Raw genomic sequence first — 72,089 nt, 5'->3', positions numbered from 1 at the left:
TTGGCAAAACCTGTTGTAGTAATTGACAAAAAAGTATGTGATGGTGACCTTGAAAAACGCACACTTGTCACGTCTTGCACAGTCTATACACTTCCAATCTCTTTAAGACCCATGCTAAGTTCTCTAAGTGACTACTGTCACTGCCACCTGTGACGATGATGTCATCGAGGTAGCATTGGGAAACCCGAAGTACCTGATCCATAGCTTTTTGCCATAAGGCCTGTGCTGAGGCAACACCGAAAACAAGCCTGTTATAACGGTACAAGCCCTTGTGAGTATTGATAGTCAAGAACACTTTTGAGTCCTCCTCCATTTCCATCTGTAAATATGCTTCCGCCAAGTCTATCTTGCGAAAGAGTTGTCCTCCTGAAAGTGTAGCAAAATTTTCCTCTATTCTCTGTAGTGGATATGTTCTGCCTGCAATTCAGGGTGAGAAGGGTCTGACTGCAGAGCCGCAGAGGCTATGGTGTCTGCAGCAACACTTCCCTGCTTTCTAAAGCTGTGAGCGTGTTAAATGTGTTGCCTGGCAGATTTCCGGTGGATGATTGCTTTGATCACAGTGACAGCAGCAATGTCACAGTTGACAAAACACACTCAGAAAAAATGCAACAGAGCATGTGGCAAGATCATTAAAATTTGATGTTGCAATTTTGAAATGACTATAGAACTTTCAGTGTAGACTTTCCACTTTCCTTATGAATGATTGTGTGTTACTTTGTGTTTTCTTCAGTTGTGTTACTTGTGTTAGTTGTGCAACGTGCATGGGTCAGACAGGATTCTCCCAAAAACAGTCGAGAATATAGTGAAGTTTGACTACTGCTCAAATTATTAAGGGATATGCATGCTCTAACAAGTGATTCAACATAAACAATGTGCCTTAATAACAGTAAATATTTTTGGAAATGTCTGCAATTCAATGTGCATTGCAAGGCATGCTTGTCCATACTCATATTGTTTCTATAACAAAAAGAAGCAGTGAATACACATTACATTTATAATAATTTTATTGTGAACTATTTCATATGCTGTTTTTTAACACAGGGTTTTATTATTTTTACATAAGCATACATTGATATTGTTACTTCATTTCCTCAGGTTACGCAACTAACATTTTAACTTTAGCTAACAAACAGTAGCTAACTACTGTATTTTGCTGATTTTCAAGAAATCAACATATGTTTGATTATAGAACAGCTTGATGTAATTTAAATCTGCAATCAAAGCATTATTTGGCACAAAACTATGACAATTGTTTGTGAAGTGTGACAACATTAAATATACAACTAATAAACCTAAAAGACACTGGAGACTATGAACATAAACATTCATATTATAATACTACATACTTAAAATTATTAAACTAAATATTTCACCATAAAAACACGGGGACTTCAGAGGGTTAATATTATTATTGCTTTAGCATTTCAGCATAATTGTTGTAAATAATTATGATTGGCTTATTCTCACCCTCTTGAAGTGTAGTGCATTTAATGGAGTGCTGTTGTGAATGTTTTAAGTGTTGTGTGAATATCTTAAAATAAAAATTTGAGTGAGTGCCTGTTGTTTGAATGTTGCTATTATGCAATTGTTAAAGTAGTTAATTGGTGACATTGTTTCTTTCAATTACTCTGCCAGCACTTTACACAACTGCCCACATTTTTTACATAATGGTGGTGTTCTGAACCCAGTCAAGGTAAAATATTCAAGAGAAAGTTGGATAGATACTATTTATCCTAAGCACCAGAAAAAAATAGTTAGAATAATACTAGATTAATATAATGATGTTATGAACAAGTGCTGAAGTTTGCTGGTCCCTGATGTCATCAGTTTGACTATAACAGTTTGCATGGCACATTTCAGTGCTGACTGTTTTGTGAATGTGAACCCATCACAAAGTAATGCAGTACATTGAACCCGAGAGTAAACTTCTAAGTAATTGTGTTATGTTAATTCTGACTGTTTTGGTGCAAGAAACCTTGACTAACGTTTTAAGGCCTCTTGAGAGCTCACCGAATTTTTATATATGCACTCCAATGTTGTTACATTCTATATTAGTTAACAAAATGATGATTGAAATTATAATGGATTTTGGCAATGCATTCGAATTTTAATACTGCTCAAAGACCTTCACATTGAGAGGTGTCAGGACTCGGGTTTGATCTTCCTTCTGTTTTCTTCCTCTGTCTTTCCACATGCATTTGTGCACAGCTGTTTGTGTTTTGCGCTCACCTGTCTCCCCTTATTGCTTGATTTCTCCATATCTATTCTTCCTTTCCCTTTGTTCTCTGCCAGTGTGTTCTTTGCTGTTCACCTGCCCATTTTCTCGTCTAGTTTTTTTTATTTTTTATCTCACAGATTTTTTTTCTCTACCCATTTGTGTTGCGGTTCTCTGTTCCTCTCCGAAATTCACTGGTCACGGACTGCTCTATAGCTGCTGACCATTAGGGCTGTTACTGGTGCTGGGGTTTGAAGTTTCCAGGGTTACCGTTTGCCTCTCTGTACTCATTTCTGCTGTGAACACCTGCCTGTTTCTTATCGTGAGTTGGGATGTTCCTGTTGGTTCAGTTTGCTCCTTGCCTGATTATCCTGCTTGTCTTGTCTGACATTGATTTTCACCTCACGATTTGGATTTGATTGCCCTGGACTCTAACCCCTGCCTGCGTGACCATTCTCTTCTCTACTGTTCCGATCTGGTCTGGAGCCGTACAGCTTGAACTGTTTTAATTATTGTTTCAATAAATTGAAGTTAAGCATTCTTCTGCTTTTGGGTCCTCCTTCCTCAGATCGTCACACCACACACTGCAGGAGTGTATGAGGTTCATGAAATGGGGATGTAAAGGTTCTGCTCGCCAGAATTCCCCTAACTACTGATGAGCGCTGCCTTTACTTGACAGGATGCAGCCAGATGACCATGGCCACCACAATAAAGACCCTCAGACAACCATCGTTGTTTATCCTTAGCAGAAAGATGCATTCTGCCAATCTGCATGGGCTCTGCACTATCCAATGGTTAAGGTACCTGGGAAGCAGAAGGAGAATCAAAAAGTTCTTCCCGTTGCCTGGAAAACTGACCCCAGAACCCGACGATGTAACTCCATTCTGGAATTAAGACGAACGGCAATGTCGATGAGATCATCCAGATGATCTGGGGGATCACGAGCATAAATTTCATCTTTAATATAATCAATGAGCCCATCCAGGAACCGTGCCACCAGCACCTCAGGATTCCACTGACTGGTGGCTGCGTGAGTTCTAAATTCAATAGCATAATCTGCCACGATCTCTTGCCTTGTCGAAGCAGACAGACAGATCAAAAACTTTGATCATTTCAGCTTTGAAGAGTTGGAAATCAAAAGCTCTGGGATTGAGCTCTGAGCTCCACAAATCCCTTCACTCGATTGGGATGTTCTCTTTTATTCTGGACGGCAAGGGCAGTGACTGTAACATTGAGCGAATTTTTGTAGTATTAAACACGTATTTATACCGATTTCATCAGGCTTCGAAAATTCTTCAAAAAGAACACAAAGAATGGCCTTCTTAGCTGCCATAGTTGCAACTCTTGCGTCATCAGAACAGGGTGTTCAACACACCACCGTTTCCGTTTAAAATACGTTTTGTCGGGGCTGAACGCAGCCCAGTTCAGATAATTTGTGTTCTCGTATTTGTCTTCAAAATTAAAAATTTTGTTTTCTTCACACTTTGTTCTAATGCATCAAATGAAAACACAATACAACCTAAATGAAAAATAAAACATGTTTCTAAACATTAGCTATTTGTTAAGTTCTCAAACGTTTTAGAGTATCGTACCCCCTAAGGCTTTTAACATCCTTCTGTGTACCCCCTCTCTGCAGTCACACCTTTTTCAGTAAGGGGCAATATTTGCCCGCTTAAATCGATTTTTCCAGTGCATTTTTTACCATTACAAATTCCTTTATAATATAAATAATGCTTTAAATAAAAAAAATGTTCAATAGAGAAATATGCAATGATGGTAAAAAACGAACGATGCTTTTAAATATTAAATTAAAACTGCATTAGGTGGCGGCAAGTCACTGTCTTTATGAGTGAGTCATCGAGTCATGATTCACTCATTCAGTAACGAAGCAAGTGGCTGTAATTATGAATGAATCATTGAAGCATTGACTCTCATGATTTGTTCAAAGCCGCAGATTCATTCACAAACACTGCTGTGTGCTGCTGTTCTGCTGTGGCTTTCGTGGAGCTATTATTTTGTTGAAAAAAAATAATATAGGCTACTGACAATACTGTGTTTAAAATTAACATCACTATTAATATCTTTCGTTTGTTGAACTGTTGTATAAAATCAATGTCACATTTGCAATCGTGTGAATATTCGATGAATGTGATAAACATTAAACACAGAAACTCAGGGTATGTTTTTGTATCGAAGAGAGTTTAAATCTTAAATCGATCTCTATGCACAGTCTGTGTCTATATGCTAGTAAGTGCTTTGTTCTTCATGCTAGTAAGTGCTAAATCCCCAATTTGTAAAAGGTATGGCTACATGGTCGAGAACGGCAGTAGAGCGATTAGCCAAGGCAGCACTGTTGAGTGAATGCAGTCGGTTTTGACTGCAAAAGATGAGGTAATTTGATCGGATGTCATACAGCATTTTACCTTCTAGAAATACATGCTCAGTTTTAATGTTATTTTAAGGTGGGGTAGAATTAAATGAACGCAAAACGCATTTTGTTCGCGCACCCCCTTCTGTCACCTCACGTACCCCCAGGGATAGGGGAGAGCAGGCACAACCTAACGCGGGGCTAGTTGTAACACCCTTGTTTTAAATACTTCCACACATGCTAGCATGACGAACCTTAGTGTATTTACTAGATGCCATATTAACACTCTATAGAGAAAAAATTGCACCAAAATTAAAATCTTTGGAAGATACCAAAGTCTCCGGCACGGACACCACCGGCAAGGACACCGCCGTCTCCGGAAAGGACACCACCGTCTCCGGCACGGACACTACCGTCTCTGGAAAGGACACCACGGCACGGACTCCGGCACGGACACCACCACCACAAAAAAAAAAAAAAAAGTTAATTTATTTAAATATATAGGATATATATATAGGCCTATATATATATATTTTTAAATACATTTTTAAATTTCATTTAAATTCTTCATTGGACTACTGAGGATGTCTAAACAAGTGTGAGGAAGGAAAAGACTAACAGACTGCATAGCAGTACCCTTTAATATCAATTTCTGCCAGTTTTTAGAACGCTTTCATTATTGTGTTTGCATATGCCATCAACCCTTCTCCTCCAGCACTTGGGAAGAGCACTAGAGCAACTCTGCATTTATTTCCAATCTAATACTCTCTTTCTCTCCCTTACCCTCTTTGCAGTATCCTTGAAGCAGAAACATCAGAAGATATACCCACGTACATTTGGGAATTACGCTTTATTTTCACAACAAAAATTATGGTGATTACAGCATTTCACTAGATTTGTAATGAGACATGTTTTGCAGTATTCCATCAAACCAAAAAAGCTTGAGGTTTAAACTTTTGAACGTGAAAAAATGAAGACACAAGTTTTGTCATTTTACTATAAAAATATTGAATACCGGTATGCTTATAATAATTGATTTTTCATTTACGTTTATTTTACAGTGCAGTTGTATTATAGTAATATATTATTGTCTTATGTATAAAAATAATAATACTTTTCTAGACTTAGAATAAGAGACTTTTCTTATAGTAAGCAGCATTTTTTTTAACATATTACTAATGCAATCAAGATTAGTTATTTTAATCCAGGGGCGTCGGACTGGGGGTAAAACCAGTACTGATTACCAGGGCCCCAAGGGGAGAGAGGGCCCTTGAAAAGTCTGGAATATATTTTATTTTACCTGGATATTTTCATTTCCTAATTAAATTTCACAATGAATGTCAGATGAAATGTAAAGTTGGTGTATTCGCTGAATAACTTGGTTGATTGACTGACTGGTCCCACCCCTTGCTAATGCGCCAAATGGTTTAGTCCATCTGTACGCATTTTGTTTATGTTAGTTAGTTGAGCATCTGGTGGAGCGCAAACTTATGCTGTAGAAATGTCTTTCTCAAAGAAAGCCAAATCAGACCACCAAAAAAGAAAGGAAAGACAGGAGAAGGAAAGAAAACAAAATGAGGGGAAACAATTGGTAACTGACTTTTCAAAGAAAGGTGAGCACAAACTAGAACACGAAATCTATAGGCTAATGCTAAAATGCTTGAATATCTCCGCGATCGTTAATGCTAAAAATTAACTGAGACAACCCATTGAAAGAGCAGAACATACACTTTCAGATGATAATTTGGTTATACATGTAATCTGAGGTAAAGGCTAAATAAATAACTGTACACTAACAATGTTGTTTGCATACAACACACCATTATAATAGCCTAAACTGAAACCTGTTTAATTTTAAATTAATAGGCTATAATATCTAAAATTAGCAATAATTAGCAATTTTATAGCCTACATTGGGAGTTATATATACAAATGGAGGAACATGGGGGCCCATCAGGACTGCCTATGCATAGGGCCCGGGATCTTGTGCTACGCCCCTGTTTTAATCACAAGCTAAACATGCTTTTCACCAGTATTCAATCTACAATCTGAATTCAATTACAAGTTGTTTTACTTAATATAATATGCGTTCCATTTCACTGTGCGATTGCATTGAGAGATTCATGTCATTTGTCAAAACACATTCCTTGTCACTGATGAAATTAAAGCACCTCAAACAATCATCAGACACAATGTGCATTTCATTAATTCTGAGTAGTAATGAGAAGCAAAAAAATTAACAGTAGCAAAAAAAATACCTCTTTAAGAATCAGCAGAAGGTTAAGTCTCTCTCTCTTTCTAATTAATAGCACTTAAAGTAATCCTCTAATGGAGAACTGGCATTTCTCTCCCTTTTCTAAAGAGTTTTAGAGATAATCTAATAATGGAAGATTTGTTGCTCTTATCAAGTCCTCCCTCAGGAAGCCCTTGTCATAAGTGCTGAAGTGCCGGCTCTCATTTTTGCTTGCTGCATGGCATTGTCATGGGAAGGCTTACCATTTACCTCTTCTTCTCTCAAAAATGCCATATGCCATTGGGGACATATTGCTTTCTCATGGGTGTTGTGTTTCTCTAAGTAGAGGGAATCGGAGCAATTTTTCAACAATGTTTTGTGTCCACTCAATGAAGAAATGGTTGTTTTAAGGGCATTTAAAAGGGTATATGTCTATAATTCTAAAATCTCCAATTCCAGTTCTCTCATTGTTGGTTCTTCTGGACTTACCTCATTTTTTAATACTGAATAGGCTTAATTCATGGTCTGTCTGTTCGTCGGTCTTAAATCAGAAAGTTTAGACAAAGACAGTGGCATTTGTACTGCAAAAGCCAGCAAATGCAGGTATCGACATTCTGAAATCATGTCGCGTAAGTAGTTTTATTTCTCAGATACAATCAACACATTCAATAGACAAAATGTATTTATTAGTTTTATTTATATATAGGCTATTAAGTCAATATTTACAGTCACATATAGTCTACTATCTTTTAAACAACAGAGAGGAGCAGTCATTTTTCTTGTAATGATGCACAAAGCAATACAAATCTTGAAAGGTGGAGAAAAACATAACAACTCCCACATTCCATAAAACATTTTTTGCTGTTTTCAGTATAAAAATGCAAAGTAGTGTTCAGTGAATTGACTCTGATACCAGGTTTGTACACACAAACTGTCACACAAGGGAGGACATCTGTTAAACAATCACAAAAATAAGTAAGCCCAGACAATATTCAAATATGACATCATGCAGTTTCATAGATTTGACATTCCATGTACAAACACCATCCCAATGAGTTCAAACACAAAGATTATATAGCACACAATTACGGTTTGATAACACCACCATATAACAGATATTCACTCTTTACCAGCCTGCTTTGCCAGACTCTGCCCAGATTAAATGTTCACAGTCACTGAAACATCTTGAACAAATGTATCTATAACATTGACCTTGTCAGTATGTTTTGAAGGAAAATTCCTACAGCATAGTTCTTCTTTTCGGGGGTCCCAAAGCCAATTGTCAATAGCTTAAGGTGATGTATTTGGAGACCTTAGTCTTAAATAATCTACAAACATATCAAAACAATACACACAGCATTTTTAGAATAACTTATTAAGGGTACAAGGATGTTAATTGACGCAAATACCTCAGTAGTGTAATTTCCATTATTTCTCCCATTTACTTGAGTTATATACTTATCGTTAAAATTAGCAATGCAGTTATTGCATGGACAGAGTAGCCTGGTGTTGGTATCTCAAGATTTCAGTAACTCTCCAGTGCACACTTACTTTTTGTATGACCAACTAAATCAATGAAAGTGACAATGAAATCAAAATTGATTATTTTTTTAATTTTGTGGAATATTGCAGTGTTTTTTAATAAATGATGTATCCGTGCACATCACAGTTTTTTGATAGGGCCATTGATAGGGCCCAATGTGTCTTCGTAATCTTTAAAGGCACACTGTGTAGAAATTGTGTTTTTGTCAAACAGCGACCCCTAGAGTCGCTGTGGAATACTTGCACTGTCGTTTTCTCAGATCGGATAACTATCTGATTTATCAAACCGATTCCATTTGCACCTGGTCACATAAATGTTTTAAATCCGATCTTCAATTCCCGCGCTATATGCAGATTTAATGGAGTGCACGTCACCGAAAGCAACAGATATGAACTGCATTTTATTGATCATCAGCTAAAATTTCAAAATCAAAGACCGCAATAAGAGAGAGCAGTAACAGCCCTGGTAAGATCATTTAATTTCTTTACTTTTAATGATGATGATTGTGTGTTAAGCGTCTGCGACTTACTTTCACTTTGATTTGCGATAGTTTGCACGTTGGCTTGATGAATAGATGCTCAGCTTCTCATCTGCAGTGATGCGTGTTCCAGTAGCGTCGTCATATCTGGCTATAACATATAGCCTATAACACGCTCTCACACGTTTTTTATTATTTTTTTTTAGCATTTTTGGGAGGAGTACAATTTACATATGTGGTTTCAACAACCAGATGCATTTACACTTGTCCAGTTTCGTCTGGAATGCGGCCCAGACCTCCTCCTGAAGTGGTTTGAGCGATCGGATTTAAATCCGTCTTGAATGCGTTTCGGAGGGCATTTACACTATCCGGGCTATCCGATCTGAGAAAACGCATGAAGTGGCCAGGTGTAAACAGCCCCCATGACAAAAACATACGCACGAAAGCCGAAAACAAACGCTGGTTGGCCTCTCACGTCCAAATTTGAGGAAGTGGTGGGGGAAGTGACGTATGCCGTAAAGCAGTCGAATTTTGTAGTTCTTTTTGTGCTCGGGTTACTACCCGAACCCCGAAGTTACGTAGTGCCAGTAAAAGCGATACAGACCCCGTCAGGCTATGGCAGACATGTCATTCAACCTATTGTAAGTCGATGTACCATCACAAGGGTCTTGGGAATATATTATGAAGGTTGAAAAGCTACATAGTGTTCCTTTAATCAATATAACTTCCCCTCGCAAAAACATCTATTTTCTGACTGATGACGTGTGCACTGTGCGAGGACGAGACAATAACAGGAGATCACAGCAATTAGCAAACGACAGTGAGCCAATCAATTCATGATGGACAAAATCAAGTCCCGCCAACAAAATCAAGAAGCCGTTTCACTTGGATATACAGTACGTCACAATAGGAAAGAAAAGAGGATCGTTTCATGCTAACTTTAACCACAAGTATCATTGCCACGTAAGCTCCAAAGAGCTGAAACAGGAACATTTCCCATTCAATACAGAAGAAACAGAACTGGTTTCAGACCAGGTGCCATGGGCTGCTACACACTATCAAAATACTTGTGCAGATTTCTGCTCTTAAAGATGCTGTGCTGCATTTGGAGTTCAGACAGCACTCACATTGTGTGTAGCCGATGGGCACAAGCCCTTTTACCCAAACTGGACAAATAGGGGTGTAGTAGACAGGGGGGACGGGGGGACAAAAGATTTCGGGCACAGTTGCTTTCCCATGAATGCGCTGAATGAAGGGATGATGGGAAATGGCTTGCTGACAACACAGCTTAGTGCTCATTGGTTAAACAACCATGATGATTTGTTCTCTTCTAAATTGTTTAATTTTCTAAACCTGATATCGTTTTTATTTATGTAAATTATGTGTGAATATTCTTAAACTCTCTGATAGTGCGATCTCTGCATGAGATGAGTAATTGATGACATATTCCTAAAAGAAATCTAAAATACATGTCTTTATTAAACTAAAAATGGATGGAGAATGCATCTTTGGTATAGGAAAATTAACTAACCTACTAACCGCTACTTTAGATGATTTCATTATTTTCATATAAAAGCAACGGAATTTAGATTACATCCATAGAATTACACCTATATTTCACTCCTTACTGACTGTAGCGATCTACTTGACTACATTTCAGGTGAGGCAAATCTCAATTGAGCCTGTTGTCACTTGTAATTTGATTATGTAGAAACATCTTTTTCCTGAGCAACCAATGAACGCTGCCATGACCGATTCTAATTTCCCCTGAACTTATGTCCTATTCCGGTCTCCATATAAACCCGTGTTAATACCAGGTAAAAAGAGTGACTGAATTAATTAAACTTTTTGAATACTAATTTTAAATGAATAAAAACGAGCTCAGTTTAATAGCTGCCACAACAACAGCAATAAACTAAAATAATTCCTGAAATTAATTGATTAGTGCACCACAAAACATGAAAAGACTATATGTTTCTGTCACCATATGCATCACATGTCAATGACTTATGAGAGAAAATGAGCATGGCAGCACGTATGTGAGTAAGGTATAGGAGTGCTCCTATAATGTGGACAAATAGCCCTCTGAACTTCACTGCGATTCGGAGCTGTATGTAGGATATGTTATCAACATAACTTTGGGCCACTTCATGTCATATACCCACTCATTTAACTGTTTGAGGACATTCTCTGTTGAGACTCTGCAGTGTCAGAATGAACAGAACTTTAACAAAGTGTCAGCACTACGGAACCATATGCTTTTTCTAGCCATTTTAATAGGTTTAATGTTACATTATCTTCTAGGAAAATATGCTAATTTGACCAGAAACACTGGAGAATGGAAATGTAGAAGTGAGGCTGGTACAAGTCAGGCGAGACTTCCGTGTTCAGAAAAAGGATGATAGACCTGAAGGTTTTTGATGCTACTGTGGATGACATATGTGGGAATCATGTGGGAATCATGTATAAATGCATCGCATATCAACTCACTCCTTCGATGTTGGGACTGTTTCCAGATTTTAAAGAACAATAAACTGAATGTCAATGTAGAACGTCGTGCGAATGCCAGCACTGGAGACATTTAACAACTTTGAAATAGAGAGAGACAAAATTAGATGTTTTTCTTCCTGTATAATTTTCGTGTCCACTGTGTGACAGTATGTCAAAATAATGTTGTTTATAGGCCTACATTATCCTATAGCATCTTTCTTTGTTGAGATGAATATGTTCCAATGGTAACATTGCAACATCCAACAAATATACTGTCAAATATGTCCCCAATAATAGGGCTTTAAAGACATGATTATGCTGTCACAACACACTGACATGACAAGTAGGCTGACACCCCACACTGCTTTTCACTTTTACAAAAAATAAATTTGCTCATAATGACCATCAACAAGTAACACATTTCAACAAGGGCCTGCTTCTCTCTCTAACTATTGTTCTCTGTCTGATGCACATTATGCAACAAGCAGTGGCGGTATAATGATAATTATTCCTTTTGTAATTTGAGCATTAGATAACGTAACATTCATTATGTATATGCTTTGCTCTCATAGAACATCTCACGTACAAAATACACAGCATTTTTAGTCCAAAAAAATAAATTAAAAAAATAATAATTCCAACCCAACCTCAATTTGTGACTATTTTCTGAACAGATTGTTCGCATGATTATTCATAGTTTACACATAGTAAGATGCAGAATTGCATCCAAGAGGATTACCAAACTATAGAGTTTCACACCAAGAAAAAGACTTATAGCATCAATACATTGTGTGCCAAGTATATCACTTTGTAATCAACAGCCAGGTTTACATTAGAAACAAACAATAAAATTTCATTTTAAAGTGAGGTCTTTTTTCTACACATACAACATTGACAGCGTAGATTCTCATTCGCCAAAAGCAAAACTGTGAAATATGCATAAATATCAGATGCAATAACCAGAGACAGTTTGAATACTTGCCATTCCCTCGTGGATGTGTTGACTCATTCCACATACAAGACCGTTCAAGTTCTCATGGTTTCTGACCCCTAATGCCATTTGTTAAGGGACAGCTCATGTTCAGCAGTTTTTGAGACTGAAAAGATCCTCAGGCACTGTCCCCCATGTCAGGGCACAAACTGTTGAGTGTTTGTGAAAATAACTGGAAAAATGGCCTTCCTGTTACAGTTATGATGCTTCTCACAGACCAAGACCTACTACATTCACCCTGTAAACACGCCAGCAAGAGACCTGCAAGTTTTGCTGCTGGCATTTATTCAATGTTGGTTAATAAGTGAACATGTTGAGCAGGCAATAAAAAAATCTATAAAAGGTAACAGAAGAAATTGAACAGGCCATTTTGACAAAATGGAGTAATTTTACCATCCAGATCTAGAGATGCAATAGAAATCCCCCTCAAATATCCCCTGTTCAGGTACTTCAGTCAGTTTCAGATGTGGCTTAGAATCAAAACCTTTTCCATGGGAATATCTGTATTAGTTGTGGTCTTGACATTTGGTGTAATTTTATATGAACCTCAGGGTGTATTCCTCAGGTTAAACCGGGTGTAAGCGCAAACATCCATGAATGACATTGTGCATAATTTGGCATCCAGTAAGATGTAATTTCATTTCTCATCTTATTAAGTCAAAGCTAGGTCCACAAAATGGCCTTGTTTGTGTTTGTCACACACAATTGCTGAATATTAAACCCTCCAGATTAGACTGCCTTTCTGGAATGATTATTGTCTTAAAATTTCATGTGAGAAAAGGCAGAGCACATCCTTGCCTAGAAGATGAAAGAGATGAAATGAGATGAAAGACGAACTCATGGTGCCCCCCCCAGCAGTAAAGCAGTCAAAGAGAAGGGAAAAATGTACCTTTGCACAGTACCTTTGAACAGGTTCCATGAAGATCATTAAGCACCTATAAATCATACATTACCTGTGAAGAAAAACAGACAAACAGTGGTTACATTTAAATCGTTTAACACCCTGAATTTTCTCACTAAAACTTTCTGTATTAAAAATGGATCAAACAGGGTTTATTAGAAAAAAATCTGCTGATGCCAGAAGGAGATGAAGGGTGAACATTTTCAATTTAGAGAAAAACAGCTGTAAAATTGCCTTGGATGGCAATAAAAAAAAGATGATGTTTGTTACAGCATCTGCGCTGTCAGAAAAACCTTTGGGATTACAACAGCTTGTCACTGGGCTGTACCCTTAAAAGGACAACTTTGTACCTTATCTATCCCTTAAAGGTGCATTTTAGTACCTTAGTGGCAATACGTTTCTTTAAAGTACTATTATGAACTTTTAAGGGTAAATATGGTACAAAGTTGGCCCTTTAAGGGTACTGCCGCAGTGACGTTGTACAGCTTTTGTAACCCTAAAGGTAGGTTGGACAGCTGTTATACAACTAAAGGTAAATTTTGAGTGTGTTGTAATGGTGACCTGCTCAAGTACATGCCAGTTTAAAAGTGTGGAATTTCAGTATGAAACTAGGGAATTTGCCATGCACAAATTCTTTTGAATAATGTCATTTAACATAACTATCTCTTGATTCTTTTCTCATATCAAAAGAGAAGCCTTTCACTGAACTTGGACAAAATATGAACAAAATATTTTAAATAAAATATGTAATTCTGTATTTTATATACGCGACTATTCAAAAGTTTGTAGTTGGTAAGATGTTTTTTGTTTTTAAAAGAAGTGTCTCACACCAAGGTTGCATTTATTTGATTACAGAACAGCAAGAACAGTAATATTTTGAAATATTTTTACATTTTAAAATAACTGTTTTCTATTTTATTATACTTTAAAATGTAATTTATTGCTGTGATGCAAAGCTGAATTTTCAGCAGCTATTACTCCAGTCTTCAGTATTGTAATATACCGATTTGCTGCTCAAGAAACATTCCTTATTATTATCAACGTTGAAAACAGTTGTGCTGCTTAATATTTTTGTAGAAATCTTGATTTTCTTCTTTGATGAATAAAAAAGCGTCAAACAAACAGACACACAAGTTTCTCTAACACACACACGCGCACACACACACCTTCTCCAGATCTTCCATGATCAGATCCTGTTCTTTTATGTTCTCCTTGCCTGAAGACTGGCTTCTGTCACCATTGCCCACAGACACCAGCTCAGCTCCTTGTCCTGGTCTGGGACCCCCAGCCTCCAGTGCACACTCCTTGATCATGGGCAAGCTGGCAGGCAATACAGCATTCCCCTGCAGTCGGTGAGAGTAGCTTCTCCTCTTCCCCGAAAGGGCTGAGCAGAGCTGAAGCTTAAAGGCCGCCTTGAAACCTTTACGGAAGTTCTCATTGAAAAACCCATAGACTATGGGATTGACGCTGCTGTTACAGAACGCCAGCCAGTGAGCCAGAGGATAAAAATAGATATTAATGACGCGATGCTGATGCTCACTCAAGCTTGCGTAGTCGCTCAGCATCATGAGAGCCCACAATGGTAACCATGACAGGATGAAGAGCAGGGCCACCACTAGCAACATTTTAATGACCCGCTTCTTTTTCCGGGACACCAGTTGGCGACTTTCATATCTGCTATGTTTTCCAGAGCCAGAACCGGAGCCTGAGGTCCCAACTTGGCTCACAGCGGCAGGCATTGATGTTTTGAAGAGTGTGATTCCAATCCGAGCGTACATAATGACAATCAGGGTCAAAGGTGCCAAATAAATATTAGCGAAGAGAACTGTGGTGTAAATCTTGCGCATTTCCTGGTTTGGCCAGTTTTCACGGCACCAGTAGAAGGGTTGCGTGGTGTTGCCATCACTTAGCAAGATGGAGACCCTGTGCTCTTTGGTGACCTGTAGCATAACACCAGACGGACACATGATGGAGATAGCCAGAACCCAGATGATGACAATGATGAGGGTGGAGGTGGAGATAGTGAGCTTCTGTTTGAAGGGATAGACAATGCAGCGGAATCTGACACATTAATATAAAACAAGGAAAAGGAAGGACATATTAAAAGGAGAAAAGAAAAGAGATGGATGACAGGAAACAGAGCAGAGGTAATTGAGTCAGAAACAGAAAATAAGTGTTTCAAGAAATTGTTTTTTAAGAAAAAGGCATACAATAAATAAAAAAATAAATTAAAATTTTACCATTTTAAAACTATCATTCAGAAGTTTGGGGTCTGTAAGATTTTTATTATATATATAAAAATAAATTAATAGGCCTACTTAAATGTCATTCTTCTGCACAATTGTTTTCAAATGTTTTCTTGAACACCAAATAAGCACAGAATGATTTCTGAAAGATCATTTGACACTGAAGACTGAAGTAATAGCTTTGCATCACAGAAACAAATTATATTTTAAAATATATTTAAAAAAAAAAAGAAAACAGTTATTTTAAATTGTAATAATATTCCACAGTATTACTGGTTTTTATTTATTTATTTATTTTTCAGTTTGTTTTTTTACCAAATAAATGCAGCATTGGTGAGTGACATCTTTCAAAAGCATTTTTTTTTAAATCCCCAAATTTTGAATGGTAGTGTATATATAATAATTGTCCTGGCAAAAAAATAAATAAATTAATCAGAAAAATAAAATATTTTGACAACAATACTTTTTTGCCCACCTGTCCACAGCGATGGCCACTAAAGTGAAGACAGAGGCGGATACCGATATTCCCTGCACCATCCCACTCAGCTTACACACCAAACTGCCAAAAGGCCAACCTGCAGCAGAAAAGTGAAATATGAACAACAGGACAGAAATGACTTTGAATTACATAGCTTAAAACATCTTAAGAAATCACAATTTTTTTATATAAAATGGGGTTTTCATTATAATTTTTCAGGCTCATCTCCCAAATTGCGACATTATTGTTCATCTTTCTAGATCTTCTAGAAAGTACAAACCTTGTCGGCTATACAACATTATTACAGCTAGTTCTTCTAAAATGTATTGTTTACTTTTATTTAATTTTATTTCACATTTTGCTGTCAATCCAAGACTATCACTGCGTACATACTGTACTGTAATTCTGTTTCCTACTTGTTTTCTTCCTCAGTTTACAATAAATACAACTTGACAGACTTTACAATCTGAAATCTCTGATCTCTCTTTTTCTCTCTCCCATTCAGTTTTCTCTCCTTATTTACTTCCTTTTTCACTAACTGACACCACTTTAAGCTGGCACTTTTTTGTGTGAGGAGTGGTGTTAACTGAGGGGATTATAGAGAAGACTGAAGAAAAGAACACAGCTCAATCACTCGGGGACATTATTGTTTTTGTTCACCTCTTGTAAGAGTAAACCCAGAAGATCCTTTTAAGAGGCTGATTAAATTCGGAGATATTGTGCAGCAGCTGGTCGACATGTGGGTATGAATAATGATGTGATAGACAAGGAGGGTTTTAAAAGACAGATGAAATAAGAGAGAAAAGGAATAAGGCAGAGATTGTGAGACACAGGCCCGGCGCCACGAGGGGGCAAAAGGGGGCATTGCCCCCTCAGTTTCATTTTTGTATTCATGGTTACAAATTAAATGTTTAACCTTTTGAGTGGTACGGTCCCATATATGGGATTTTTATTTCGGTGCCCCTGAGAGTACGGCCCCACATATGGGATTTAGAATGTTCAGCGGCGTCACATAACTGCCAGATTCAAACTGTGCTTTCGCACGTTGGTTGGCGCCAAGAATGAAGCCTACCCGGAAGTGCGAAAAACTGCAATACATCGAAAATCCGCTAGGGGCAGGTCCCAAAAGGGAGCAAATGTCCATAGACCCCCATGTTAAAATGTCCGTTTTCACAGCATAAATTCATGTTTTTACAGGTTGGGCCCATGGACTTTTATTGTATTTTTCGATAGGTTCCGAGTGCCTGACAACTGTGAGGGGGGTGAATTTTTTTCTAACTCGTTAGTTTAGATCGTATTTAGATATAAAATGTATGACAAATAAGGGCGTGGTTAACTTTGATTGACAGCTTGATTGACAGCTGATAACGAGCATAGGCTGCGCCGAGTGGAATTCCTGAAATTTGACGTCTCGGCCATGATCTGACACAACACATCATACCACCTCTGTATCCTTTCAGATGATAAGATTTTCCAAGATGGCGCCGCCCATACCCCCCATAAACGACCTCAAAACCGTTCTTCAGAAAGTCTATGGGTGACGTCACAGACGCTTTGTCCATATTTTTTACAGTCTATGGTTTTCAACCTCATAATGTTTATTTTAGGTTTCAGACATTTAAATACACATAAGCACTAGTAAAAAAATACATTTGGAGTTTGTAAAATACACACTGATGTCTATGGAAGCAGCAATAACAATATAATTTCAAATATAATTTGCCGACGCGTGTCAGACAAACATAGTGGAAGTAACTATAAAGTTTACTCTATTCTTCTCACAGGTCACCGGCCACTTTCCATGGATTTCGGGAGAATCTGATGACTGACAGAACTCTCTGAACTGTGGCGCAAAGAAACATGGTGGCGCCCATCTCACGTTATTGATCAAGATCAATATTATTTTTAAAGGTTTTTAAATGACCAAACACACTTACACTTACACTGAGCGTGTTTGTATCCTGTTTCTCCTGTGTCCTGGTTACCTTGATTCTCTGCCTGTTCCCTCGGATTTCTCTCCTTGCCTCAGGCCTTTTCTGTTATTGTTTGGATTGCTTGTTTGTGTATGCCGCTTGCCTGGATTTGGATAACGTCTTTGGATTACCCTTTCAAATAATTGCATTTGGATCCTCAACCTTTTTGTCTCAGAGCAGTACGTGACAGAGTGTTTGGTGGATTGCATTTTCCAACACCTGAGCAGCAGATGAAATACCAAAGTTGAGGCACTTGAGAGCTGCACAAAAAGAGCTGCTTGTAGAAATTGAATTTGCATGTGTGAAGTCACACTCTCGATCGGCCCAAAGTCCGGCATCCGACCAGCGCGGAAGGTCTCTACGTGTTACTGTCTTTTCTCGAGGCAAAGTATTTTTTGATTAAATGCAATACATTTGAATATGTATTCTCTCGTTATTTCATCTGACTCCATAAATGAAACGGTTTTAATGATATATGTTTATCATTAAATGTGAGCGAATGTTTGATTATTCTTTTTAACTCTTTAATGAAAATAATGTCAAAGTCAGTTAGAATAATCAAATGTTACAATTTATTATGTCAGGTAAATGTATCATGCCAATTTCATAATCAATTCAAAGATAATCGATACAAAACATCAAATGCTCTGGAATAAAGAGACGAGATGTGAACCCAACATTATACATGAAGCTGAGAGTCTTACTCTCAGCCTCACGGGCTAATCTGAAACACAGAAAGGCCCCGATCTTCTCGTTGCATTTCCTTACTTCTTTCACATGGAAACATGTGCTAACAATGGAAATTTGCATTCAGAGGTTACACCTTTTAGGGGTATGAGACCATTTGCCAGGAGACCACCTTCCTTTGTGTGCCAGTTCTCTTTAAACTCTTAAAAACCTTATTACCTTTTGTTTTACTTATTTGGAAATGAGACATTTGTACCAGTCGCACTGAGACATTTCAAATGATATATAAAAGCAGAAACTGGCCTTTAATATAAAGCAGAGAACTCAGAGCCCAATTTAATTTATGCAATCTGTTGTTGGTGTAAGGCCCGCTCACACAAAATAGGAAAATCTTCCTGCCATATGTCAACTCTTACTTGGCATGGGTTTTGGAGGTGTGAAGTGTGGAGTCAGTTACATGATGGAGTTTACCTTTGGGGCCGTAAAAGCACCTCTGGTGAGGGTGAAATGTTGGTTGTACATCATGATGTGTTGTACCCTGGAAAAAAACTCTTTAGCAGCCCGCCTGCTGTAGTCTTGTTGAGACAAAACTGAGGGAGTTCAGTGTTTTAATGATATCCGCCTCTCTGCCTGCTGTAGCCAAGCAAAGAGCAGGCGTCAGAAGGTATCACATAGAAAGTTCCACGGATCATGTTGCTATGTAACAGCTAAATACACCCAGGATAGGAAGCGTGTGCTTGGAACCGTAAGAGAATATTGCTGGTTGGCCATAGTTCTAGGGCTATGGAGCTCACAGCAAGGTAAATGTTTGGAATAACAAGTAGGACTGTGTGCGGCACAGCTTGCCCTTTATATTGTACAACAGACCAATTAAATTAGGCAGAATAACTTTTTATATGTTTGGTTGATTGTGTTTCATTTTGATAATGAACAGTCTGCGATATGAAGCAACGCCAGAACTGATACTATGTTGTGTGAGAGCGCGATGCGCGAGCGCCATCTCTTGGATTTGTTCCACTGCTGTTATTTATAGTCATACAGATAATATGACATCATTCGAAACAGTAAAATGTATATTTTTATTTGTGTACATTCAAAATGACTACAAAATATCATGTCATTGAAATGCGCTGCTTTAGCGCGTCTCGGTCTCTTTAGATCTTTCTGGCGCTCACCAAAAATGAACCAAAATACAGAGAATAGCCTTCTTGGCACGCCTACTTTTGAAAGTCAACATTTAGATTATTTAACGTGTTTCATGATAAAACGTGACTTAGCCTATACAGTCCAGAAAATAGGCTATAGGTTATAGCAAATTCAGACCAACTGCTGGTCTACATAGAGAAAAAGCCCTTTCTAAGCTCTTCTGTTGTACCGAGCCATTCGTTAGTCTAGTTGTTTGATGAGAAAATTAAATGTAGCCTATAGTTGCAATACACGCGTTAAGTTTTGTAAGCTCCGTGCAACTGCTGCAGCGGAGGACTATTATTACTAGAATATTAGAAATCTAATACTCAAGCTGTTTTCTCATTTTTCTACTCTTAATATTAAATAAAAAACGACTGAACGAAAGATACACAGATTCTCTTGAACCACCACCGCGTTTGCGGCAGAAAACTACTGCAGTGCAGCCAAAATGCTCTGTTTGACTTATCTGAGATCCTTTACTCTTCCCTGTGGATGACCTGTGACCTACTTTCTGTAAGATCTGAATTTTTGAACTTGAATTTTTGAACTTGAATTTTAGAAAACTGAATTTGAAGTTCCGAATTTCTTCATCTTGAAAACTTAAATCTGTATTTTTTTTAACTGAATATTTGCAGTATACGAATTCAGAACAAAAAAAATAGCTGTTTGAAAATACATGTCTATAAAATTCAGCCATAAAAACATTTCAATTTGTTAAATTTCAAATGTTCAATATTCGTTTAAAAAAAATCAAATTCAGAACTATTTAAACTACCACCTAAAATTCAATTTTGTTAGATTACACTTGCAAATAATTCAAATTTACACAATTCAAATTCAAATCGTTTTGTCATATTATGAGCTCCATATAGGGCTGATGATTGTTACTGAGGATTCATACAGCATTTATTTTTAACAACACCATGAAAGCAAACAGCAGGCGCATGGTGGCCGTACCTAAAAATAGCTATGGGTAAAATATGTCACATAACTACGCATCGTTTGTCATTGTTTTCAAATGCCTCTGTTTTCACAGTCCACACTACAGCATGAAAACAGCATTTTCTAATTCAGAGAGCATCTTCAAAAGCTTTAGGGGATAAAAGGGAATCAGGAAACAAAGCAAAACTACAAACTAAGAGTCCACGTAACAAAACACAGACAAACAATATGCCAGATGATTGCAATTGTGAAATTTCAAAAGGTCTGCTATGTGCTAGGAAAGTGGTTCTTAACCTTTTTTTTACTCCAAGGCCACCCTCCACTCCAAATCAATTCCCCGCCCCATCTTTTTTTATACACAAAACATTTGTATTCTAGTATTATTACTTTTCAACTATAAACTAAATATATTCAAGATAGATTTAAACCTTCAGTGTTCTTTCTCTGCAAATATACTTTGCAAAACAAATCACTGCAGACATTCTTTACAACTTAAAAGTATTTTACACATAGCACAATAACAGCAAAAACTGTGCTGTTCACTTCAGCCAAGAACCACCCTTTCTAAGATTTTTCAAGTCATTTCAATTTTGAACCATTTTATCCACACAAAACGCCAAGAATATTGGTGTCACTGTAACGATGCGGTTGATCAATACTGCTGATCTTACTGTACTGACGCTGTTGTATGAATGAACTGAACTGAGCTGGTCGATGACATTTTTTTGCAGAACTGCTTTATAGATGAAATGACCTTATTTATTAATTGATGATTTTTACAACAGAACTGAATCAACACCAAACTGACTTCAGCTGTACAACAGCCGAAATGCATAATTTTCTTATATTCACTGTAAAACTGTTTTGAAACAATCTGTATTGTATAAAACGCCATATAAATAAAGGTGGCTTGACTTGCCTTGACACTTTTTATGTCACCACTGACTGAACAGTGGTGCATTTGGTTTTATCAAACTATCTATGAATAGATCTAATTGGCTTGTTTATTTTGCAAAGCATCATGGGAATGTGCTGTTTTGGTCTAACATTCCTGTGTAGTGAATTTAATGGTGTGCTGTTGTGACGTTTAAGCTTGTTTTATGTCTCTACTGTTGTGAGTTCATCTGTCCTGTGTTTCCTGTGACATTATATATTTTTTGTAATAATAATATATAATAAACATTTAAACGTTAACTGTAGTATGATTTCAAAGCAATTGTATTGGGATGGAAACTAGCTTATCTACCATGGTGGTCATAGCAGCAACAGAGTGACTAATATTTGGAGGTAATTATGCCTAGACGGTGAACTGTGCAAAATAATATTTACTGTAACTAATTAGATAACAACAATTGTTTTGTTTGTTTAAATTTAATTCAAGTAAACAAAGAAAACATTTGATCACAATAGCAAGAAGGGCCTTACCTGTGATGATGTTGTCCACCAATGTTGTGGGCATGCAGAAGATGCCAACCAACAGGTCACTGATGGCCAGGTTGAGAATGAAGAGATTGGTGACCGTACGCATGTTCTTGCTCCTTAGCACGATAAAGCACACCACTCCATTTCCCACCATGCACACGATAAAGATGAGGAGGTAGGATACAATGAAGATAGCAGACACCAAGGGCTCGTGCAGATAGAAGTCCACATAGATGATGTTTGGATAATGATATTGACGAGAGGAGGTACGGTTCACTGAGACATTGTGGCCGTCCTCCACAGGAGAGAAAAAAAGAGATGATGTAGTGGAGTTGGGGTCCAACAGTGTCATCGCCATCTTTCTGAAGAGAGAAAAATAATTCATTCATTAACTAATTAAAAAAATTATTGACCTTTCCTACATTTCAAAGCAGGAGTGCCAGACAATTCAGACCAAAATATGACACAAAAGGTGATTAGTCTAAAAAAGATTTCATCCCTGCTATACCTTTTTAAAATAAATAGCTGGCTGACCTTTCCATTTGTTGACATGACATGGTTACATTCAGATGGGAAATTTCATATAGCTATTAAGTTGGGTGTCCAACTTAGAGATAATCACCATATTTATAATGAAACCATAATATTTCAAAATATGACATTAATATTGTATAATAAAATATCATTTATTGTTACTACTGTAAATCTATATTAAATTCTGGGATCTCCTTCAATGCTTTCAGAATCATTACTTTTTTAAATAATTTTGTTTCTGTATTTTTTAAATATATTTTTATTTTAACATTTTAATGACAGTATATTTATTGAACATTTTTTTAAATAAACAGAGAATAGTACAAACTTTGCTAAAGTGATTGTTTTGAACAAGTATTAACTTAGACATTATTAAAAAATATATTATTTTAGCTAAAGGATTTCCCCATATTCTGGTGAGCCTTTTACCCCATGTGTGGTAAAAGGCCCCCCTCACCACCACATACATTTATACGATTTTTAAACAAAATTGCTCCATAAATGTTCAATACAAACATCTATTTTTATTTTTATTTTCAGAAATCATACATTATGGGAGTAGTGAAAAAACCCATTTTTTCTTAAGGCGTGGCTTTAGCCCTGTTGTTCCCTATATGATACTGGAACCCTCATATCTTTCACATCATATTGAGAAGAATATTTCCACCTCTTCAATATGTCATATTCCCACAAGGTATAATTAAATGTCATTATTTAAATGAGATGTGCACGAATACACTCTCAGTTTTATGGACATTACCGTGCATTAACATGCAGTGTGCTTTCAATATTATACATTCTATTCCATTCTCTAACCAAATAGTTGTGTGTTGTATGTGCTTTGTATGGCTAAAATTGGGAGGTCATGCATAATTTAAACTGTAGTCACATCTTGTAAGCAAGCTCCTTTCCTCGTGAAAGCTTAAGGCGAGGTCACGTATGCAGGATAAACAAGTGTGACATATAAGATATAACATGAACAATACTATTGAACCTCTTTTATGCAGTGCTCTTAATTTATTGTTTAAAAGCAGTTTAATGGCTGCATTGGTATTTTATGCTTACTATGGAAAATACTTCCAATGTGAATGTGCTCTTGTTGAGAGATGTGTGAAAAGACATGGGAGACATGAGGTGTAAAAGCTCAAGTTTATGGTTGGCATATGACAGCACATTACAGATGTTTTTCTTTTCTTTTTTTATTAAATAGTTATAATGACAGAAATTAAAATGTTGCATTGAATCATGTTCTGACAGAGACCTATAATCATATTTAACAGCAATCTGATGTGGATAGCATGTATAATTCAAGGTTCAATCCACATGTCATTTTCACCTTCACCTTGACTGTTCTTTGAGGTGAGAGAACAATGGCTTCTCTGTAAAAGACATAATGGTTGCACAAACCAGCAACTTTAGCAAAGATGAAAGAGAAAATTCATTTGAAACCAGCTTGCATCAGCTACTGGTTCTACAAACCAGTCTACAAACACATAAAGCTTTAAAAAATTGCTCTATTTAATTAAAAAATAATATTTTTAAAAAACATACAGATTGGGAGGAATTTTCAGACAGGCTGCATTTAAGTTGTTTAATCAAGCTGACTAAAAATTGTGGACAAAGCTCTTTATTTTTTGTATTTTTAAAAAGGGTTGGTAAAAAGAATCAGTGACTGACTTAAAAGAATAAGACTGACTTGAAATGCTCATAAAAAATAAACTAAAAAGCAAACAATAATCTGCAATAGCCTTGAAGTCTTGAAGTATTGATCAACATTTCACATGTACATGTAAATTACCATGCATCAGTTATTTATAGTCTGTTTTGACAGAACTTCATCTGCTGGAAGAAATTCTTCTGTATTTAATAACCCTGAGTGCTGAGCAGTGCTGAGATAAGGCGCATTAAACTTCATTTTTTTGTAACGTACTGTACATATATATCTGTGCCTGCTGTCTAAATTATGAACAGCCTTTAGTGAGTCTGTGGCTCTGAAAAGGAAGAAAAACTGATTTTAAAGCAGCTATGTGTTAATATGATTAAACCTTATGCGCTGTTGGGGTATAGGGTGACCCGAAATGAACATTGCTGGATGTTCATGTTCCCTTCATCAAAATGGCATGAGACTTGATGACTTTGTCATTTCATGACTTTGAATCTGGTTGTATGTTAGTGTGACAAAATCAATATAAATCACTGCCACAATGCAGAACACTACACATAAATGAAGTGGCAGCAAAACTATAACACATCCACAATGTGGAACGCTCATGCTCTCTCTCTCACACACACAAAATCACCCATAGAAATCAATTGGAGACTACAAACTTTGTTAAATCATTTCTCAAAAAAATGTCTGTTACAATGCAGAACATACACAAAAAAGGGATGACACCACAACACATCCACGAAGGAGTAAACACACACAATGTCTAAAAATAAATATAAAAAAATTGTGAAAAGATGTATACCTATGTGGAAATGGCAAAAGAGCCAGTGAGTGATGCTTTTTCTTTAGCAGATGGCATCAACTTTCCACTAAACCATGGCACATGTCCATGTTATCTTCAAAAATGAAAGTTAGAAATATTGAAATTTTAAAGGATATTTTATAAAAACCTATTTAAAAATATGAATCCCTCATAAAACCCACAAATATAGAGTAAAAACATTAATAAAGTGAGTGATATTACATTTGTTTAAAAAAACAAAATAAAGTTTTTTTCCACCCATGCGGTGTAAACGCATGAGAACAGGAAATCATACTGCCTACTTTTTCCAATAACAGTTGAAACCCATTGAAAAAATTCAGCTTATGTGAAAAGCTTTTAAAGAATTGTTTTTTTTTTTTTGTATTGAATACGTGTCGGGTAGTTATTTTCAATCAGCCACCTTCCAATTTTATTATATCCTTTATCTCCAAAAACATAATTCAGTCTGCCACATCTGGCAGGGCTCTACAACAGCTAGCTAAACAAAATATTATTTGTACATTTATGGTGCTATACTTTGGTCAAACTGTCTTGTGGACTCGAGTGAACTGTGTTGTTTAAATAATGACGTATTCAGCTGTACACACTGTGCCCCCTCTGGAGTGTGAATTTTGAAAATCTAACTTCTCAGAGCTCCCCATCCAAAACAGCAGCAATTTCACCTCAAATATTTGAACTCTCCATGCACTGTTTGATCAAATGTTTGAACCCCTATTATCTTTGTTATAACTTATTACACAATTTATGTGATGTGAAAAACACGCATAATTTTAATTTCGCAATTTATCTAACAGAAAATTGTGGAAAATGTTTACTAACAGGTTTGTCATTGTCTGTATAATCAACCAAAGTCAATTCCCCTCTCTCACGACTGACAGCCTTGAGTATATTGCAGAATAAATATGAAGAATTTGTGTTGAATTTTTAAGGGTTTATTTTTTATTTTATTTTTCACTTTTTTCCCCAAACATTTCCTCTCCAATCAGAATAACCATATTTTCTGCCGTATTATATAGGATAAGGGTTGACGTGCTTATTTCTTATATTTTATGGCATGAAAAACAAATAGGTATTGGCTGCTGTTTCATTCATACAACATAATTATCAACATAATATCAGAATTTATGTTGTGGAAATTTAAGGCAGTCACTATTCTAGAAAATGCCAATCTCTTTCATAACTGTAAACATAACTGTATGCTTAACACTCCAAACAGCACTGACAAGCAAGTCTTCGAATACATTCAGCACAATAGGATGATGCCACTTTTTTTGAATGAGTGAAGTTTGGCAAGTCCAACAGATGCCACTCATAGATTCAAGTTAACTGAAGAAGTTTGAAATCTTTTCCCAATTTAAAAATTTTAAACATCGTTTGAAACAAGATACTGTCTCCACAATTCACTCATCATGAACTAATGATTTCATAAAGATTAAAAAGCTAGCCTTTTAGTAAAAAACACTCATTCAGATCAATGATCCAGCCACCATGGATTATAGACTGCAGTTTATCACAGCTGGGCGCAGGTAGATGAATGAAAATTTAGCAAATTATGCACTCAAAAGTGCTGGTTAAAAGTGCTACACCTGACCTGTGTCTATTCTGTTTCCTTCATAGACTCTAGAGAAAATATATTTATATACTAAAATGTATTTGAATATAAAGTACAGTTTAAATATCTTGCATTTAAAGACTGATATTATACAGAGATCATACTTTCCTTTATCATACTATCCTTAACACATGTTAGGCTTAGTATTAAGAAATGTGCATTGTGCAATATAAACCAAATAAAATTGTATTATAATATTTATATATGTATATATATATATATATATATATATATATATATATGATATGTCAGTAGGCTAAATAATGGATTTGTATAGGCTATAGGCCTACTTGGTATGAAATAAATGTAGCCCTATTTTAAATACATTTTTTTAAAGGTTTTTTTCACTAGGGCAACCACAAAAGAAAGCTTATCTTTCCCATATATTTCCTTTATAATCATTAAATTGACTGACTGACTGATCTGATCTGTTTTGATCTATATAACCCGTATATTTACCTTTCTGACTTGACACATTGAGATGTGCTGTCCTCTGCTGGCATGAGGAACAATGACCACATGCTGAATGTTAACTGAAGGTGAACGCGATGTTCAGTAATAGTTACAGATGAACGAACGAACTTAAAATTTAAATAGATGTGTGTTGGGTTTACCTCACTAATTTCATCAAGAGCGCGCTTCAGAGAGATGAAAGTGACGTAAGTAGACGCGCGGCAAGATGAAGCGACAGGAGCAGCTACAGCCAGTATGGAAACTTACATCAAAGATTACAGTAATAAATACTAATTCATATTTTTAATAGTGCTAAGTGTTTAGCAAAGCATATAAAAAAGAATATATAAAAACTTGATATTATCGCTATTAAATATAGCTTAGCCTACATTGATAGTTTGTATGGCTCTTACCTACAGTATAATTTAGTCAATATGATTTCATATTAAAATCCACATAGCCTAAAGTAAATAAATAATACATGACCATTAATCTGAAATAGAACCACGTGATCTTTCAAAACAACATTTTCCTAACCACAGACAATATAAAAACGTAGGCTACGTCTCACCTTTTGTGAGATAAACGTTCCCACTCCTGATTCAGAAGAACCTCTCTGCTTTCTTTGAGGGAGAATTAGATCAAAGCGAGGAAAGATCCATAAAAGATCAAGATATTTTTTCTGAGTAAAGTTGCTGCGCGCGCGGGTTAAGAAACTGCTGCTACTGCACGCGCTGCGCTCTACTATAAGACCTGATGGAGAGATTCCCGCCTTGCCGCTCCTGAGAGGAAAGGAGGAGGAGAAACACGGGCTGAAGGGTATAAAGATGCCCTATGAAAGGGGAACTATGAAAATAGAACCAGTCTGTTCTCCGAAGAACACGCACGCATACCTAAATTAATATATATACACAAAAAGTAGTAACATATAAACAATAAGCCAAGGTATTCATTCTCTTAGTGTTGCTGAGTGAATGTTTTGGGCTTCAAAAAGTAGCTCTGGTGTTGTTTTCATAATGGTTGGTCTTACTTTTCTTTCTTATTTTTTTCACAGTGTTTTCATTGCTCTGTTTGCAACTACAAATCACTTTTTGGCACAGCTATGGCGATTGAGAACAGAAGATTCAGCAAGCTGAGCAGTCATATCTCCAAAATCAACTTGAGCACAGCCAGGATTGATTCCAAGAAAGCTTGTAACTCAGTGCCACCCACATGTCTCTACTATTTTCAGCAGGAATTCAGTGGCCCTCCAGAGGGCAAAACTAGAGACCAAATTTAAGAAAGAAAAAAAAACTGCAAAGATGACCCCATCTTTCAAGACAATGTTATCTACTCCTCTCATGTACCCTTCTGCTGGCCAAATGAGGAAATCTTTTTAAAAGCTCTTTTCATTCAAACGCCAACCATCCAATATTTATATGAAATACAAAACATATATGAACACAGTCAATATTTCATACAGCAACTTGGGGCAACATATGTAGATGAAGATGAATGCAGGTTATTTTGGGGTTTTATTTTTTTAACCTAAAGAAAATGTCAGAACGTTCCCTGCAGGTTATTTTATAACCTAAAGATGGTGTTCCCATATAGACTATACAATTATTGCCATTTATTAGGCAAATAACAAACTGAAACTATACTAAATAGTCTTTATTCACACATAATAACCAAAAAACGTAATATTTTTTTTATGCCATCCTTTGGCCTTGATAACAGCTTCCATCTTGCTGGCATTGTTTTTATGTACAGTCTCTGGTGTTATTGACTTTCAAATAGTTTAGTTGTTCTCAAAGACTTGCTTTTGATTAAACTTTTATGCAATCTATATTTTAATCCACTAAATCCCAAATTTGTTCAATAGGATTCAAGTCCGGACTTTGACTTGGCCAACTATGACTAAAGAGCTACACATATGGTGGATTAACCATTACATAAACATAAAAAAATGATTTTGGTAATCACCAATATAGGAGAGCTGTGGCACAAACCTTACATTAGGTGGTGGTCTAATAAATGAGTTAAGCACTGTAAATATATATCTATATAAACTAAGTATGTAGCCATTGAACCGTTAAACAAAAGAAGAAGAAATTTGGCTCGGATTCATCACTCGGTTGAGAATGTTTTATGTGTTACTGTTAACCATGAACATAATCTGGGTTGGCTGAACTTACTCCTAGACGGGACACGTTTTTGGAACCAACCAAGAGTTCAGGGTATGTTTGACGGTAATACCTTGCTTTCTGGAATACTCCCTGAATTACTTGGCTTTTATATTGTCACTTATACTAAAGACAAAACAAATTATTAAAATATTATCTAGAAATGTTTATTTTCCATTAAGTTGAAATCACATCTATTTCCAATCTCTAGAGTAATGTTAGATATCAATTAAATTAAAACTGATTAACCATGTTTACACTTTATTGTCAGTCCTGGAAAGTAGTGGACTTACATTTCATCCCTGCAGTAGTGATTTAAATGAGAAATTTCATTCAACATTCTTTCATTGTCACAAGACAGTAGATTGAATCTAGATTCATCCATAATAAAATAAAAGAAAACATATAAACTGTTTATCAGTGGTTGGTCACCATTATAGAAAAGTGCATTTATCAGATCAAAATTTCAAAGGGTATATAAAATGAATGCAATGGCTGGTATATTATGCTTGCCGATTGTCGGGAGAAAAGTGCCCCGCCACTTAGCTCAAAATCTAACCTTCACAAGCTACTTTTGATCTTTCAACACGATTTTGAAGAAGAAAAAAAATTGACTGACATCTGCTCTTGACTAGCCATATTCCATTATAAAGATACCTGCCTAGTGACCGTATCAGAAGGCTTTTTTAAACCTGAATATGCTTCTATCAGGCAGGTGGTAGCAGTAATAACTAAAACATGCTTCTTGTGAAGGGGGGTGGTTGGCTGACAGCGGAACAGTTAGTCATGCAGGCAAGGGAAGACAGGAAGACTTCAATGAGTGTACCAAAAATGGACTAGCCTATGTGAAGGCTGTGATTGTTGAGAGCTGTCTCAATTTTTTTTAAAGCAGGTAGACTGGCAAGAGATGACTGAAAAACTTTCTATGTGTGCTCCAGAGGTAGAAAGCTACATTAGTACTGTACATGTGGGATTTGATAACTAAAATAACTGGTGTTGCCAGCCTCCTCCACAAATGTCAGTTGGTGGTCTCTGTTCAAAAATACACCAGTAATTAAATTATTTTATTTAATGTATTTTTTTACTCTTTATTGGCATGACAATGTAAAATTGCTCAAACTATGTAAATAAACTGCATGATAAAGAATAAAGTAATAATAAATTAAAAACAGAAAGATACAAAAACTGGCCTAAAACGGTTTAAACTTGGATAATTGGGCCATGCATTTCTTTAGACTTCTGGTACATATTTAAAACCACACAATTATGTCAAGAGAAAACATTTACATAATCCTTTGGTCCATATTTCAACAAGCTATTTTATAATAATGGCATTTTGACTTTTACAGGAAAATACATGTAGTATGTGCACAATGCAAATTGCCACAAGTTTATTTTCTACCCCATGACCAGCATATGTGCAAAGTTAACTTTTCAAAAGACAAGACAGAACACAAATATGCTGTCGCACACATCTTCAGAAAGAAAAATAGGTCATTGGCTTAAAGAAGCTCTGGAATTAAATGTGCCTTAAAGAAATTGTTTAAACTGACAAAATGGTATCATAAAAATGGTTAAATTGGTTAAATGCTTACTTCAAAATTGTTAAAATAATACCCCTGACCAAATTGCTAATTGGAGGAGAAGTCACATTTTGTCAAAATCTGTGTCACAAAAAGACCATCAGAACAGAGCCAGGGTTGCAGTCAGGAATAGACACACCAGAAAGGCATACATAAAATACATAAGTAGGCTATGTTATTTCAGATCTTTTTCCAATTCACTACTTTGTCTAAAGTCTGAAAACAGTTTAATACTTTGGACACACTTCAAATGAGCAGTTTTATAAGCTCACCTATTTCACAATTAAATCATAAGCTCTTAATGTTCCCCAGGGGCAATTCTAGACCCTTTACAGGCCTCTACTCTAAATAAAGGCACACTTTAGAAAACAATTTTAATGCTATTTTCCTTTAAAAACTGAATGTTTTAATTAAAAGGACTGAATTAAAAGGATTAATGTAGATTGTGGCTTTACATAAACAAGCAGACATGCGCAAAAATGAATAGGGACACAAGCAGTGACCGACAGCACTCTGTCATTGTACTCATTTAAACTGCTTTTTAGAGTGAATGTAGAGACAGAGAAACGTGTGTGTGTGTGTGTGTGTGTGTGTGTGTGTGTGTGTGTGTGTGTGTGTGTGTGTGTGTGCGCGTGTGTGTGTGTGTGCGCGTGTGTGTGTGTGTGTGTGTGTGTGTATTTGTCAGACCTGCGTCATAATTGTCCAAGCTAGTCAAAGTTCGTCCTTGCTCTTCCCTGGTTGCTTGTAGGATACTTTACAGCAAAAAATAGTGTTGTTTGCATGCAAGTGTTGTCAAGAAAATCGATTATTGATCGCAAACACATGGTTTGAGGAGCCAAACTGTCACCTATACACATTGACAGCTCCAAATCGACAATATCGTAATCAGATTGATTATTTAAAAGTTGGAAGTGCTCAGTAAAAATAGTCGAAACACTCCCTGGTGCCGATCACATCTCCAATCATCAGCTGCTTGTAGCAAAAGTCAAACTCCGGTTCAACACCATTAAACGACGTTTTGATATTAGTAACATCCCAACACAGTATGCGGTTGAGGTAAAGAACAGATTTGAATTACTAAATACAGCTGAAAAATCTCCAGAGGAATGACTGAAATGATCAATCATAATGGACACAGCTGAAAGACAAGAATTCAGCAAAAACAACACAGTGGCTATCAGATGCGACGATTGAAATTGCCAACTGGAGACGAGCAGATAAGGAGCATTACTGGAATGAACGGTGCACAAAATTGTAAGAGAAGATTGACTGTTCTGAAGAATTGCAAACCAGGTCACCCTCGCAAGCTCTTCACATATGTGAAACAGGCATGGACTCCATTTATGCCCCGCAAAGCAGTGACCATCAAAGATCAGGATGGCAACGTTCTAGGATGAAAACCAAATTAAACGTAGGTGGCAAGAATACACAGTGGATTTGTACACGGGTAACCAACCAAACCAATCATCTGGTCATGAAGACCCAATTAAGCAAGAACCAGATATTCTGGAGGAGGGGGTAGCCTGGGCTCTGAAACAACAACCAAACAGAAAAGCCCTAGGCATTGATTGTATCCCGGCTGAATTACTTAAACCAATACTGATCCCAACATTAACTGAACTCTGCAGGCAGATTTGGAAAAATTCCATCTTTATCCTACTTCCTAAAAAAGGTGATATGCAAGAATGCTGCAATTATCGAACCATCGCTCTCATATCGCATACAAGTAAAATCTTGCTGAAAATCATTCAAAAGTATGAATATTTTTCTTACACAAATGCATCGCTTCACTTCAGAAGGCCTTTATTAACCCCTCGGAGCCGTGTGGTGCACTTTTATGATGGATAGATTCACTTTTATGGACTTCAAAACAGAAACAGCCATTCCCTGCCATTATAAAGCTTGGAAGAGCCAGGACATTTTTTTATATAACTGTGATTGTATTCGCCTGAAAGAAGAATGTCATATACAGTACACCTAGGATGACTTGAGGGTGAGTAAATCATTGGCTAATTTTCATTTTTGGGTGAACTTTCCCTTTAATGCTTGGCATAGTCAATGGGACAAGAAGAAGAAGATGCCAAAGAACATGTTGGCTGGATGCAATCAAGGCTGATACAAACATGCCTATGAAAGAACTGAAAGAAGCAGTCAAAGAACGAAAAGCAATAGAGCATGATGATCCATAAAGTGATCAAAAGTCGACCTTGACTAAACGGTTAATTCATCAATAATCACTCATAAGTAACCCATTAATGCAATACTGTGGAATGGGGTAAGTATACAACCCTATAGTACATATATGTAAGGGATCCTTGGCTAGGTGTGCATTACATAATTTCAATGAATGACGTGGAGGCAAAGAACCACCCGACGCAAAGTGTGTGTGTGCATATATAAAATCCTATCTTCAAAGGGGGCTAAGGCCCGCTAAGATTGAAATTGGACTGAATTACTGAATTGGGAGCATTGCAATAAGGATATATATAATTTTTCTCATTTCATTTCAGATTTTGAAAATGCATGGAAATGCACAGTTATATATGTAAAAAAAAAAAAAAAAAAAACTGGCTTCACAGTAATGCTCTAAGCCGATGGGGATCAGAAAAACTGTTGACAGGTAGTGTATAATCCACAGCTGAGAGAGCAAGTTTTTCTGGCACATGTTCTGAAAAAGCCATTGCCTCAAGAGCAGTGTATACTGCAATGGTGATGTTTAATGAAGCAGTCTTGCACACAACATATTGCCAGTCAATTTTGGGATTTTGAGTCCAGATCAAATGAAAAATATGAACGTAAGACTTTTTATTTATTTTTAACTATGACAAATTCAAAAAATAGATAAATCAACTTGATCCAAATTAATTCGATTTCTTTTTTGGGGGGGATCAAATTCTAATTGTCTCCGAATATTTGGCATTCAATGTTTCATAAACATCTAAAGGGAAACAACATATAGCTAACTTCCTGAAACTTCCTAAAAATATTAAATTAATTATACATTTATTGATCACTCAGCAAAGGCAAAAAGCATCACAGCATAGAACAGGGATTACTAAGAATATTCCTTTTGATGACCGATGTTCGCTAAACCTATATGTGTATTATTTTGAGACATGCTTGAAAGAGAACTAAAACAGCACTTATTTCAAGGTTATTTTAAGGTTTATTACAGATGCATGATAGCAGAATATAACGCTGTGGAAAAGAGCCTATAGCAAACAAACAATATTCGAAGAGGACATTCACATAAAAACAATCTACCAATTGCAAGTCTGCACTCAATAACAAAGGCACTGTGCAAACATGATTCTGAACACTAGTAATTTTCAAATATAATTAAAAAAAATCAGCGCTTCTTCAAAAGGCCAAATGTTTTTCATCATTGGAGGGAAATATATTAAGAGTACAGTGTATTTCACATTGAGTTAAATAGAAAGTAACAAAATGATCCTTGTCTGCACATGATAAGAGTGAAAATACCTTTTTTCTTTGTTTTCTAATTGTTTATATAGTGGAGTCAACATAATTATCCCCTACCACCTACCTTTTTACAGAACAGCATGTTTGTTCATACTCGCTGATATCTTTATAGGTAATGTTAGTCGTAGTGAATGAACATGTTCAAATTAACATCCTTCTGCCCTAAAATATTGTTGAGTTTATCGCAGTATTGGGGTTAAGAAATGTGGTTGTATTCAGAAATGCAGAAATGTCTTTCTGTCTTCAGAGGTGCACAATAATATGATCAAAATACTATTGGTTGCTGCATCATAATAATGATGAAAACAGCATAAAATACACTTTAAAATGCATAAAACACACTTTAAGTAAATGTGGGTGTTTCTATAGCTTCTTTTTAGTCTCCTTTTATTACGAATTGATCCTATTTTGTGGTTGGATCAGCAGTGTTGCTATCTATTTTGAAATAGACTATCTATATATTTTTTTTAATTTATGTCAGATCTCATGGAGATAGTACAGATTTTTTTACATACTGAAGCTTTATGAAGAATTGTCTGTGAGACTTATCCAATTAACTTTCGAAAAACGTTGTGCACACCATTCAGGTTTTTAGATGCAATAGGAGATCTGGTGGCAGAATTCTGTAAGATAGCTCCGAAAACATTCCATTCAGCAGCAGCAGCAGTGGCAGAAGTTCAGTACTTTGCAGAGCACCATATTATAGATTGCCTTATGTGCTGTTCGGGGTCTTTTTGACCCCAAATGATGTTTGCTGAAATAAAAAAAAGTTCCCTTCTAAATGGCACAAGACTTGATGTCGTGGTTGACACTTGCTAGCTCTACAAACTAAAAATTAATTGTAATGATATCTGGTTGTATGTTAGCGTGAAAAGAGTAGAGAACCCACATTGAAATCAATACTTTTTTTTGTCAAATAAAAAAAACAGCCAACACAGAACATAAATACACAGAAGTGAAGTGCATGAGGGACAAAAAGACAGAAGTCACATGCTGCTCATATAAATTAAGTATTTTTTTCTTGATACAAAAATTCCATGGCCCCTGATTTGTCATATCATACACTATGGCAGTAGGTTTGAGAAACTCTGTAGTATTATTTGTTATTATTTTGACTATATTTTGAAAATATTTGGTGTACATTTTTTAGTGGTAATTAGCCTGGCTGACTGATGGTAACAAAGCACATGGAGACATCACCATAAAGGCCTGTTGAATATTGGTGTAACATAAGACTTTGCACACAGACCTTTAATATGGTGAGACATTTGTGTGACATCAATGAAAACAGACATATCTTTCACAGTATCCAATTTGAAGCAAATAAAGTTGTTTTCATTTGAAGTTGAGACGTGCAAGGCATTTAGGCAGGAAACCCTGCAGCTAATTGACACTACAGAAAGCCAAGGGTTATATTTGAACCTTCTGGATAGTTTTTGGAGATCTCTGGTCCATTCCAGGCGAGTTTTGATAAGATGTGCTACAGGTGGAAAGTAGAGCCCAATTATTCTGCAGACTACTAGTTGCTTTCCTTAATTATTTTCAGTACAACATTTTCTGTCCTGTACCTGTGCTTGGACCTGTGGAGCCTCTCATCTTGCCAATGTGTTAGTCAGAGCTTAAAAACATCAGTCGATGTGCCCCTTTGCTTCACCTAAACTGTATTTTAGTCCTTTACTAACCTGAGTGTAAATTTGTGGTGTTATGGACTGCAAATCATGCTGAGCCTTTTCAGCATTTCTTTAAATATACCCAGACCAAGACAAAACATCTCCCAATGTGGGGTATGAACTTACAATAGGAATTTGCATTGACTATATGGTCATAGACCTAGGGAGTTCACACCTTTTGAAGACCAAAAGTCATTTGCATGAAAGACTCACCCTCCTCTAAGCAAGATCTCTAAACTCTTAAAAACTTTATTACCTTTTGGGAATGAGACCATTGTACCTGTCGCACTGAGACATTTTAAATGACACCAAACATGTATAGTGTGTTGTATGATAATTGTTCACATTAAACATATAGATTTTTGGGTGATCACAGCATGTGAGAGAAGAGATAGGGGAAAGAGGGAGTGAAGGGAAAGAAATGTAAATTAAGACAATACTGAGGTGATTGACTCAGTGTGATTGCGTCTGAGGTGCATGCTAATTTTGCAAGAGAGAGTTGAAATGTTAATTTCCAGAAAGGTCCTTTGTTTTGTCAGAGAGTAGCCCAGACGGCTCTGCTAACTCCAGTTCCAGTCTTACTGGATTATGTGGCCAAAAAATCTGTAGGGTTTTGCCTTATACGCTGTTCATTAGGTTAAGATCACTGTTTGTAGCTCTTACACAAGGAGGATTTTCATGAATATGACATTTGTATGGTCTACACCACAGGTGTCAAACTCAGTTCCTGGAGGGCCACAGCCCTAAAGAGTTTAGTTCCAACCCTGCTTCAACACAGACACACACACTACATGTATACTAATGTAAATAAAAGTGACCTACAGGAAATAAAGTCTAAACTGTTTTGTAAACCTCATACACTTTTAATTAACAACGTACCACAATGATCTTTAATATCAGGTTCAGGAATATCTACTGTAATTAGGGTTTCCGCAGCAGGTCTTCATTCAGTGTGCCAGCAATTAGTGCTAATTGGACTGAATTAAATGGTTTGGCCTTTTTTCTGCCTCTCATTAATTTACTATAGCACAAGAATGTAAAATTTTAAGTTTTGTGTGCAAGTTCACACAGCTGTCCTAGCAGAATAACCACATAGTTCATCACATGAACATGCATGCTTGAACATGCATGAACAACATGTTGCACTAACGTTTGAGAACCTAAACGTTTCCAAATGAAGCCTCAAAAAGACAACCACAAGGTTTTATTTTTAAATGAAGCCTCAAGAAGAAGATACAAAACTGGTTAGAGGCCAGGTGAAAACTTCTGTTGAGACCTATCATAGCAATATATATGTGCTGCCCACTAGTGGTTACATTACCATATATACAGTATTATGTTGTTGTAGATGTTACATTATTAATTTCTTAAAATTATAATTATAAATATAATTATTCTTTTTTTGTATATCACTTCATTGTTTATTTGGGTAATACTTTATTTCGATGGTCCACTTCAGACATTCTTTTAACTATAAGTAGCTTTTTTGCTAATACCGTAATGAGAGTTAGTAAACGTAGTTTCTGTAAATATTAGGGATTACAGTGCAGAGCAAAGATTCATTTTGACGAAACAGCCTATTCACCTCCTTTAGCATATCCCCTTAAATAGGGGAAGTGTGTACATACATTTCCACAGGTGCTAAGCAAAAAACAAAACGATATATATGAATAAATGTTCATACTACAGTTTTTTTTATCATTACATCCATTGAACTTCTTACTCCTCACTTACTAGTATGTAGACAAGTTTAAACGACGTGTTTTAGTATGTCTACAAGAAACTTTCTTCACTTTTAGTCTTCATTTTTACTTTTAAGGGAAAAATATGTTTTTCTTTAATGAGCTTTTCAACTTAACAGGTCAAAATCAGGTCAACACAGACCAGAAACTCCTAAACGATGCTTTGAACGACCTGTATGTGAGATATAAATAGATAAAGGTTATAAATAACCACCTTTAAACAAATGTTTTGGTGAAGCATCTAATGTGCCCAAGACTTTAGTATAGTGTATGTTATGAGCACATGCACCACCCACTGCATCACAGCTCAGACACAAGGTTTGAGAAAATGTATTCATATAGTACTTAGTATATCATAGTTCTTTTTATAGTACATGATTTAATTATGATTTTCCAATTCATCCATCCATTCTCCAAACTACTATGTATGTAGGGCTGCTGGGATGCAAAGAGTCCTGGTCCCGAAGATAAGGGAAGGAACACCTTGAATGGATGGCCAGTCCATCACAGTAATGATTCATGATTTTTTTGTGCACAAAATTACCTGTATCTGAAATAACTACTCATTGTGGGTGAAAAAAGGAACAAAAACAAGTGGAAACAACCGCAAATAGACAGGAAGTGCTGCTATCGCAACATGCAAGTGTAAGAACAACACTGAAAGAGAGAAGATTGCAGGCGTGAACATGAACAGAAGATATGCAATTTCACATGATAAAACAAGTCAGAGCTTTGTTTTCCTGTTCTTAATAGTATTCAGATTAGTTTGTGATGATGAGTGTGTGTGTGTGTGTGTGTGTGTGTGTGTGTGTGTGTGTGTGTGTGTGTGTGTGTGTGTGTGTGTGTGTGTGTGTGTGTGTGTGTGTGTGTGTGTGTACTTGTTTAACCTACATGAGGACCAAATGTCCCAACAAAGATCGTAAAACCTCAAATGTTTGACATTATGGGGACATTTGGTCAGGCACTAAAATCACACTAAAATAATGTTTGAATAAAAATGTAAAAATGCTGAAAGTTTTCTGTGATGGGTATGGGGTAGGGTTAGTGTTATGGGATAGAATATACAGTTTGTACAGTATAGAAACCATTACGCCAATGGAGAGTCCACACAAAGATAGCGAAACCAAGTATGTGTGTGTGCGTGTGTGTGTGCGTGCATGTATTTCAGAGGCAATCAAAACTGAAAACGTGGGTCCATGTGTACAGTATAGGGCTCTTTCCTGGACAAGGGGCGTTGCATCACTTAACAGATATATAGTGTGCAGATTTCACAGCTAGTCAGCAAGATAGAGAGAACGAAGGAAAGAGAGGAAATAGACCGCTTTTAAAGAAAGACAAATTCCTGCATGCCTTGGTGAGACTTCAGGACAGGTATGTTTGTATTTTTTAAGACTATCTGTGAGCTATGTGTCAATGTGATTACCGTTAAAAATAATCAATGTATACAGTGCCCTAATCCATTTTTCTTAAATAATCACACACTCACACGCGCGCACACACACACAACACTATTTTTCTTTAAATGCATGCATCAAACAGTGTACTGCCTGATACTTTCAGTCACAATAGAGGAAAAGAGCCTGATACTGCAAACTTGCAGTACCAGGCATGTAGACACCAATTGCGCTTGTCTCAGTAATGCAGTTCCCTTTCGAGGTAGGTCTCTCGACATTGCGTCACTAGCTGACACTTTGGGGAAACAATGCTGAAGCCTGATTGAATCATGCAAATGCAACTGCATTAGCCAATGGTGAGGGTCAACCCACTATTTAGCTCAGCGTCGAGTGCTATTGCTCAGAATCTGTCTTCAAAAAGCCACCCATCACTCACCGTAGACATCCGCTCTTCAGTGGACGGTGCCTGGACTGCCGTTCCTCTGCAACATTCCGGTTAGTATGACATCTTATAAATTATGCTACGGATAAGCTGTCTGCTCACCTCTTCTCCCCCTCCCCGTCTTAGAGCGGTGGTCTGTCTAGTTTACATAAAGCACAAAATGCTCCGGCCACTTGCTATTCTCTCGCTATTTTGAACCAATAATCTGAACAAAATGCAGTTGAAGGATGACATGCATAATTCAGTTATTTATCTGGCTCCAATATAATTAATCTGACTCCATTAAAGTTGTTGTTATTATTCTTTAACCTCTTATTCTACAAAGGCAAAAGTCTTAGAACTGATAAGAAAACATAGGATTTAACCTGAACGTTTAGATAACGAAATTCACAATCACTTAAAAGATTCTCAAAGCCTATAAAGCAGGCAAAGTTATTTATTAAGTTGCATGTTTAATTAAATAGGCAATAGAATTGAACAACATACTGTATAAAGAAATTAGTTGTAACAAATAATGCACTGCTGTGCAGAAGAGGCTGTAAAAACCTTTCTCATAGTATGAGGTTATGCACTGGTGTAGCAGGGGTTTAAGCCTTTCTCCCAGATCAAGTTACCTTATATACCCTGTTTAAAGCATTGTTAAGCATGAGTGGAATACCAACACCAAAACCGGCTGACAGGAAACCAAAAGATGAGGCAAATGGGTGGTGATCAAGAAGGAGAGAAGAACATTAACATATTCTCCTCAATGCATGTTTAAGCAACAGATATTAGGGACTGTTCGTTTTTTATTTAAGGGGCCACCGGAGGAGTTTTGAGATCTGTTGTCAAAAAAGACATGACCCTCCCTTCGCCAGCAATAATTTTTTCTATGACCCTCCAAAATGATTGTGAAAAAAGGCATGACCCTCCCCGATAATTTATTGATAGCCTACTTCTGTACTGGTTTGCGCTTGGCAAAGATGTTCAGATAGCCATTGTTTTTTTGTTTTTTTTTAAACCATAAACTCTTGCTTTCTCATCTTACTAGGGCTGTAACGATAGACCAAACCTACGATTCGGTTCGTATCACAATTTTTGATTTTAGATTTGAAAAAAATCATGTTTTCGGTGCTGATGCGGTGTGACTCGTTCAACATGTGGGTGGCGCTGCCAACAAAGCATCTAAAAGCTGTCACAAAGAACCGGCAAAAGTAATGATTATTAATATGTCAAATATAGCAAGGATACATTTTAATTGTTTATTAGGCCTAATAAACAAGTGTTTTCTGTGTCGACTGCAAAGATGAAGTTGACGATGCGTCGCGATCTTCTAAAATGAACCGGAACGCGCCAGAGAGAAATGCACATTTCATAAGCAGAGAGCAGTCTGTTTTCCTTCGTTTTGAATTGTTCTGTTTAAAAGTAGACATTTCAAGCTTTCTATATATTTCTCAGGTCTGTGAGGCAAGTAGCATACCTTACGCTGAGTTTCGGTTCATTTATGAGACAAGAGTCCAGTTCACTCGCCCGCGCCTCCGTGTCATGATTATCTATTTTCTACTATATTTACTTCTTATTTATTAAATCCAGATGAAACATTGATTAAAATTAAGATACAATTAATAAAAAAACGAAATTCACTTTAAAGAAAGGCTTTGTGCTTTCTGTTTGAGGTCTCTGTGAAATTTTTAAAGTCGCTTTCAGAGCAGTCATGTCCGTAATGGAGAACTGTCACGCCCGTAACATTGTTTTTTTTGTTTTCTTTTTCACATAAATGCGAACACGAAAAATAAAATAAAAATAATATTTTATGTTCTGTGGAGGCCGATCTTTATTCATCCGGTGGGTATATATCTTTTGGTTTGCACAGTGTAATTTATAGAATTACTAAAAAATATTTTGCCACCTAAAAGTTAAAGATTTTTTGTGTATTTCCCTCATATTAAATATAAAACGCATGTGTAGACTGATATTTTTCTAATGTCTTGACTCCTTTCAGACGTTTCAAAAACTCTTTGGTCATTTTTTTGAGAGAGATGCTAATGGTCTTGTCCGGTAAAACTCAACTGTTTAACTCTGGGGGAGTTGTAAAATTAGCCTATTTACAAAAAAAGTGGAGTATACCTTTAAGGGCAGATTTTAGGGTAGTGCTGTGGGGCTACTGGCCTGACACTGGAAACGCAACTTCATTTTGGCCTCGGTGCTTGAGGTCCAAGGCTATCAGCATGTTTTTAGCCCTGGCTTGCACTGGGCCAACAGTGGAAGTGGAAAAGCGGCTAATAGTCTGACACCGTGGCTTTAGTCCTGTGTTGGGTGGTGCTGACTGGCGCCGTCTTGGCCGATGGCCGACCTAAGGGAGACCTGCGCTCTCCTGCTTGCTTATAATCACTTGCTATGGCATGCATTTATGCTCATTCCTGTTTAGATTTGTGAATTTTGTCGTTTTTACAAGGCAGGGATTTTATACGATCCCCAAAGCATCAGCTAGTGATGCAATGTCAAGAGACCTAACATGAAAGGGATTGTCTCATGTTACTCAACATAACCATGGTTCCCTAAGAGTAGGGAATGAGGCATTGCTTCAGCTTTTTCTGAGAAAGGAATTTCCCCAAAGTGTCAGCTAGAGACGCAATGTCTTGTTCCCTACCCTCAGGGAACCATGGTTACGGTGAGTAACCTGATATGTTTCTGCCAATCTTCAGTCAATGCAAATTGACTGTTCATTCCTGTAAGGCATGTTCTGTGGTTTCGAGTTTTTCAGTTCAACTTAATTAACTTTTTAATGCCGTCTGAATATATGCAAATCACAACCCGTGTTGTATCCTGCAGTTGAGTCTAGCTGTCTTTCTAGAAGTTTAATGTCCAAGGGTGTCACAAGAAAAACCAGTCTTGCGACAGTAAAATTTGTGCTCTTTCACTGAATGACTGAGCTGCACCAGAGTTTCCTGTCACATGCGCACAGACACCTTATCACGAAAAAAGGAAATGAAACATTTTCATGTGCAAACCCTAAGTATAGTTAAAGGTTAAATTCAGTCAAATGGAAAAACAAACTGGTTCACATTCCTGACTGTCTCCTAGGGTCACAGAGAGCATACAATGACTTGGTTCTTTTGACAACAAACACAAAATGTTAGCCTATGTTAGTTTAATTCTTTTAACATCAACAGAAGTGTATTGTGAAACAGGTTAAAAATATGAACGTGTCTGCAAGTATGCATGACAAGCAAGATCGTCTCCAGAATGAAGATACTGGTCTGAGTATATATTATATCGTTTGCCATTTAGCTTTAGTCTGAGCACTTTAGTTGTACAGCATGTCATGATCACTCACTGACGCAGTTGTCAGTGCAAGCACTTCTTATTCCAAGTCTACAAGAGATACTTAAAGAAAACATCTCAAATAAAAAAATTTAAAAAAAATAAAAAAACTTCAAAGGTAATCAATCAAAATGAATATTACACAAATCGAATATCTTGGGATGGCTGCGTTATTATAAGAGTGTAATGTTTCTAGTTTTTTTTTGTACATTTTATTTAATGAAACTATCTATGAGGAGTCTAACTCAACACTGGTTTGCAAAGTGAACAGAGTAGGCTAGACTTCTATTTACTCCATGTAACTGAATAGATTGAAAAACATACCATATCCATCTTTAATGGGAGTGGTTCAGATATTCTGTTGTGACATTGGTCTCTTTGAAAATGTTCACTGTGGTGTAACTGCCGTGTTGATGTGAGGTTTTTTTTTTTTTTTTTCAGTCTCTCGCATAGCTTTATCTATGGCAGGTGAGTCTAGACAACTTTTACCAAACTCAAATCTATTTTCCAATTATAACTCACTCTATTTTTGGTGCGCCAGCATTAAATAATTAATACTTTTATTTATTTAATAATAATGTATTGATGTATTTAACATTTTAGTAGCATTTATAGTTTAGTAAACTCATCCAACGATAATGATGTAGAGCATCTAAGAGTAATTGAAATAAACTTTTAAACTCAGTTTGATTTTGTTTCAGCGCATTATTAAACTGTGCTCTTCTCTAGCAGACAGCAGCTTCGAAGCGGAGTTCCTACAGGCTCATAACGCGTACCGCAGACAGCACGGAGCCCCGCCGCTCACCGTAAACAAAAACCTCTGCAGCTCCGCACAGGCATGGGCGGAGCATCTGCTGTCAATCAAGACTCTCAAACACAGCAACAAGGACTACGGAGAAAATCTTTATTATGCCTGGAGTTCAGCTACCAAAAAACTCACAGGTCAGCTTTCTGCTCTCAAAATCAGTCTTTTGACCAGGGCTGTGTTTCTCAAAAGCATTTGATCGTAGTAGAAACCATTGGTGACGCTTACGAAGCTTTTGAGAAACGCATAAGCAGTCATATCCAGTCAGACCGACCTTGGTCAAGTGGGGTGCACTAGAATTAGATGCCATTGCAGGCATTCTCCTGTTGTCAAAACTTTGTAACTTAATTACAAGACACTAAACGATGGAGATAAAGCATTTGTGTTGTCTTTTAATACATGTAATTAGTATTGCACACTGTGAACCAATCCAGTGGTGTTTTGATACGGCATTGTAGAAACAATTAGCTCTACATCCCTTTTTCTCTGCTTTCTACAGGACGTGAGGCAGTGGAAAGCTGGTACAGTGAAATTAAGGACTACAACTTTAGTAGGCCGGGATTCAGCTCTAAAACAGGCGAGTCTATCTGTAAACACTCTGGGTGGTTAAGTTGGCTCTAGTCTCTTTTACAACACTGACTCCTGGTGGTTTCTCCAGGTCACTTCACACAGGTCGTGTGGAAGGACACGAAGGAGTTGGGAGTTGGACTGGCTACTGATGGGAACACAACTTTCGTAGTGGGTCAGTACCTTCCAGCAGGAAACATCACAAATGGGGGTTATTTTGAAAAAAATGTCCTACCGACAGGCTCCAAAGTAGACTCAAAGCCCTCTGGTACAAGTGAGTACACTTTCAAGGTTAATTTCACAGTATCCATGTCATGATATTTATGAAGACTTTTGTTTCGTGTTTTTTTCTATATCCTTAATGTTACACTTTATAAATAATAAGAATTATTTTTATTATTAAATTATTAATAAAATGTTACAGAGTACTTCAAATATTAGATATAGTTGATGTTCATTACAGTATAGTAAAAATGTGATTTATCTGGCAACATTCAGCTGACAAAGCGGGTCCAACGCATGGTGTATCGGGCATTCCTTCAAACAGAGCACCCTCAGTTCCTCGCAGTACTGAAATATCACCATCAGGAGGCAGAGGGGATCTTCATGTGCCAACCAGCTTAAAAGGTAAGTTCAAGGGATAGTTCACCCAAAAATGAAAATTAATTACTCACCCTCATTTCGTTTGCAAACCCGTAAGACTTCGGAACACAATAAATTTGCATGTTACGCAGCGCGTTTGAGCTTCAGCAAGAACCAATGAGGTTTGTTATTGCGCGTCAAGCAGGTTCGGTTGAGCTTCTGTTTATGTTCGCTGATCAGTGTTTGAATGTGAATAAAAGCCTAAATTATATCTGTTTATCATATAAAGCAATCGAGTCTCATCAGAAAATTTTGGACTAAACCGCTCAATTCATATGGATTAGTTTTACGATCTCTTTATGAACTTTTTGAAGCATCAAAATGTCAGTTGCATAGCTGTCTATGGAGGGAAAGAAAGCTCTAAGATTTCATCAAAAAGATCTTCATTTGTGCTCCGAAGATGAACGAAAGTCTTACGGGTTTGGAATGACATGAAGGGGAGTAAGTAATGACAGAATTTTCATTTCTGGGTGAACTAACCCTTAAGTTTGGTGTGGGAAAGGTACCTAAAAAAAAGCAATTTGTTTTATCTAAATGTTGTATAATTATGAATAAATGGCCATTCAAAATTGTGCAGCTTTTCTTCTCAGCACTTTTCCAATGGTGTCCTCTTTGAACAAATGCAAACACACAGGTTAAAATGCACCTTTTGGCATATTTATCTGTCTAGCCATAATGCAAATGAAATGTGATAGTCCATTCGTTCTTTGTACTGTTGTTTTATGGTTTCTGAAACAGCATGTGCACTTCAATAGACCTTATTCACAGCAGTGCCATCTTTGATTTTTAACGGGAATGAAAGTGAGGCTGAGAAGGACAGATATCTCTTCAGTGGGCTATCTTTATCCTTTCAGTCAGCATGAAATGTGCTGATGAAATCTGCAATTCAAATAACTATTTATACAAGATACAAGATATTTATTATCATATGCACAGTAAAACACTACGGTTTTGACCACACAATGAAATTCTTATTTTGCAAGTCTCCCTTACTCAAAAATATACAATATAAATACAAACAGTGAAAAAAGTGCGAATGTGTATTGTGCAACAATCAAGATAAACAGTCAGTAAGATAATGGGGAGATCATATTTTAATGTTTTGTTCAGTAATCTAAATTTTTTTCTACCTTTATGTTTGTGTGTAGCAGACAGCAGCTTTGAAGCTGAGTTCCTACAGACTCACAATGCATATCGCAAACATCATGGAGCCCCGCCGCTCACCATAAACAAAAACCTGTGCCGCTCCTCACAAGAGTGGGCCAAACACCTGCTGTCAATCAAGACCCTCAAACACAGCAATGGAGATCATGGAGAAAATGTATATTACGCTTGGAGCTCAGCTAACAAACAACTCACAGGTCAGAGTTTAGTTGCTACTTTGTATCATTTGCTAATGTTTCGCTTGCTCACTTTTCAGTCAGGCATCTTAGATGTGAAGAAAAAATTGGAGCTTGGGTTATTTATTTTAAAGCAAACATTATTTCATTACCAGTTGTGTGTCTCATGATCTTGTTTGCACGTCTTGAAAATCGCGTTTGTAATTTCTACAGGACGTGAGGCAGTGGAAAGCTGGTACAGTGAAATTAAGGACTACAACTTCAGCAGGCCTGGATTCACCTCCAAAACAGGTGAGTCTATCTGTAAACACTCTGGGGTGGTTAGACGTTTGCTCTAGTCTCTTTTCTGACATCTGGTGGTTTCTCCAGGTCACTTCACACAGGTGGTGTGGAAGGACACGAAGGAGTTGGGAGTTGGACTGGCCACTGACGGGAACACAACTTTTGTGGTGGGTCAGTACCTCCCAGCAGGAAACATCAGCAATGCTGGATATTTTGAAAGAAATGTCCTAGCGGCAGGTTCCAAACTCGACTTCAAATCCACCCCATCTGGTGAGTCTGATATACATGTGCAGGGATATAATACTGAATATATTTTGTATGATTATTGTATAAAGTAGATGTAGATTGAAAGTAGGACTATTTATTGTTAATACATATATATCTAATTTGTAATTATATTTATTGTGTAATTATAAATAATATATAAATTAATTAAATTAAAATATAATATATATTAAATATAATTCAATTATATTTATTTGAACTCTTATTGTATAATGTTCACACAAAGTTTTAAACATATTTTTTGGTGTTCAGCTGACAGAGTTGGACAAACACTTGCTGCTCTCAGCATCAAGTCAAACCAACTGCCTTCATCATCTCACAGTTCTGGACCAGCACCATGTAAGAATCAGTCTCAGAGCAGCAGCTCAGAAGGTAAGCAATGAGGACATGAATACCTCAAGAAACTATGGAGGACTATTTTCTGCCATATAAGAACATAATGCATGCTTTGATGAATCAGTTAAGTTAAAATTATGGAATTATGGAAATTATGAGATTATTATTATTAATTTTTTAACATTTTATCTCACAATTTCGATTTAGTATGTCATAATAAAGATTTTTTCCCCCGCTATGTAGCAGAAATGGACTTCCATAAGAAACAGAATAGTTTGTTTTATAGTAGGTTTACTATGAGTAAACTATTATAACCCTTTTCTGATCATCACAGCACACTATTGTTTAATAAAACAATGCTTATTTTTTTAAGTGGTTTTGCATCTATTTGAATTCAGCTGAATAAATGCTTCCTTTCATGCCAACATGTACTTTCTCAAAAACTATTAGTAGTTTTAATGAGTAGTTACCAGTAATTGGTCATTAGTTTGAGAAAATCAACTCCTACAAAGACTGCTTTGTGGAACACTTGCAATTAAACATAATAAAGACACACAGTCAGGTCCATTGTTTTCATTTTGCAGCACTATTTGATGTATAAAGCTGTGCACAAACTTATTTGAAATCATGTAAAAAGTGACGTCATAAATTACAGTATAGTAAAAATGTGATTTATCTGGCAACATTCAGCTGACAAAGCGGGTCCAACGCATGGTGTATCGGGCATTCCTTCAAACAGAGCACCCTCAGTTCCTCGCAGTACTGAAATATCACCATCAGGAGGCAGAGGGGATCTTCATGTGCCAACCAGCTTAAAAGGTAAGTTCAAGGGATAGTTCACCCAAAAATGAAAATTAATTACTCACCCTCATTTCGTTTGCAAACCCGTAAGACTTCGGAACACAATAAATTTGCATGTTACGCAGCGCGTTTGAGCTTCAGTAAGAACCAATGAGGTTTGTTATTGCGCGTCAAGCAGGTTCGGTTGAGCTTCTGTTTATGTTCGCTGATCAATGTTTGAATGTGAATAAAAGCCTAAATTATATCTGTTTATCATATAAAGCAATCGAGTCTCATCAGAAAATTTTGGACTAAACCGCTCAATTCATATGGATTAGTTTTACGATCTCTTTATGAACTTTTTGAAGCATCAAAATGTCAGTTGCATAGCTGTCTATGGAGGGAAAGAAAGCTCTAAGATTTCATCAAAAAGATCTTCATTTGTGCTCCGAAGATGAACGAAAGTCTTACGGGTTTGAAACGACATGAAGGGGAGTAAGTAATGACATAATTTTCATTTCTGGGTTAACTAACCCATAATGCAAATGAAATGTGATAGTCCATTCGTTCTTTGTACTGTTGTTTTATGGTTTCTGAAACAGCATGTGCACCTCAATAGACCTTATTCACAGCAGTGCCATCTTTGATTTTTAACGGGAATGAAAGTGAGGCTGAGAAGGACAGATATCTTTTCAGTGGGCTATCTTTATCCTTTCAGTCAGCATGAAATGTGCTGATGAAATCTGCAATTCAAATAACTATTTATACAAGATACAAGATATTTATTATCATATGCACAGTAAAACACTACGGTTTTGACCACACAATGAAATTCTTATTTTGCAAGTCTCCCTTACACAAAAATATACAATATAAATACAAACAGTGAAAAAAGTGCGAATGTGTATTGTGCAACAATCAAGATAAACAGTCAGTAAGATAATGGGGAGATCATATTTTAATGTTTTGTTCAGTAATCTAAAAAAATTTCTACCTTTATGTTTGTGTGTAGCAGACAGCAGCTTTGAAGCTGAGTTCCTACAGACTCACAATGCATATCGCAAACATCATGGAGCCCCGCCGCTCACCATAAACAAAAACCTGTGCCGCTCCTCACAAGAGTGGGCCAAACACCTGCTGTCAATCAAGACCCTCAAACACAGCAATGGAGATCATGGAGAAAATGTATATTACGCTTGGAGCTCAGCTAACAAACAACTCACAGGTCAGAGTTTAGTTGCTACTTTGTATCATTTGCTAATGTTTCGCTTGCTCACTTTTCAGTCAGGCATTTTAGATGTGAAGAAAAAATTGGAGCTTGGGTTATTTATTTTAAAGCAACCATCATTTCATTACCAGTTGTGTGTCTCATGATCTTGTTTGCACGTCTTGAAAATCGTGTGTTTGTAATTTCTACAGGACGTGAGGCAGTGGAAAGCTGGTACAGTGAAATTAAGGACTACAACTTCAGCAGGCCTGGATTCACCTCCAAAACAGGTGAGTCTATCTGTAAACACTCTGGGGTGGTTAGACGTTTGCTCTAGTCTCTTTTCTGACATCTGGTGGTTTCTCCAGGTCACTTCACACAGGTGGTGTGGAAGGACACGAAGGAGTTGGGAGTTGGACTGGCCACTGACGGGAACACAACTTTTGTGGTGGGTCAGTACCTCCCAGCAGGAAACATCAGCAATGCTGGATATTTTGAAAGAAATGTCCTAGCGGCAGGTTCCAAACTCGACTTCAAATCCACCCCATCTGGTGAGTCTGATATACATGTGCAGGGATATAATACTGAATATATTTTGTATGATTATTGTATAAAGTAGATGTAGATTGAAAGTAGGACTATTTATTATTAATACATATATATCTAATTTGTAATTATATTTATTGTGTAATTATAAATAATATATAAATTAATTAAATTAAAATATAATATATATTAAATATAATTCAATTATATTTATTTGAACTCTTATTGTATAATGTTCACACAAAGTTTTAAACATATTTTTTGGTGTTCAGCTGACAGAGTTGGACAAACACTTGCTGCTCTCAGCATCAAGTCAAACCAACTGCCTTCATCATCTCACAGTTCTGGACCAGCACCATGTAAGAATCAGTCTCAGAGCAGCAGCTCTGAAGGTAAGCATTGAGGACATGAATACCTCAAGAAACTATGGAGGACTATTTTCTGCCATATAAGAACATAATGCATGCTTTGATGAATCAGTTAAGTCAAAATTATGGAATTATGGAAATTATGAGATTATTATTATTTATTTTTTTAACATTTTATCTCATAATTTCAATTTATGTCACAATTTCGATTTAGTATGTCATAATAAAGATTTTTTTTCCTCCGTTATGTAGCAGAAATGGACTTCCACAAGAAACAGAATTGAGTAAACTATTATAACCCTTTTCTGATCATCACAGCACACTATTGTTTAATAAAACAGTACTTATTTTTTTAAGTGGTTTTGCATCTATTTGAATTCAGCTGAATAAATGCAGAATAAATGCTTCCTTTCATACCAACATGTACTTACTCAAAAACTATTAGTAGTTTTAATGAGTAGTTAGTTTGAGAAAATCAGCTCCTACAAAGACTGCTTTGTGGAACACTTGCAATTAAACATAATAAAGACACACAGTCAGGTCCATTGTTTTCATTTTGCAGCACTATTTGATGTATAAAGCTGTGCACAAACTTATTTGAAACCATGTAAAAAATTACGTCAAAAAGACCAAAGCCTTAGTTTCAACTCAAAAGTCTCTTCAGGATTAACAGCTTTTTCTTTTCCTGTGATAAAGGTGAGATCTTGTCCCAGTTTCGTCAGTCTCTGCTTGAAGCTCAAAATGATTACCGGCGGCAACATGGGGCACGGCCTCTCTCGCTGTGCCCCATCCTCAGTAAAGAGGCTCAGGATTGGGCAGCACATCTGATTAGCATTAACGCCCTGAAGAACAGCGGCAAAGGTCACGGAGAGACTATGTCTTACAAATGGACATCCAACATGGTGCATCCAACAGGTAAATTGGTTATTCCCCCAAATGGGTCTCTATATAAGAAACTATAGCACACCAGAATGATAAAGTTAATAAAAAAACTATTAATAATATATATTTTTAACTATAGGAAAAGAGGTTGCTGAATCATGGTACAAGGAAAGTGTAAAGTACAACTTTGCAACTCCTGGCTTTCAGAGTGGAACTGGTAGGTTATTCATTTTGCACTCATATCAACTGAAGAGGTTAAATGGTTAAAGCTGTAAAATATAATAGCAAATATCGATTCAATATGTACGTTTGTTAAAATACAGATGAAAGACAATATATATCACAAACCATAATTAAAAATTTACACCTGAAAAAAACTTTTGTATGTGCACAGGTAACTTCACCCAGATGATCTGGAGGTCTACAGACCAGGTTGGGGTCGGCCTGGCATCAGATGGAAAGGGCAAGTTCATCACTGTGGCCTTTTACAAACCTGCTGGCAACGTCACCAACCCTGGTTACTTCCAGGATAATGTCAAACCTGCTGGGAGGTGATCTGCTGAATAAGAAAGATTAAGAAGGTTTATCCATTTTACCAATGAACAAAAATAATTTTAAAAAATCAGAATGTGGGAATTTATCTATGTTATTATTCATATGTAAACAGAAAGTCAGTGAACAGAATATATTGCATGTACAAATACATCAGTTCACAAATGTCAACTGCACCTTTGACAATATGCTTGTTTTAATGGTTCTGATATACATATAAATCATTTGCTAAGGTGATATCCACTCATTGGGCCCTATCTTGCACCCAGCGGAGCAATTGACTTTGTACACCGATGCATCGCATATCATTCCTATTTTGCACCCGATGCACAGCGGACTTTTCCCTCGACAGACGCATGTCGGTAAATTAGAGAATGAACTTGCACTCCCGGGGGGCGGTTCAGCGAAAAGAAGAGGCGTGTTGCGGCGCAAACGTTCCCTGGTGCTATTTTGCTGTTCCAGAAAACAATTCTGCCACAGACCAGGAAAAACCTAGTCTAAAGTCAGTGGCGAGTTATTCAGATGCTATTTTAAGGGCGCATACTTGGCCTTAATGTAGCGTGTGCACAACCCGCATACACTTTGCTTCTCTCATCTACACACAGACGCAGCAGTTCCCATTTTTGCAAACCATACATAATTACAAGGAAAAATATTCCACATGAGGGAAATCATTGTGGTGTCCATGAAGATGTGAAAAAATAGGCATAATCAAATTATTATACGCCTGTTTAACCGAAGCTAATTTGTGTGGGTTTCTCCCATCCCAAAACAATGTCACTTCTCTTGTCTTTTACGGCCCTGACGAGAACGTCGGTCTCCTCGGCTGTGAACCGCTCCTGGCGTGCGCCTGGCAAATCCGCCGTTATAATAGCAATCCGCTATGGAATAAGCGCGCCTGCTCTTAAAGGGAATGTGAGATGACGCTCTGATTGGTTTATTTCACGTTATGCCAAAACCACACCTATGAATAATGAAGCTACTTCAGACCCACCCATTTTAGATTTGCGCCGGGCGCAAGAGTCATTTATCCCTCCGGTATTACAGCAATAGCGCCCGAGATCCGCCCACAAAGTTACTTGCGTTTCAGATCGTTAAAATAGGGCCCAATGTGTGTATATGTGCTCTTGAATGATACAGGACATTTTAAATGGGAAATTGCTTATATAGAAAGAAGGTGTGATAAATAAAGAAAATCAACATATATTTTGACACAAAATAATCATTAAATGAATGCAAATGTTCTGTCCATGTAGTTATTTATCTTAAATGCAGTCTATGGTGTGATGTGACAAAAATAATTTTATAAACAACAATTTAATATGACATATTTTCATATCCTAAACTTCAGCTTTCATCAGATATATAAAAATACTGAAATGCTAACAAGTCTATTACTTCTTCCCCAAACACACATTTGCATAAATTGCATTCTCATACATCATTGACATTTTACATCTGGATGTGAATGCTTTTCTTGCACAGCCCCAGAGAGCTTGGGTGGGAATGCAAAACTGAAATGCCAAGGTGTCATGTTGTGTTAACATCTTATCACATTGTGTTGCTGGAGACACATGAGACGCTCTTATATTCATTTATAGATGCCTTCATTCATGAATAGCATGAAGGTCAAACAATTCAATTCAATTCAAACAAGGTCAAACAAATTGTCTGATAAACTGAAATGTATATATACCTTTATGGGTGCCATTTTGTTTAAATACAGCACACTTTGGCCAAAACTAAAATAATAAAACTACCTTATCAATAATATAATTAGCCTTTAGGAAAAAAGTATGAAGCCTCAAGTTGCCAACATTATGCAAGGCTGGCTGGCATTGAGGACTTATTTAGGTCCATGCATTTGTTAATAAAATTTGACTTGATGGTGTTTTGGGGTCTATCCTAACTGCAAAAGAACAAGGATATAAACATTAATCTATTTATATTGATCCTTGGTCATGAAAATATAGTGCATACAGTTGAATGAGGCAACAGATACAGTGTGGGGAGAGTTTCTATAGTACTGCTGCTGTTTCTATAGAGCTGTTTTTGTTGTGCATGGAGGAGGATGTTTTCCAGCTAGGTTATCTTTCCTCCGAGGGATCGCCAGCAACAGTAAGGGAATGAAAACAGGATCAAGCCTTGCCAAAATAACCTGTAAACCTGAGTGTCTGGTACAGGAGACTAAAAAATATTTCTATATTTATGTGTCTAGTCAACTTAAACTAAAAAAGGTGAAATCACAGTGTTTCAGGTCAAAAGCTGGAAGGTATTCATCCTTATGTCCCACTTTTGCGTATTCAAAGTGTGTGTGTGCGTGCGTGCGTGCGTGCGTGCGTGAGTGCGTGCAAGGCAGCTGCTGCCAGTGTTGCTACACTTTGAATGTTAATCAATAATGCAGTGCATAGTTTTGCTTACACACATGCACAGACAACCTCTCAAGTTCATACTTTCCCAATCCCTGAGGGAGTACCTCACACCAGTTCCCTAGTTTTCATGAGCCTTGCTGCATATTGAGCAGAGGACACACATTATTTCATATCAAATAATAACTACTAGTATCTCGGAAACCTACAATACCGTTCACAATTTTGGGGGCCGGTAAGTATTTTTAATGTTTTTAAATGGTCGCCAAGGCTGAATATATCACTACAATTTAAAATAACTGTTTTCTATTTTAATATATTTTAAAATGTAATTTATTCCTGTGATGGCAAAGCTGAATTTTCCACAGCCATTTTCCAAAATTCATAGTCACATGATCCTTCAGAAATAATGCTGATTTGGTGCTCAAGAAACATTTCTTATTATTATTACAGATGAAACAGTTTTGCTGAAACTATCCAGTTGTGTCATATAATCTTGGGTCCTTTAATCTAATAACATTATTTTGACCTTTTTTGTGGTCTGTCAAAATGCTGATGAGTAGACTTGATTATTATAATACAAATGTTGTATGTTATACATCAACAACTATAATGCATAATGCATCGTAAGCTCTGCTGTTAAAATTCATTCTGCATGCCTTCGTCATTAATCCTATTTCATTTTGTTCAGCCTACGTGTGCTTCTGTCATAGCATGCATGAACTGAATCCCCTCTATAAGGATGTATGACACCTCAGATACTCATAATTAATTCATCGATGCTGCACATCCCACTTGTGCTGAGACACTCAGTGCTTCAGGGATGGCAGCACAATATTGGCCTACACAAATACTTGGTTGTATTGGAAATTTGCTTCAGCAAGGAACAATTTACTGGCCAAGTTTTTTTTGTTTGTGTCGATTTAAATAAAGAGGTGAAACAGGGTCAAAGATATCAAAGCTCTCATTCAGTTATTTTCATCAACAGCTATAGATCTTTATCAGAATGGGTCAACTAATGGAGGCATAGGGTTTGTTCTCTTATTCAGAATATACAAAGACGTACTGTATAAATGAAGTGGACTATACATTTTTTGTGATCTCTATTTGAAAAGATGCATATCTTAAACAATGAGCAGATTAGGATGTGGACAGTGCTGCTTGCACTAAGTTACAGCAAAATAGGCCAATTGTTACTATTTTACATTTTGGTCAATCATTTGTATGAATTTGTAATCTCGTTCATATATTTTCATTCGATGTGCTTACGCTCCATTGACAGTCCATACAAGCAAACATGAAAATGGTTAATATTACCATGAAAAGTCCAACAATATGCAAAACCATTAACATAACACAGTCTGAAAAGGAAAATGGATCCTTTTTGCTTCTAAATGTCAGCCAAAGATGTTTATAATTAGTAACATAAATTACTTGAAAAAGAGCATGGTCTTTATATGGTCTTTACAAGTAACTCCCCAGCCATGACATACACTGAATGATTTTTAGAGACTTCAAATCCCAGCAAAACTGCTTAATGCAGTTAACGTACTTCAGTTAATTCCTTTTTTTTCCCCTCATGTGAATTTGAGCTTATAAGAAGCTAATTTAAAATATAATATATAGCAAGCGCATTCAGTGTACTGTATGTACCAAATCTAACAAGTCCAAACATGCAACCTACTGTTTGTTTGGTGTAGGTAGGTGTGCTTGCTTGGTAACACGATTCTCAATGAAAAAAAAACAAAAAAACTATTCTTCTGTTCGATTATAAAAGCAGGTCTCTGGTTACTAATACAAAACGGTTTCTGTGTGTGAAATGTGATCCGCGTTGTAACCACTGGCAACAGATTACAACATCCCTAATCCAATCAAAAGCAGAAGCTCCAACAGAGGGCGTGTTCCTCGACCAATCAAAGGCGGACGGATAATGATTGACGTCTCGTTCATCCACCTGTGTTTGAATGCGAGGGTTGGCGTTATTTAAAACTGAAAACCGTTCACTGGGCTTTGCAGAGTTTAGAAGACGCGCGTTTGGAGATAGTCCACTATATTTGTTTTTTTTTTAAAAATAAGAAAGTGCTTTTTCCTTAACGATTCAACATGAGAGAAATTGTTCACCTGCAAGCTGGTCAATGTGGAAACCAAATCGGTGCCAAAGTGAGTAACAGTTAAGGGTATTGATTACGTCGACGTTATGCCAATAAAGGCTTGTCGCGAGGGACATTGTTTGTTGTCTAGTTATCATGTGTATAACTAATTATACTTGAATATTTATGTTTAACTGTGCTTGTCTAGAGAAAAATAACATCGGATAAGATGAGCAACTACCGATCTAACGTTATCGTTTTGTTTTTTCCTCAGTTTGTAACGTTAGTTTTGCAAGTTGCCATGACAACACTTAAAAAGTGGCCATTATTTAAAAGCATCTTATTTAAGGGGGAACTATGCAGTTTTTTGTTTTGTTTTTTTGCTGCTTAATTTACCTTAACTGAACAGCTTCGGAGTCATTGGAATGGTTATATGACTTTTTTCGGGTTGAATGGTGGTCTCCCAGCTAACAAAATTATGTTCTGAGAACGTTTTCCAAACGTTCCATTTTGGTTGTGGGAACGTTGATTTGAAATGTTCTAAAAACGTGCATAACGTTCCTGCAACGTTCTTTTCCCCAAAATGTTATTAACAATACAACATTTAAAGAACATTAAAATGTCCACTTTCTTTCATGTTAAAATGTTATTTTAAAGTTAGGAAAATGTTTCTGCACCATTCTTTCAACTTTATTTTTTTTTTATTAACGCAAACATGTGAATTATAAGCGCACACTTTTACAGCACATGAAAAAAGTTGAAAATTTCATATGATTATCATACATTTGAAACGCTACATTATAGCTTAAAAAACAACAAATATTTTCATATCAACATTTAAATGAAATGGAAACGGTGTTAAAGGGTTAGTTCACCCAAAAATGAAAATTATGTCGGTAATTACCCTCATGTTGTTCCAACCCCGTAAGACTTTAGTTCATCTTTGGAACACATATTACGATATTTTTGATGAAATCTGAGAGCTGGCTCACTCCTTCATAGGCTGCTAGGCAATTTCATTCTGCCAGTCCAGAAAAGATAGTAAAAACATCGTTAAAATAGTCCAAGTGACTCAACCTTAAGTTTATCGAGCGACGACAATACTTTTGTGCAAAAAAAAAAAAACTTTATTCAACTTTTCATTTTCTCCCATGTGGGCCTCTGAGTTCACGAAAGCGCCACGACATATGCACGAGAACTGAGAAGATGACGCAGATGGGTCTCGATGTAGTGTTTTTATGTTTCTAAAGTGTGCATTTCCTGGATGTCCGAATCGTGAGAAACCAACGAGAAAACGTAAAAGTGCCTTACCAATGCCGCAAAATGAATGGCTTACTTTTCACACTTTCCCATCAAATGATCGTGAGCGTCATCTCAGTTCTCGCGCATGCGTCGTGGCGCTTTCGTGAACTCACTCAGAGGCCCACACAGAAGAAAATGAATAGTTGAATAAAGTCGTTATTTTAGGTTGTTGTTTTTTTTTCGCACAAAAAGTATTGTTGTTTTCTAACGTAAAGTATTGTTATATGTGATTTGTTCATCAATCACAAATAACGTCATAACAACGTTCCAAGTACGTTGTTCTAAGAACGTTTTCTCTCAACGTCACAAGAATGTTAATAACGTTCCAAAAACATTATTTTAATAACGTTTTGTACTAACATTTACAAAACTTATAAAGAACGTTAGTGAATGTTCTTGGAACGTTCCCTGTTAGCTGGGCTTCTCGCACCCCCCTAGTGCCTGTGATAGGGAAAACCACCATTGCAACTTTGGGCCGGCTCCATGCGTTCGCCGGCTTCTTTGAAAACAAATGCACATGACCTGAGGGAGAAGATGGGAGGGGGTAGAGTCGTCAACAAATTTTGACGACAGTGTTGTCATTAGGGCTGGGCGATATATCGCATGACATTGTTATGCGCATCTCGTCAGTAAAACTGGTTCCTTGATTAGTAGTAAATCGCCATCACCTGCTTTCAGATGGAGTGGCAATTACTACACAGAGCCGTAGTTCACTGACAAGCTGAGCCATATCGCATTAATTATCGCAGGCGATACATCCGTGATAATTAATGTGATATGGCTCAACTTGTCTATTCCGAAGCTGTAGGGGGAGCTCTATAGAGAAACCTGCGAGGAATTGCCAAAACTGCATAGCGCCGCTTTAAAATAATTTTTTAAGACATTTAAGGTGATAAAATTGTTGATATTGACTCCTTTTCTTCTGTGTGGTCAGTTTTGGGAGGTAATAAGTGATGAGCACGGAATTGACCCGACAGGAACTTACCATGGGGACAGTGATCTGCAGTTGGAGCGGATTAATGTGTACTACAATGAAGCCACTGGTCAGTTTAAGTTTGCAATGTATTAAAACATAAAAAAACGTCATTTAAAGTTTTACATTTAAGAGTGGAAATGTGCACTTTACTACGACAGGTGGAAAGTATGTTCCTCGTGCTGTTCTTGTCGACCTGGAGCCTGGAACCATGGATTCGGTGAGATCTGGACCATTTGGGCAGGTCTTCCGACCAGATAACTTTGTCTTTGGTAAGCCTGTTTTCATATGCCATTTGACTGAATGTTAAATTCTTGATGTTTACAGTTTTTTTCCAATTGCTAACACACAATTTTACAAACTAGGCTGGTTTCATCAAAATACTTAAAACAATTCACTAGTGCTGCTGCAACTAACGATTATTTTAATAATCGATTAATCTGTCTATTTATTTATTTTTTTTTTGATTAATCAATGAATCAGATAAAAAAATATATATTAATTTCCAACCCTTTATTCAAAAACAGAACTGACAGTGCAAATTCACAGTGCAAAGTGCACAAACAGATTGCTCCTTGAACATCCCTGAGCTGTTAAAGTAAAAAAAAAAAACACAAAAAACATACACATCTTTTACATCTGCCAAACTTAACAGGATTTGTTTGAACATCAGAACTTGTTCTCTACACTACACTCACAGACGCACACACTCACAAACTCACTCACAGATGCACACACTCACAAACTTGGTTTTTGGGTTTTTTTCAAAGATGTTATAATCTTTAATAAAATGTTTGACATTATTTGACAAGCACATGCACACAAAAGACAAGTCTCGTGCAGTCGGATAATAGTTAATAATAATAATAATAGCAATAATGATAACAGAAGATAATATCTCTAGTCTATCCTAATATTAATTATAAATACAATGTATATAAAATATAAATACAATATAAAGTAATAAAATAAAAAAAACAATAAAAACAAATACAATGGATTGACCACCTGGTATGGTGTGTAAGGTATTTTGCAGCTCATCCTTTCCGAGCATATAGTGAAGTCATTTAGAGTAAAGAATGAAAAATTCAGTGCTGCAAATTGTGTAAAAAATATTCCCCTTGTAGTGGTACTTGGGACAGACAAGAAAGTGTTTTCATCTTCTGTCTATCTGATTCAAATCGCAGGCTGCTAATTCAGTGGTAAGAATTTAATTGTTGGTTTTATTTATATTGTTGTCCATTTATCGAACTTCCATGCCTCTTATATAATAATTATATATTACTATGTACCAATTTACTAATGCTCAGACACACTCGGTCTCTCTCGCGCACTGTTGCTCGCGCACTACTCGGTCTCTCTCGCGCTGTGCCGTTCGCTCGCAGAGTTCGCTTTGCTCCTGTCCAGTCCGGTGCCTCATATCTCCGCTCCGCGCTCAACTGAACTTTTTTTTTCTTTATACTCAAATCTCCGCGACTTATTGAGTGGCGCAGTAGTCGCGCAACACAACGAATCGATAATGAAATTCGATTTTTAATAATCGATTTTAATCGATTCGTTGTTGCAGCCGTACAATTCACAAAACCACACACCCAAACTGCAACATGCCTAATATCCTGCAAAATAAAGCACTGCAACCAAAACTACATATAGCATTATCAAAATCAAACTTTTGCATGAAATGGCACACACTTCATTCATATTACCAGATTTGTGTCTAACCAACTACACACTGTTGGGCATAATGAAAAGCACTCTCATCTTTAGTATGCTTTGCCATAATACTAAAATAGTTAAAATTGTAGAAAATTCTTCAGATTGGTCACATGCACAGAAATATTTGCAGATACACACACATGCTGTTGGGTTTGTTTGTTTTGTTTTGATTTTTCACCAAACAAGTCAGTGCAACGTATGCACATCAGATATATTTACATTTGGATTGAACAAAAATATGCTCACAAAAAAAACTGTGAACTAAAAAAGATTGAAGTGTTAACAATTAACCATTGAGGTGTTTGGCCAGGTGGCACGTGTATTGGCCAATTAGCTCATGTAGTGTCATTTTGAATGGCAGTGTTTTGAAATGCAAACATGTGACTTTGTCAGATTGTTGTGTCTTATGCAGAGAACCATGTTCAGTGCATTTAAAAAGTGCCATTTTGAATTGCAAAATGTGTGTAAAGCAGAAAATGTGTTTAGACTTTTGGAGACTTAAGAGGTTTTGCTCTTTGTGTGTCAGTTTAAATAATTGTGCTGTGCATGTCATTTTAGTGTGTTAGCAATTGGAAAAAACTGTAAATTGAGCCTTGTATAATCTGTAATTCTTTTCAATCATAGGTCAGAGTGGTGCTGGAAACAACTGGGCCAAGGGTCACTACACAGAAGGTGCTGAGCTTGTAGACTCTGTTCTTGATGTGGTCCGTAAGGAGGCGGAAAGCTGCGACTGCCTGCAAGGCTTCCAGCTCACCCACTCCCTTGGAGGAGGCACCGGGTCAGGCATGGGCACGCTTCTCATTAGCAAAATCCGTGAGGAGTACCCAGACCGCATCATGAACACCTTCAGTGTAGTGCCCTCACCCAAAGTCTCAGACACTGTTGTAGAGCCTTACAATGCCACGCTGTCCGTCCATCAACTGGTGGAGAACACAGATGAAACGTATTGCATCGACAACGAGGCGCTGTATGACATTTGCTTCCGTACACTCAAACTCACTACACCCACCTACGGCGATCTCAACCACCTCGTGTCTGCCACAATGAGCGGGGTCACCACCTGCCTGCGCTTCCCCGGCCAACTCAATGCTGACCTGCGCAAACTGGCTGTCAATATGGTGCCTTTCCCCCGTCTGCATTTCTTCATGCCGGGCTTCGCCCCCCTCACCAGCAGGGGGAGTCAGCAATACCGAGCTCTTACGGTTCCTGAGCTCACACAGCAGATGTTCGATGCCAAGAACATGATGGCTGCTTGTGACCCCCGCCACGGTCGCTATCTCACCGTGGCCGCCATTTTCCGAGGCCGCATGTCTATGAAGGAAGTGGATGAGCAAATGCTGAATGTCCAGAACAAGAACAGCAGCTATTTCGTGGAGTGGATCCCCAATAATGTCAAGACCGCCGTGTGCGACATCCCGCCTCGCGGTCTCAAAATGGCAGCCACTTTCATTGGCAACAGCACCGCCATCCAGGAGTTGTTCAAGCGCATCTCTGAGCAGTTCACTGCTATGTTCAGGCGCAAGGCCTTCTTGCATTGGTACACGGGTGAGGGGATGGATGAGATGGAGTTCACGGAAGCCGAGAGCAACATGAATGACTTGGTGTCAGAGTACCAGCAGTACCAAGACGCCACTGCCGAAGAGGAGGGAGAGTTCGAGGAAGAGGGAGAGGAGGAGCTTGCATAAAGAGTTGACCTTGGTTTGTCTTTTTTTTTTTTTTATCTCTTCCTCCCAAGCAGTTTCACAAGGAACTAAAAAGCTCTCAATGTTCATACAATGTCTAATAAAGCTCTGAATTTGATAGCAGTCTTTTGGGGTCTTTGGCCTTTTTCCTTGCTGATGTGTTGAAGTGAATTGTAGATGAAGCTCGGTTGAACATTACTAATGTTGTATTGGTTACCATTCATTCTTTGTGTAACTCTACAGAATATATAAATTATAAAATGCGAAGTTAGTAAGATTAGTGGTTCCTTTAATTACAAAATGTTTCATTTGAATATTTTGCATTGACAGTAGTGCAAACTAGATGAAAGCCGTGTTAGTGTGCAGATCATTCAGTGATTCAAGACCGCCATCTAGCGTTTAAAATGAGATCACGTAGATTTTTTTTATTATTATTATTTATTTATTTTTAATTGTCTTCAGGTGAGAAAATGTCTCCATGTACACTAGGGATTTTCTCTAGTGGGTGCTCGAACCCCTGCCCTATTTCAAAATTAATCAAAAGTGCCGTTCTCAAACAAATATCAATGATAATATTGTGGTCAATAAAACTATGTATTTGATTATAATTAACATGACAATGTGTACACAACTAAAGTAGCCTTAATTTACGTTTATTTTTACGTTTCTGTCAGTCTGAGGTGTCATTACTATAACGCGTTTCTATGGGTTGCGTCAAATTGTGTGTGTCTTCAGGGCTCGACATTAAGGCTTGTCCGCTTGTCCGGGACAAGTGGATTTTTTTGTAGGACAAGTGGAAGAGAAAATTAGTTGTCCCACTGGACAAGTTAAATTTCAAACAAAATAAAATGCCATGTTACTTCACGTTATGTGCCACTCGCTCGCATAACTGCCAGATTCAAACTGTGCTTTCGCGCGTTGGCTGGCGCTGAGCCAGAGTCGGACGCGTTCAGCGCTGTCATATATCACAACTAAGCAGTGTTTTCAACCTCATAATGTTTATTTTAGGTTTCAGATATTTAAATAACAATCTATTCAAATATAATTTGCCGACATGTGTTATTCATATCAGACAAACATAGTGGAAGTAACGTTAACTATAAAGTTTACTCTATTCTCAGTTCACCGGCCGCTTTCTTGCATTTATTTCGGGAGAAACTGATGAATTCACGTGCTGTAAATTTGACTGACAGGACAACATTGCGGCGCCCATCTCATGTTATAGATCAAGATTATTTATAAAGGTTTTTAAACGACCAAACACACTCACACGTATTTGAGAATCGGAATATCAGATAGGCTAGTTGATGACATGGTAAGCAAGTTTGTGAATATTTTGAATAAAAAAGGAAAAGCGAAATAAAAGCGACACATCTGTCATACAGTATTATTGTGGCTGCGGTGTATCGTGTGACGCGTCGCCATGGAAACATTAAAGGGAACGTTCGCCTTGAAAAAACTCACCCTGGGGTGGGGGTGTCAGTTAGAATATTTTAAACTTGCGCGTGAAAGGGTTAAAGAAAAGATCGAAAATAAATATTTGTGTGTGCTTTAAAGTGGTTAGAAAAAAATTAAATCGGAATCAGCTTAAATCGGTATCAGCAGGTCAAACTCAATGAAAAATCGGAATCGGCCTAGAAAATTGTAATCGGTGCATCTCTAATTGTTATGTCTACAAAATTATTTTAGATATAGTATACAGTAAGTCTAGCTAGCTTGTCTAGCTAGCTTGCAAATACTGAGGATACCTACAAGAGTCACCACTACCTGCGTGCAAAGTATTACTTTGTATTATGGAGTCTTGAGATCCTTATTTCTTGTTGAAGGGGAACTCTATTCTTGGGACACGTTCCTTTCTACTGTTTCAACAGAATTTTATTAATATTGATAGTGTTTGGATGCTTTCAACGGTTTGTTCGAATTCTGCATTAGCAAAACACAAAAAAAATAAATGATACAATTATAAATCTTTACCCGGACAAGTGACTTTTGTGCATGGACAAGTAAAACATAAATTTACTTGTCCGAAGGACAAGTGCCTCAAAAAGTTAATGTCAAGCCCTGTGTCTTGATTGACGGGGTCAGTCTCCGTTTTCGAGGGTCTAAAACTTGTGTGTGTGGACTTTTTTTTTTCAATAATAAAAGGTGTGTCGATTCAATTAAAAATCCACATATCACATATTTTAAAATATTACATAATTAATTGAAGCCAGTTTGTCATGTATACACTAATACACCGACCAATCGTTATCTGGCACAATAAGTTCAAATTTCATTGGACAATGTGAAGTGGAGCGGAGCGGTTATTCTCCGGTCATTAAATCGTTTGAAAATTACATGGACATTGGACAGACGAGTTTACATTTAAGAAGCGATCTGAATCTGCGTCGTTGAACTAATGGATGTTAACTGACTCCAAAGCACTGCACAAAAGTAGCATTAATGGTAAGTATAGTAAGTTAGCCTATTCAAGTCACTTGTGTTTAGTCTATATTGATACACCGTTTACCATTTGATGAAACTATCATAGTTTGTTAAATGAAGCCCAGGCCTATTATGTGAAGTGTAGGCTAACAACAACACGCAAAATGGTGACTTTATTATTTTAACATTTCTGATAATTTTGCAGGAATAGTAGGCTATAATGGTACAGTACCACTGGTCAAAAAAGATATATATACATTTTTAAATAATGGTTTTCTATTTTAATATACAGGGTGGGCCATTTATATGGATACACCGTGATAACATGGGAATGGTTGGTGATATTAAAGTCCTGTTTGTGGCACATTAGTATATATTAGTAGCCTACACACCACCCATCTTGAGGAGTTTGCCCCCTCACATTTACTAATGTGCCACAGACAGGACTTTAATATCACCAACCATTCCCATGTTATTACGGTGTATCCATATAAATGGCCCACCCTGTACTTTAAAAATATAATTTATTTCTGTGATGCAAAGCATATATGTGTGTGTGTGTGTGTGTGTGTGTGTGTGTGTGTGTGTGTGTGTGTGAAATCCATATGAAATATTTAGATTTCGGCATGTGCATTAAATGTATGCTTTTGGCATTTGCTTTTATCCAAAACGACTTAGAGTGCATTCAATGAAGGCATTTTTAACAGTCTAATCCGTGTCCTCGGCGTTGCTACTACTAGTGCCACTCCACTGTTTTATCTACAAATGTTAATATAAAAAGCTTCAGACTGCAAAAGTTAGAAATTGTTTATTGATGCGAAAATGTTACTTTAATTGCTGCTGGTGTTTCACACTTCAATTGATCATACAAGATTCAACACAATGCGTTGATGTTGTGAAAGTTTGTAATTTTCTGTTCACACCAGCAGGTGGCGCTGGAAAGTTACTGAAAAGGTCGCTCATGAGATTTGAGTATTGAAGGAGAGGAGAGTTGATGTGACTGGTTCACACTTCACAGATACAAATCCTGTGATCTTTTAAACCCGTATTTCTGCCGAAGTATTCTCTCCATAAACTTGAAAGGTATGTGACTGAGCCAGATTTACAGAAAACTACATGTAGCCCACTAGGTACCAACCTAGGACAATAATGAAACGCTATATAAAGTTTTGCATAACAGTTGCATAACAGCTCTGCTGAATCGTGTCCACACCTTTCTTAATCTTAGATGAGATTTGTCATGTTAAATCTTGTCACCAAGTCGGTCTAATTATTAACTTGAAGCTCTTTCAATGCAACGAGGATTACATTAATTAACGTGACACAACAATCTGGCCCAATTTCATGGAACATTGAAGGAAGGAAGCTCTGAGTTGAATTGCAGTCGACACCAGAGCAGAGGGGGAAGAAGGAACATTAATTCAATCAACTAGCTGTGTTGTAAGTTGAAGATCCCAGAGGAGGGCTTCATTTACACAGTAATTGTGTCTTAAGTTTACAATGTTTAGTTTCCAGTGACCATTGACATTGCCTTTTCTCTAAATCAAATTCCTGGAGGTTCAAAGTAGATCATCATACTTCTTCATACATACATCTATAATCCCTGTCAACGTATTATAGGGATGGGAAATATATCGGTACCATATCGGTTTTTAGAGACCTTTAAAATATTTATATCTACCAATTGGATATTTAATTTGACATGCTATTTCTCCTACTTTTACATTTAAATTATCTTTACCGTCATTTTAACACTTGAAGTTACTCTTTAAAAACATTAATTTTCTAACTCTGTAAAATGTAATCTTTATTAAATGTCAAAATGAATATTCATTTGTCATACTGTAAAATTATTTAGTTTTACTGTTTTTGTTTGTTTGTCTTTAGACAAAATCGTGTAGTTAATATCCACCATTTATCAGTCATAACATGAAAATAATTATCAGCGTAGAGAATTTTAATATTGGTGCATCATTAATTATTTTTTAGAAAATATTTGACAATTATTTGGTAAATCTGAGTGAACACTGAATTCTGCTTCCGAGTGCATGTGCTTGAAAGTACCATGGTACAGAAGAACCACAGTCGTTTCTTGTAAGAGCTCAGTTCTATTTTAGAGTCTCAGTAATCCATATCATGCTCAAATGTGGCAATACAAGCACGATACAATACAATTAAATAATTCAGATCAAAAGACTACAGCAAATGGCGAGACTTTCATACCATGAAAGAATTGGTTTTGAGAAAGGTTCGAACCAGATTGTATTCCTCAGTCTGATACTGTAAGCACAAGCTCATATAAGAGCTGCCAATGTGATCTTTTGTTGTCTCAGCTTTCACAACCTAATGCATGCACGTTATTCCTTTTAATTGGTTTTTGTGATTTTATACCTCATCCATATGGCACTAGAATAAGCTTCTGTCTGAACAACATAAATCCTCTCTGTTTTAGCACTGCTATGTACACAATGTTGATGAAGCGCTTTAAACAGATGATGGATTGCTCTTTAACAGCCAAAGCAACTTCACTGTCACTGCCACTGAAAAGAGAGATAGGGAGGGAGAGAGAGAGAGAGGCAGAGAGAGAGTATGTGCTATGAGATGCAAAGTGTAGCAGCAGCAAGAGGTGTGAAACATAAATTAGTATGGTTTTAGGCTGCACAGATGGGCCTCTGCCACTCTATATACTGCATACAAATGCTTTGAGCCTGAGGAGCATCTCTTCATACAAACAGATTGAATGGGCCACCCATATAAGCCACAAAGACACAGATAGGTTTAATGAAATTATGCTCTATGAATCTCACAAAATCACTTAAGTTTCCAGAATAGTCTCTTCTTTTCTTTTTTTTTCATCTGAAATTTTGTCCTTTTTTTTTCTTTTCTTTTTTACTTTTGATTTTTGACAAGGGCCTTTTGGAAATCCAGCCAAAATCTATTAAAGCCATATGTGCTAAGTGTATTAAATAAAATTGATCTGGTGAAGAGTATATGAAGAATGAAATCTAAGAATGACCATAAGAAGCAGGTTAATTAAAGGGATAGTTCACCCAAAGATAAAAATGATGTCATTAACATCATTTTATAAATTATGTCATTTAATATCATAATGTCATTTTGTTCATCTGCTGAATACAAAATAAGATATTTTGAAGAATATGGGTAACCAAACAGTTGATGGGTCCCATTGACTTCCATAGTATAAAAAAATACCATGGAAGTCAATGGGGCCCGTCAACTATTTGGTTACCCATATTCTTCAAAATACCACCTTGAGGGTAAGTAAAGGATGACAGAATTTTCATTTTTGGGTGAACCATCCCTTTAATTGCCAACTTGGGTTTAACAAGTAAATGAAACGAAAGGGAGGAAATAAATATTTTTTTATATACAGAAGACATATAGCAAGTTTATTTATATTGTACATTTCATACACAATGGTAATTCAAAGTGCTTTACATAAAAAATAATCATAAAATAATCACAGCAGATACATAATAAACATAGCTAAATAACAGCTAAATAATAATTAGACATTCGACCTGAATTATTATATTAACTCAATTTGTTTTCACTTATTGATGACATCACACCCTCGGGCGGCAGGCACAGCAGATTCCGCCACAGTTGTTGCCTGTGTTGCATAGCATGTACGTGAATGTAGGGGCTGAGGCTTCAAGAAAGGGTGTGATCCTTTTGGGTAGGGGTGAGTTTGTTTTGGTGATTTCAAATATCAACAGCATTTGTTTACCAGTAATCGCTTGCTGCACCTTTAATGAGCTGAATTCATTTGAATTGTACCGACCACACCCCACAGGAAGTTGAATTAGAATTTGATTTGAAGTAACAGAAAAAGAAATTCAATGCAGGTAATGCATTCTGAGGAATGAAGTGTTGTTAAACAAAATTGTGTATATACTGTACACTATAGTTAAAAAGTTTGATGAATAAAGTAATATGTAAATACAGTAAAAACTAGTAATGTTGTGAAATGTTATTACAATTTAAAATAACTTTTTTATTTGAACATATTTTAAAATGTAATGTATTCCTGTGATGGCAAAGCTACATTTTCAGCATCATTAATTCAGTCTTCAGTGTCACATGATCATTCACACATCATTTTAATATGCTGGTTTGGTGCTGAAGTAAAATGTCCTACTATTATCAATGTGAGAAACTGCCCATAAACTTTTTAAAACTTTCAAGCAGGGCTTTGTGAAGCCAATGTTCAAAGTTTGACTTGACAAACCTTGCTTTCCAGCTAAAAATGTGTTATATAACTTTCTGTGAATTTCAGTTCATTTGAAATCTACTTCCTTGTGTTCAAATCTGAATTGCAATTCTGCATCCTGTTTGCTCAGGTTCAGGAATTGAATTGTAACTTAAAGAAGATATTCTAAATTGAATTCTTAATGTCATAAACCCTCTGCCACAGGCCTTCAAATGCTCCCTAAACCAAGTTGCTTTGGAAAATATCACATTGCCCTACTTGCTTTGTTCTTGACGGTTCACTTTGACGTGAGAAGATTGGCCAAGCGGCACTTCTCCTCTATTTCCTCCCTCTCTCCAGTCGCTCTCCTCCTTGCCTCAGGCGTGTGTGTGTGTGTGGTTGTCAGCATGCGTGTCTGTGTGCGGAGCTGATGGCTTCCGTCGTGCAGGGTGCCACACACACAAAAAGGGGTCCTGTCACTCACTCAGAGCGGCCATATGTGTGCCTGCGTGAGCTCAATGCCAGCGGCAGAGGCTCCCGCCAGAAGACATTAGGGGAGCAGTGGGGCGTCATTACCCAGGCACCATGATTGATTAACCGTGAATCAGGAGCACCAGGGCCCCTCGAAAGCCCTGTGCTGATGGGAGGAGGGAGCCCCCTGCAGATGTGGGGGTGTAATTGCATCAAGGCTTGGCAGGAGGAAAAGTAGGCAGGGGAGACAAACACACAGATGAGTGCCCTCATTAGTGGGGGAATGAGATCAGTGTTTCTCCTGATGGAGCCGGTTGGATATGTGGCAGGGATCGTTTAAATATAGCAGTTTAGACAAGTGAGCTGAATCTTGGAGTTCTCTGCACTGCAAAAACATGAAATTAAATAAGTAAATAGCAACTGAGGCCTTTGATTAAAAATGAATTATTTCATGTGTATCCACATTTTGGTCCAGATTCATGAAGTGTCACTGTGAGCGTCAGAGCTGATCAGAAACTACTGAAGAATAAGGACATTTTTTTTTTTCTGTTTTCCTTTTTCCTCCTCTAACACTCTGATCCTTAGCGGTAGGGAAGCTCGGGATGAGATGATGATCCCTTAATGGCCCCCTGCCCTTCCTCTCCCTCTTCTCCGTGTCCCGGAGCCATGCAGCGCATTTGTGTGCTGTGGAGGGGTGACTAATGAAATCCAGTGAGAGGCAGCCAGCCTTGGGAATCCGACGCTAATGTTTTGTTTGGTATTAAGATGCGCAAAGGCAACTCAAACTCCCACTGACTTGGACGCGAAAACATTTGGAATGGGCTCATCAATCAAGCCCCACCACGCTGGAACTGTCTAATCCCGGGGTGCGTCACGCGCCGTGGCGACACTTCGTACAAGGAGCGCACACACATTAGATGTCATTCACACATGTATGAATTCAAAGTTGAAGAAGTGACTTACAAACTGACATTAGTGGAAAATACTTTTGGTGCTTGGATTTTCCCTCTGGAGTTTTTGCTCTCCTGAGATGCTTGGATTACTTTATTTTAAGATTTGTATAATTTTATGAGAGTATGTGGTTCTTCAGTAGACGTGTATATATATATATATATTTTATTTCTTTGTTCTTAGTGGCAAGACATAGGATAATATAGGATAGCTTTCGCAATACTGGAGCCAAATTATCAAATGGAAAATCTGTTAAAAAAAATCGTGTGAACCAGGTTTTGGCAATGATTACACTCTCATTTGACACATTTGGCTGTGCCTGTGAATATTACATTTTTGTATTCAAAGTCGATTGCAAAAATCTACAAAAATGTGTATTAAATGTCACAGTACTGCAGCAGTCAAAATGACTAGTATACTGTACTGTATACAGACAAACAATTTATTAAACTCTTGCATTTCAATTTTGATGCTTTAAATAAGTGATCATATCACTCCAGATTCAGAACAGACCCTAATAATATTATTTAATAATAATAATAATCACCATTATTATTATTATTGTTGTTATTAATATTATCAATAATAATGATTATTAATACTAATAATATTTATTGTTCATGTTTAAGAGACAGTGAGATGCAGAATAAAATGTGAAATATTGTTATTAGATTATTTTAATATTATGTTTCATTTATTTAAAATATATTTTATTGATTTACCAATTTGACATTTACTGGTCTAGAACCATCTCATTATTTGCCAATAAAATATCTATAAAACTATAAAACTCTTAATGCAGTAATAGTGCAGGCCCAAGATTAAGAAAGTCAAAAAAGGTTAGCAATTAATCCTGCATATTTGTTGACCACTACCAAAATATTAATACTTTGTATTGTACTCTCTCTCTCTCTCTCTCTCTCTCTCTCTCTCTATATATATATATATATATATATATATATATATATATTAGAACTCCATGTTGTAAAAAAGTTATTTTTTCTTTACATCTTTATTGTACAGCCTGCTTATTTGTAAATGCATTGATGTTTGTTAAAGTCCTCAAAGCAATCAGTCTCTCAGTGATAGTGAGCGAGGGCTGGCGCTTCCCTTGAACCTCAGTCAGCTGAGATTAGGGCTCGTGATGACAGAGATTTAGGTAGACTGGAGCACACACTGTCACACCTCTCTGTGGTGGCCTTTAATCAGAACAGTACACATCACTAATGGCATACATTGATTGATGAGTGAACGTTCTCTGGGGGCTTTTCCTCCTGATTGTGTCTCGCAATACAAAACTGACTTTGTTTTTCACAGTCTATTCCCCTTTTTCACAATTTGGTGTAACAAGGACATGATTACAGCGAAATTCTGATTCACATTTTTTTAAGTAAAGTGATTTGGTCAGGGTAGTGGACTTTAGTCAGGCTGTGTTTTTATTGAGACCGTATCTGAATGTCTGTACAGGCCTAAGTGGAGCATGACTCTGTTTCTCTGTTGTTCTTGGAACAGTGCTGGATTGACTCATTGTTTGTCTTTACATGCTTATTGCTATTGTTAAGCATTTTTTATCAATCTATTTGATTTATTATACTCTGATAAATTTATTAGAAAAACAAAAGTAGATACTTAATGGACCTCGATGACAGATACGACTTTGAGGTTGCATGATTTTAACCACCAGGAGGCATCGGCAGGCAACCACTGGAGCAGGCTGTGGCACAGTCTGCTTTTGGTGTAAATTAGCCAGTACTAAACACACCTGGAAAATGATCTGTTCTGGGTTGTTTCTCTTTAGCATGCCCGTTTTATAGCAGGGGGAAATTGATATGCCTGCTACGTGCCAAAAATGCTCAATTGCAACCAGTACACAAAAGCATACTGAGGCCTTCTAAATACTGAAGTCGTGTTTTGCTTGTAGGAATGCTATGCTAACTGCTAGTGAAATCATACCATTTATTGTTTTGGAGATCAAATTTAAAGTCAACATAAATAAATTCACCATGTTGGCTACATTTACAGATCATACAAGATATAAGTCAGTTTGATCTATTTAAAAAGTTGCTCTAAAAGGGACAATTTGTTTTTTTTTGTTTTTTTTTTAAGTTAATCAAACTGAATGCTGTGCATTCAAATGGAAGTAGGTCCATTTTGGTTTGTATAATGAATTTTTTTATGGTTTTTTTTTTTTTTTTGGCTGCTACAGAGAATTGTGGGAAATGTAGTTTGGTCACACAGGTCTGCTTTCTATGTAGTAAAAAAATTGCCCACCAGTTAT

At 36.9% G+C, this 72,089-nt stretch overlaps 3 protein-coding genes across 13 annotated transcripts; 2 read left to right on the top strand and 1 right to left on the bottom strand.

The window, feature by feature from the left end:
• Positions 1-2,883: 2,883 nt before the first annotated feature.
• LOC311083762 (neuropeptide FF receptor 2) lies at positions 2,884-27,953 on the bottom strand (the record flags this gene model as incomplete). The annotated part of the gene is made up of 6 exons (XM_084115517.1): positions 27,818-27,953; positions 22,159-22,517; positions 15,941-16,040; positions 14,372-15,280; positions 3,073-3,288; positions 2,884-3,019 (listed from the first exon to the last, which is right to left on the bottom strand). The coding sequence occupies exons 2-6, from the start codon at positions 22,511-22,513 to the stop codon at positions 2,884-2,886; spliced, it is 1,716 nt and encodes a 571-aa protein (XP_083971643.1). The 5' UTR covers positions 22,514-22,517; positions 27,818-27,953.
• Positions 27,954-38,559: 10,606 nt separating this feature from the next.
• On the top strand, positions 38,560-52,865 carry glipr2 (GLI pathogenesis-related 2). Of its 11 annotated transcripts, XM_084114576.1 has the most exons (19): positions 38,560-38,612; positions 39,058-39,260; positions 43,470-43,496; positions 43,761-43,970; positions 44,333-44,410; positions 44,492-44,674; positions 44,899-45,027; positions 46,191-46,403; positions 46,596-46,673; positions 46,752-46,934; positions 47,202-47,321; positions 47,976-48,104; positions 49,078-49,290; positions 49,485-49,562; positions 49,641-49,823; positions 50,091-50,210; positions 50,883-51,101; positions 51,208-51,285; positions 51,463-52,865. In XM_084114576.1, exons 3-19 carry the CDS (start codon positions 43,490-43,492, stop codon positions 51,621-51,623), a joined length of 2,382 nt encoding a protein of 793 aa, XP_083970702.1. In that variant the 5' UTR covers positions 38,560-38,612; positions 39,058-39,260; positions 43,470-43,489; the 3' UTR covers positions 51,624-52,865. The 11 variants fall into 11 exon arrangements, with proteins under 11 accessions (XP_083970702.1, XP_083970701.1, XP_083970695.1 ...); XM_084114575.1 differs by lacking the exon at positions 38,560-38,612 and having other exon boundaries at positions 39,033-39,260; XM_084114569.1 differs by lacking the exon at positions 38,560-38,612 and having other exon boundaries at positions 39,043-39,260; positions 46,194-46,403.
• A 3,090-nt stretch (positions 52,866-55,955) lies between these two features.
• On the top strand, positions 55,956-61,875 carry LOC311083210 (tubulin beta-4B chain). Its single transcript, XM_084114578.1, has 4 exons — positions 55,956-56,149; positions 58,316-58,424; positions 58,516-58,626; positions 60,695-61,875. The coding sequence occupies exons 1-4, from the start codon at positions 56,093-56,095 to the stop codon at positions 61,753-61,755; spliced, it is 1,338 nt and encodes a 445-aa protein (XP_083970704.1). The 5' UTR covers positions 55,956-56,092; the 3' UTR covers positions 61,756-61,875.
• Positions 61,876-72,089: the final 10,214 nt, after the last annotated feature.

The sequence above is a fragment of the Abramis brama genome, assembly GCF_963993115.1.
Source record: "Abramis brama genome assembly, chromosome: 5".
Taxonomy (NCBI): Eukaryota; Metazoa; Chordata; class Actinopteri; order Cypriniformes; family Leuciscidae; genus Abramis; species Abramis brama.
The sequence above is the reverse complement of the archived record's forward strand: the minus strand, read 5'-3'. Positions and strand labels throughout refer to the sequence as shown.

Coding starts and splice junctions, on each gene's coding strand:
- glipr2 (XM_084114567.1), top strand. CDS start 39,637: ATGGTGAGGGTCAACCCACTATTTAGCTCAGCGTCGAGTGCTATTGCT. Junction 44,411..44,491: donor GGGATTCAGCTCTAAAACAG/GCGAGTCTATCT, acceptor TGGTTTCTCCAG/GTCACTTCACACAGGTCGTG. Junction 45,028..46,190: donor TGTGCCAACCAGCTTAAAAG/GTAAGTTCAAGG, acceptor GTTTGTGTGTAG/CAGACAGCAGCTTTGAAGCT.
- LOC311083210 (XM_084114578.1), top strand. CDS start 56,093: ATGAGAGAAATTGTTCACCTGCAAGCTGGTCAATGTGGAAACCAAATC. Junction 56,150..58,315: donor GAAACCAAATCGGTGCCAAA/GTGAGTAACAGT, acceptor CTGTGTGGTCAG/TTTTGGGAGGTAATAAGTGA. Junction 58,425..58,515: donor GTACTACAATGAAGCCACTG/GTCAGTTTAAGT, acceptor TTACTACGACAG/GTGGAAAGTATGTTCCTCGT.